At 43.5% G+C, this 51,096-nt stretch overlaps 2 protein-coding genes across 3 annotated transcripts in view; one reads left to right on the top strand and one right to left on the bottom strand.

Moving 5' to 3' along the window:
- mfsd8l2 (major facilitator superfamily domain containing 8-like 2) overlaps positions 1-2,142 on the top strand; it is a 6,858-nt gene extending 4,716 nt beyond the window's left edge. Inside the window, exons 9-11 of the mRNA XM_076098654.1 lie at positions 782-904; positions 1,084-1,214; positions 1,997-2,142. Of these exons, the coding sequence (XP_075954769.1) occupies positions 782-904; positions 1,084-1,214; positions 1,997-2,077 (335 nt within the window). The 3' untranslated portion in view covers positions 2,078-2,142. The remainder of the gene's footprint in view (positions 1-781; positions 905-1,083; positions 1,215-1,996) is intronic.
- A 20,026-nt stretch (positions 2,143-22,168) lies between these two features.
- Positions 22,169-49,969, bottom strand: ephb3a (eph receptor B3a). 2 transcript variants are annotated; one of them, XM_076098437.1, is made up of 15 exons: positions 49,510-49,969; positions 43,851-43,915; positions 41,009-41,681; positions 38,794-38,949; positions 36,585-36,920; positions 35,709-35,833; positions 34,909-35,065; positions 34,595-34,703; positions 34,264-34,316; positions 33,228-33,350; positions 32,282-32,529; positions 28,520-28,735; positions 28,080-28,229; positions 26,206-26,399; positions 22,169-23,911 (listed from the first exon to the last, which is right to left on the bottom strand). In XM_076098437.1, the coding sequence occupies exons 1-15, from the start codon at positions 49,571-49,573 to the stop codon at positions 23,800-23,802; spliced, it is 2,781 nt and encodes a 926-aa protein (XP_075954552.1). In that variant the 5' UTR covers positions 49,574-49,969; the 3' UTR covers positions 22,169-23,799. The 2 variants fall into 2 exon arrangements, with proteins under 2 accessions (XP_075954552.1, XP_075954553.1); XM_076098438.1 differs by lacking the exon at positions 22,169-23,911 and adding an exon at positions 24,323-24,332.
- Between the last annotated feature and the right edge of the window lie 1,127 nt (positions 49,970-51,096).

Below are 51,096 nucleotides of genomic sequence, written 5' to 3'. Positions count from 1 at the left end.
TGTCCTGTAAATGATATCATTCAGGAGATCATACAGGCAAGCTGGATCCTGTATGTTCATGTTGGCCCGCGTCTGTTGCAGTTCGTCACGTTTATCGCTCTGATTACAAGTGACAGGTGCTGGAGCTGGGGAGTGCCTGAGTACATATAAAAGGATTACAGTAATCTAATTAGACAAAAATGCTATTTGTTAGAGCATATCCTACTTTTGTTTGCTATTTGTTACAGTTACAGTTAAAACAACCAAACAAAGAAATTAAACCTTAAAGGCAGATACCGGATGAGAAATACGTTTTTCTTGGACCACGGAGAATACCTTTTGATTGGTGAAATTTCATTTAGATTATTTGATTACAGAAAGGAACATCCAACAGTGGAGTGGGCACATATTCACACAAACATGTGCATGTTGCAAAGCAGCAGAGAACAAATATCTAGCGGCTGCCAGCTTGGCAGTGGTTTAGCTTGCAGATAGAGCCATCTCTGGTGGTGCCAACCCATTTGTGGAAGGAACTTAAAAACCGAGGGAAGGGATGGATAACTAAAGTATGATCTGACGCAGGCATTGAATCCTTACCACCACGCGTCAGAAAGAAAATTAATAATAATAATTGAACAGCTAAGAGATCTACTAATATATATGTATTTAATGTACGTGAGAGGTGGAGTTAGATTACAGTCAGTAAATGTAATTGTTTCATGATATGTTCATATACTATGAGGGCAGACTACTATAATTCAATGGGCCTAATACCAGGGTATTATCTTTCCGATGCTGCCAGGTGGATATGGATGGGAGCTGTCGAGCTTCATCATCGGAGTGTTTCTGCAGCTGCTGGGGCTTCCCTTCGTGGCCGTGTCTCAGGTGTCTCTCTTCTCCAAAGTCACAGCAGAGAAAACACAAGGTTGGCTGGCTGTACGGCTGTTTGCTGTTTGCACGATTCAACATATTCAAACAGCAGATTGCTGCTCAGCATATGCGATGCAAAGGAACAGTAGTACATGCTTTTTTTTTTTAAACTTCCCATATTTCAATGTTTGAAATAAATAACTTTGTCGTTATTTTGTGACGCCTCACCAAAAGGATTCAGCCAAGGTGTCAGACGCTCAGTCGGGGGCTTGGCCACCATCTTGGGTCCTTTGTGGGCTGGAGGACTGACCAACAATTTGTACGTAATGCTGGGCATGATGCTAGCTCTTCTCATAATGATCACAGTAAGTACAGCACAGCTCATTAATAGCGTCAAACTGAGGATGAAACGATTCTCATGTTTGCAATAGTTGAAGCTGGTTAGCTTAGCTTAGCGTTAAGACTGATATTGGCAAGCTGTCTTGTGTTCTTTAAGAAATTCCTATACAACCACCTAAGCATCCTTAACCTTTGTTTAAAGCATCTGAAAAGATTTAAATCTTACAGCAACAGTGAAGAATATGCTTAATGGCTGTCTGGAAGAGAGTATTTGAGAAGATCAATAATGAACAAAATCCACCTAAAGCTCACTATTTGTTTCCTTTGTTTGAACCATACAACGGCTGAAGTATAAAAAAAAAATGGTGTGGTTACATCAACAATATATATTGTGTTAACAGAGCCGGGCTAAATGTCAGCTGCTATCTAAGCTGTAGCTTCTTATTTAAAATCCATCTACCAGCACCTCTAAAGCTCGAGGATTAACATGTTATATTTTGTTTAATCCATACAAATACCAACGTGTAAACAATAGTTTTGTTCCACAGGGAGGTATAGAGCTACTCTCAATGAGCTGGAATTGACATAATGCTTTTAACACAGTGCTTCTTCTTTCCTACCCCACTCGGTACATGATGTGTCTTCTCTATTAGAATCCATCCAACGCTTCTTTCACTTACCCAAACGGAAAAAAACCCAGTGGCTACTTGCCAGTAAAATCCTTATCTCAGCATGTCTTTGATAGCCTCTGCTTATTACTCGGTGCTCTCTATTCTCTAAAGCCATATCACGCTGTTCATTTTCTCAGGTTATGACAGCGCTGTCCTACGACCGCCTGACCGAGCCCAGGGCCGTGCAGAGCGCCCAGAGCTCTGACAGCGGAGGGTAGAGCTGCAGTCTGTGTGGAGAGCCCGGGAGGCTGAAGAGAGACAGAGGGAGTGCCCTTCACTTCTGAGGGAATCAATACAAGTTTACTGCAGAGGAAACTGTATGAGTGTGGAATAAAAATGTTCAAAACTCATACTGTACCTCAGAACCTGCCAGAGAGGTGATCACACAGGTACAAACACTTTGTACAACCTCTCAGCAATCAGATGTTATTAGAACCCATCTTCAATGAATATCAGACTATTCATTATCCTTTACACAAGGGGGCACCATTGCTCCCATATTGAATATTCAGAGGCGTAATTGAAGATGAAAGCCATTATTTTTAAACTGAACTATTTATATTCCCAGGTGTTGATGAAAAGATAAGAGAGCAGCTTTTTTTTCCCCTCCATGTGACCCACGCACCAAATTTTTCATTTCTTGTCCCGAGTCTTTCTTCCTCTAAAAAATAAATGAAACAATTGACACAATGGGTGCAGAAGTGGAGTTGTCAACATCCTAGCAGCTCCATGTCAGTGTAGCTGATAGAAGAAGAGGGTCAAATAAAGTGACGCTTTCGAGAATTCTTCGTATTTATTTGTAGTTGTGGAGTGAAGCAGCATTTCCAGTGTTCATACAGAGCCTTGGATGTGACTAAAGCGGATAGATATTATCTGAAAATATTCCTGTATATCTAATGTGCAAATGAGGAGCTCATGAATTAAAACCAAATGGGACAAATACTTGTTAATTAGCCAGCTCTATCGTTTCACTTTGGGGGGATTTAAAGTTTAATTGCCTGTATTCATAATTCAAAACATGACAAGGTGTGACTTGTGTATCGTCAGCTGTTCATGCCTATATTCTCCTCTAGGATGTGCTGTATGCTACACATGAGAGGAGAACGCTGTAAGCAACATCTTCCTTTGTACCAACGTATCTGTTTTTTGACCAATCTCTGTGTTTTTGCATAATTGCAGATAAGGCTCAGTAACCTTTTCCAGTTTTCTACACTCAGCATGTGATATTTGGCTTTCCAGAGGCTTTTTTCGCCTGAAATGGAAATTTTAATCTTTGGGACTCAAGGATATATAAGTACTTTCATGCTCTCATCAGCGCATTCAGGTACTTGACATTTTAAGGGAGATAACAGGGTGCAAAAAAAAAATCTGGTCAAGCCTGAATTTACTCTGTTTGAACAAGCTCGCTTTTTCAGCCTGATTATTTCTGTCTTGTGTTCTTCAAGAAACTCCTTTACAACAACCTAAATAGCCACAACCAGTTTAAAGCCCCTGAAAACGTACATTCAAATTGAAACTTTATGACTATTGCTAGTGTCACACTACATTTCAGCATGTAACTGATCCGTTTTTCAATAGTTTTATTACAAAAATAAAACAGGAAGTAAACACACGGCCCCTCTTTTTCATATTTTTAGATAGAATGCAGTAAAGAGCTGACAGAACATGACATTGCAATGGATGGTGTCTTAAAGCCCCTGAAAACTTGGCTTCAAATTTGAAGTTTTTCACTGTAAATAAGACTAAATGAGAAACCAATGTTACGTTATATTTCTGTTTTATTTATGCAGAGTTTAACAGTTAAAAGCTCAGTCAATCAGGTTTGTGTGGGTGTGGTTTGATCAGATTTGATTGACGGTGACCAATCTTTCAAATGTTGCAAAATTGTGATTGGTGTACAGAAGTAACATCACTTTTTTCTTACAAATATCTGCCTGCTTTTAACCAGCAAAAAGAGCTCAGAGGAAAATTGATTAGACATATCTTTGATGTGAAATACACAAAAGCATTAAACCTTTGGCAGAAAATGGTGCGTTTATGTAAGACCCCAATCGCTAATAGTAAAAAGCTAATAAATATGTTTTAGGGCTCTTAAAGAGATTGCATTAACACTTTGTTATATAATTCATAAAAAAGGTTTTTCTGCGTGGTATACCAGACAAACCACTTCTCCTCTACATCGTGACGATCCTGCTTTCATACACAAGATCTGTGCAGTCAACTATGCTTCGACTCAGCTTCTGTATCAGCCTATAGAGGCGGCACACAACCCCCCAAGGACATAAATAGAAGAGTCAGAGGGCCTTGGGCTTTTATGTTAAATATACCAAAGGTAGGCACAGAAGCACAAGTTATGCAATTTTAAAGATACACAGAACAACCATTTGATGCAGGAGCCAACTATTTTTTCTCTGAAGCATGGACGGAAGTTTGTCACTATGGAGATTAAGTTTTGTGAGGGGGGGGGGGGGGGGGGGGGGGGGGTAATTGGAGAGTGGAAACGCTAGTTACTGGTAGTGGTTGTAGTGTACCTGAATTTAAATGGCTCAGTCTGCCTTCTATACTAACTGTCTCCATGCCATGTCGAGGAAGAGCAACTCAGCTATGTGGAGTTATTTCAGCTACTCAGTAGAGTGTAAAATGCCTTTGTAGCTTTAACAGTTATTCAGTGTTGAGTGTTTTTTTTTTGTATGCTTGCTGCTGTACAATGAACTGAACTGTGAACACTGAACAACATTTTTGTCTGTTATATCCAAGTCTGCTCGTCGACCGCTGTGAGGTACAGAATACACCAAGCCAGTTTATCTCTCTGCATATTGTTGCCCCACAGCAACACAAAGTATTTTTGTCCCTCACACCCGCCCACTTGTACTTTGAATTTACACATGTGCGACATCTTTCTGATAAATCAAACAAGGAGCTGGGTTCTGGGTGAGAACAGCCTTTCAGGAAACAGAGCCAATGTGGCACAGTGCCACGAAAAGGAAACATAAATTTGACTATTTTTATGCCTTCAAATCGAGATAACTTGTTGGAAAAAAAGTGCAAGCGTGAGCATGAATCTCTCAAGCAGCATAGTTGATGCTGCTAGACCGCTTACTGGGACAGCACCATGCTTACAGAGTTACTTATTCCTCTAACCTAGAATGATCTATATTGGCCATTTACGATATAGCACAAACATCTTGTGAAGTGAACGAAAAGGAGAGAACATGTTACCATACAAATATACTATCTTTCTTATATTCCGAGGCAGCGTGCTGAAAATGTGATCTGTCTCATCACCGAAAGCAATGAGGACCGTTCATGCAATATTTGGCAAAAATGTATAAAAATGTACAACTGTTCGACAGAAATGAAAATGTTCTTGTTTTTATTGAACTGAAGGAGAAGCATATCTGTGATGGGGATGAGAATGATAGTTGACTGTTCACATGAAATAGGGATATTTTTTCTCCCCAAAAAAAACAATTTGTGCAGTAGATGTCTAGTAAAATGTATCCACTTTTCATCAAAGGGAACTTTACCCAGGCCTGATTTCGCTTTTTTGCATCGCTTGCAATGAAAGCAGATTGACGCTGTCGTCTAACAAAGATAACGGTAATTGGTCATAAAGAGGAGAACAGCATCTGACTGGAGCCAGTGTGTAACAATTATGTTAACGGCAGAGAGGGGCTCTTCTCTTCCTGATGGCATTACTGTAGCCGGACTGAGGACGGTTGTTAATGGGTCGTAGATGATAGATGAGTTATCATCTACGGAAGAATAGGAAGGGAGATGACATCAGGCCAGCAATATTCAGTCCATCATTCACTTTTTCTTCTTCTCCCTGCTGCCATCCAGTCTTTGTGCAGAAAGATTTATCCCTACAAATCATTAAGATATCTAATTTTACAGGAATATATTTATTCAGGATGTAATTTATATTCTGTGGTGGAGGATGCAATGAATGCAATTCATAAAAAATAAAAAAAAATCCTTTACATAGATGTCAGCGTGTTGGTCTCCTGCCAGCGGAGTTAAAGATACTGTTTCACCGCTTTTGTTGCTGACTTCAGAACCTGACTTCTGAACGTGGTTGACAAGGTGTGACTCAAGTCCAATACTGTGTGTGAGCAGACACACAAAGGGAGGGGAAATTTGCGACAATAATCTGACAATTTATTTTCATTCAATTCACAGTATTAAGCGTGTGAGCTGGCATAATGCTGTGAGTTTGAATGTACCCCTTATAGCGATATCGAGATGGGCGACTAATGAGCTGACAGGGGAGTGGGGGAAAGAGAAAGAGAGGGGACAGTGTGCGCGAGGCTCGGTATCGATGAATCACAATTCGTCCATGTCCCCTTCCTCATAAGCTGCTTAAGATTCAAAAAGCCGGCTGTCTGGCTGGAAGGCAAATGATTTGATTTATTACATGTGACGGCGGTGCTCGGGGGTTTGCACATGTATACAGTCACTCAGGTATAGCTCCCCTCTGCATTTCTTATAGCTCCCATCACTGTGTGTTTGTATTCCGCACGCCTGGCATCGCCTCAGATACATTGAATCAATTGCCTCCACCCACACCGACCATCCGCCCCCAGACTCATATGAGAGCCACGGTGAAATGAATGCCTTCGGGAGATACACGAGCGCTGTGTTTAAGGCAGCCTCGCTCATTGATTGCAGCCCTTTGTAATAGCAATGGAAATATATTCAGATAATTATCAGGCTCATTCAGGTATGTGGTTTGCTTGTGAACCTGGTGTTGCTTTGCGAAGGGAGAGAGTTTTTTTTTTTTTTTTTTTCCCTTCCTGCAGCAGCACCAAAGAGCCTCAGAGCAGACAGTAAATTTGCTCATCAACTGGTTTCGTTCCAGTGAGAGGTAAAATTATCCAATATTTCACGGTCTGGCCCTTTGAAGGTGGCGTTACTCAGTAAAGCTCAATGCGCAATGGAGCCAAAATGCAACAGTGATCAAACAGACGCCTCATTTTCACGGGTGGATTCAGGCCTGTCCAAACTGCTGCATGGAGAAATGATGAGAAATAAGAAACATCTTCTCATTCTCGATTGTTTACGATCGACTGCAGTAAACAAATCAAGTAAACAATCGACCCCCCACGTTTCAGTTCACCCTCCTTCATCCCCCCCGTGGCGGTGGAAAAAGCGCGGTCATGCTTGTTGTCTGACAGCAATACGGTCAAGGTTTATGTGCGTCTGGACATGTGGGAGCCCATTGATCCCATTAACAGCATGTGAGAAGAATATTATGAAATGATGAGAACTTCATAGGAGGTCATGTGAGGATCAATATTAAATCCTATCTCATTTATAATCCTGCTGAGCAGAGAGGCTCCGCGCGGCTTATAGCTGCTTAAAGAACAACGCATTCGACAATTTACTTTAATGCTTATATGAATAAATGTAATGACACACAAGTGCTTTGAGATGAAATGTTTTTTCTTGTCTGTTTGCAGGCACTTTAGTGCTGTTTTGTTGTCAACAAATGCACTATAAATACACTGATGGATGATGGAGAGGCTTGACCAACAAAGGCTCACACACATACACACAAACATGATCAGGGAAAGTATTGACATATACAATTAAAATCAATTCATCAAATGTTTGTTACATCTCAGTGCAGATTGATATTGTGTTCTCGGCTATTTTTAAGGAGATTTGGCTGCTCTTATCTGCAATCTCCACCCTCTTACACAGCGTCTTCAGATCAAGGATTACGTTTCTCATTATACATATCACTTAGAGGATTAACCCGTTCGCACACTCTCATCACCCCGAGTTATGAATCTGACCGCTGATGGATGTAAAATTCAATGAGGGGGTTTCATGAGATTGATTTTGAAACAAATTCCAGCTGCAAAAGGAGCTCAAAATCTTTTTCACCCACTCTCCCAAAATCTGGGAATGTAACCTCTGATTTCGTTCACTCTCGAGCCAATTAAGCTGTGAGATTTGTTTGAAGTCGCAGATTGAAAGGAGAGTTTGCCGGTTTCGGGCCCAAACAGTGAAGGGAGACCACAGGGGTCCAGGTTCCCAGAGCCTGCATGTGTAATCCAGTCTAACATGCATGCAAATCTCATCTGTGCCCACACACAATGGTCTGTCTGTGTGAAGGAGGGAGGCAGGGGAAGCACAGGGAGAGAGAGAGAGAGGGGAAAGGCTGTAAGTGTGTGTCCACTGTGCCAAAGCACATGCCATGATAGGTCTTAGGAGACAGAGCGCAGACACACTAATGTTCACAGACTAGTAAGAATATTTTATCAGGGTTGATATTTAAACATCCATAATTAATCCAATATCTGTGGAGCTCTCCAAGGAGAAAAAAGAAACCCACAGCATCGCCCATGGAGAAGAGAACATTGTAAATTCCTGGCACTGCACTGAGTTCTTCTTCTCTGCGGTGTAAAAACAAAAGTTGGCAACCAAGATCTCGGGGGAAATTAAAAAGCTTTGTCTTATCCAGCCAATTAAATGATATACACCTTTTCGTACATGGCTGGAGCTGGCCCCCGGAATCTATTTATGACAGTTTTGTGGTTACCACTTCTACTACTCACCGCAGAGAGCTTCACTTCACCCCGAAGGACGAGGCTGGAAATCAGAGGTATGGGGTGAGGGGGATTTTTTTTTTCTTCCCAGAGAGACACAGAGAACTTACTTTACCATCTGTCTCTATCATATAGATTTATAGGATTAAGCCAAATGCTGTTTTAGTCCTGAGCAGAGGCTCAACTCTTTCATGTGAAACATTGGATTAGATAGTCAGAGATCCTTTGTGTGTTGTCTCCAGTCTCCCAATGACTCTTTTCTCTGGCATCTTATTATTTAAAGAGAGGGTGCTTCTAAATGCACGCCGCGCCTTGAACTTTATTACATTTCGATAACTTTATACATGTGTGTGTGCGTCTCTATTCTCCCGAGCTCGCACCTCTGGTCCATTGGGACCCCACTGGGCAGACCATAGCTCAGTGGGGGGCCTTCACTCCAATTTGCCATCGTTTGTCACCATTTGTTCGTCGCGACAAACAAAATGTTGGCCCTCGGTCCCCTCCCGTTTGGCCACAGTCACAAATGGCGTCAGCTGCTCTCTTCTTCTCATGGCTCTATTTATCCCTTTCTTTATACTGAATAACTCAGCCCTGCCCGCTAGCCGGGGCGGACATTTGTTTAAAATAGTTCCCCCATCATTTCATCTGACATGAATATTGTAGCATGTTGCTGTTGCATTATTGATGCCGTGTTTGTCTTGGTGTATGATATGTTAATTAAAAGATAAACTGGGCCTTTGGCTGTATGACAGTTTGGTAATCCGGGAGTCAGCGAGCTTCTAGAGACTTCTTTTCTTTGACCCTGTCTTCTTGTCTGTTGTTGATTGATACAGTCAGATGTCTCTTCCAGCCTCCAGTTTCATTGTGTACTTAAATATCTCTATTACAGGCCCTTAGATTGCAAGCTAATTGCATAATGCACTTTTAACCCAGTTTATGATGAACTTTAGCTGCTGGACAGACTTCCATGAGGCCAGCTGGGTTGAGCGCTGACGAATGAGGTCGAGATCTTTCAGACAGATACAGCAGGCATGGCAACCTTCTCCGTGATCAGATAGTTGAAGCTGATTTCCTGCCTCATATCGCAATCTTGCATCTTTGTTGGTGTAGCAGAGAAACTAAAACATGTTAAATTGTTGCCCGGCTCCATGAAAACACAGGAAGGACAGGCAGTTAAAGAGCTTTCTGAGGCTTCCTGGGAGAGTAAAGCCTCTCTTTGGATTGCTTGCAAATGGACAGGCAATAAACTTTAGGTGACTTTACGGTGTTAACAGCGAGGAGTCAATCCAGTTGGGGATTTGGTTTCTTCTTTGTTCCTCCTCCACTCCGCTCTGATGTTCTGTTTTATAAGGTTGTTGCTGCAAGTTGAGAGATGAACCGACAGATGACCGTACCATTACGCTGAGTGGCTAGCTGTTTCTCTGGTCAATGAGGCCACGGTGACAAGTTGGCAAAGATTTAGACAAGAGGCTCCTTGGCACAGAGGCCCGGGCTGCTTCCTTTCAGCCCCAATGAGGGACTAAGAACAGATGTCTGGTTTGAAGCCACAGTTTTTCTTGAGCTGTAATTTTTGTCTTGTTTGAAGTGAGCCCCGAGGCATATCTCATTTTCAGCCCTTGTACCAAATCGTATGCATACCTTTATTCACATCTTGAAGACTCTCATTACGTGAAATGAAGAGTGTCAGATGTGAGGGAAGCTATTAAGGAAGAGCAGCGAGCCCAGTGGTCTCTCGTAATTGGAGACACTAGTGCTGAGATGAGCTTTATATTACCAACGGCAGAGTAAATACTGACCTTGCTGTTTTCACGTTCGTGGCCCTGAGGGCATTTTTAGTCTCCGGTTGTGATTCATATAAAGTAATGGTGAAACATAAATTCAGAAAACAAACATGTTGGCTTTTGCCCACAAATAACGAAAATATATGTTGAACATTAAAAGGATTTCAACAGAAAAAACGTAACGTGCTTAATAGAATAAGTCTGGTGATTTTCTATGTTTTTGTATTGTCAACAAATCCCACAAAAAACAACAGGGAATTCATCCTACTAACAAGTATTATGTGTGTAGCTAAAGCCTGATGTATCTTATTCCTCTGCGTCATAGATCTCCCTTGTTATTAAAAACTATTAAACTATTAAATGACGATGAACATGTTGTAGTTTATTTATATCTTGCAGCTGTAAATACTCTCTGCGGCACCAAATGTGTGTTAATCCACTGCTGAAGATAATCCTTAACTAATGCTCTATTTACTCCTGCTTAAGTAACATTTGCTAAAACATTACAGTATCGTGCTGTTTAAGGAACAAAACAGGGTCAGTATATTCCCTCAGAAACTGCTCGTCGGATGATATCTTCGGAAACCTCCCCCCCCCCCCCCCACACCTTTCTGACGACAGATTTGGGCGTGCTGTGTCTGATCATTACTGTATTTGTGTTGCACTGGTCTGTCCACTGAAAGGTGAGAAATAGTTGTGTCAGGAATAAAAAAAAAAAACAGATCTAGAGAGAAACCCTTGCTCCTTTCTCACCTCCACACAGCTGACCAAACACAGCGTGAATGTCGGATTATCAATTCTGACGGGGGGGGGGGGGGGCTCCAAACAAAGCTATTCAACAATCATACAATCATTAAAAGTCTACAGCCATGGTGGCGTCTCTGTGAGGCTGTACTTACGCACACTAGTACTTTGAGCTCAATGCTATCAGCATGCAAACACCACACAATGACAAAGATAGCATGCTGATGTTAAGAAGGTGTCATGTTTACCATCTTAGTTTAGCATGTTAGCGTGCTAGCATTTGTTAATTAGCTCTAAACGCAAAAGTAGAGCTGAAGCTGAGAGGAATGCCATTAGTTTCACAGGTGTAACCTCCCAGGGTAAGTACACCCATAAACACAACAAGTGAATTCAGTTAACTAGTTTGCCTTTCAATAGCAAAACAATCACAACATTTACATGGGTATGAAAAATATAAACTGGGCACTTTACATCAATCTGTTGGAGGCGGGACATTGTTGTTATTCCGCCTCGCCTTGTAAGTAATGAGTACAATTTTAAAAAGGATTCTAAAGGAAACTGGTAACCAGTTTGCCGGCATTGATTGGGTTAGTGGGAAAAATCAAAGCCGCCATAAAGGCGGCTCTTCTTCACAGCAGTTTGCAGAATCTCTGTGAAAGCTGGTATACCAGTCCAGGTGACTGCACAATCCTACCACAAAGTGAAGGAATCAGCAAAGTTATTCAAATTCATCCTTGGGGAACATAGATGTGTGAACAAAAATCCACAGAAATACAAAACAGTGGATCATTGAAGTCACGGACTAAAGCGTTGTTGTTTTCGGTCTTTTCATTGGATTTGTGTAAAATAACAAATATACATCACTACACTTCCTTTATCATATATTATGACATATTTGTCTTTTAATGTATTCTATAGTACAGGTATTTTGTTCAAAACCAGGATCCTAATATGATCATTTATCTCTCTTTGAGCGATCGTTTTTATTTAAGAGTCCTCCACTTTGATTACTGAATTATTGATTTAAAGGGCTGCAATACAGCCTCATCAGTGTATTCATTTTAGTTGACAGGAGCAAGCTGATAGTCACGTCACTCCTCAGTTGTTTCATTTACAAGGTTGATTTTATTGAAATGCTTGGGTCCTGTGGTTGAAGGTCTGTCTTTCTGCACCTCAATGCTGCCACAATGTCTGTATTATAAATCTGATGTAAGTCAATATAATATTACTTAACTCAAAGTACGTTTTTGTTGTTGGTGTCGGTATTAAAAGGTGATTTTAGGAGTGCAATCAGTGACTATCATATGAAAACACTTCTAAGTTGAATTAGCTGAGGTATTCTAGCCTTCATAACCATCCACCACTCTAATCAAATCGCTTTCATCAAGAGCTCATCTAGTTGTTGCAAACTATGTTAATGTGTTAAAATGAGCAGATGATCCACCAGTGTGGATGCAATCAGCACAGACTTTCATTACTGTATGTTAGAAAATAATAGGAAGGCACAGCAGAGGAAAAACAAGGCGATTATGAGTCAGCACCGGTGAAAAAAAATCTCCCTCCTAATTAAATCAAGTGTGCCCTTCACTTTGATAAACTTGCATATTTTGTTTTGATCGTGCGGCGGCTACTGGTAACGTTCATGGGATATGTTGTAAAAGTGAAGTGCAGACTTTAAGCTCCCTGAATGAGATTAAATTCAGGTCCTTAAATGAAAATCACTGGAGAAAAAGGTGCGTGTTTCATGTAGACAGGAGGTCGACCCATCTTAGTCCTTTAACTGGCAGCTGCAGCGTTAAGACAGAATTCAAATAGAAGCTTAACATATTTCAAAAAGGCTTGAAAACAAGTTCCTCAATCTTGTTTTTACGTTTTACGCTTCTAAGAAGGATGCATTAGATTGATACTGTTCAGGTATAATGCATCACATAAGGATTAAAGGATATTTGATACAAGTGTTGTTCTCCACTATGCTGCATGTCTGCCTGTGAAGAGTGTGAATAATGAAGCATACAAGTGAAAAGAGACAAAGGATGATTACTAATGCTTTATCGATCAGTTATAAGTTATTAGCCGTTAATAAGAACAAGTTGGGTTGCCAGGTTGTGAAAAATCCCTCTGGAAGGTGTTTAGCCTTTCTAACGCAGTTAGCCAATGTTAGATTTTTACTTCTGGCGATTGCATTCATGCTTCAAAAATCGTAGTAGTGGTGTTTGTCTGTGAGGTTTATCTTGCTGAACAAAACATGTAAGTATCAGAAACGTGTGTTTGTCGCAGAGCTTATTTTCTGCAATAATTTAAACTCCAATGGAACAAAAATACGTCATCCATGCAGCACTCTATTGGACTGTGGTACCCAAATGTTTAAGGGAGTCAGGTTGTTGGGCAGCTGTAGCTAAGTTGTTATGGTCGGTGCCCATTAACTCTAGGGTTGGTGAAGAAGTGTCCTTGAGCAAGACATTGAATCCTAGATTATTCCCAATGTATGTTTATGAGACAAATCTTCAATCATAAAATAAAAGATTCAAATGACACTGACTCTGCTTCCACCTTCCCTGGTCTGGGTCAAGCTCCCAAACCACTGGATCCTCCATTTTTTCCTAATGCAACACAATAGCACCTGTTGACCCTCCCTGTCTGGTAAACATGTGAGGTCTCTAATGTGGGAGAACCCCGGTGACTACCACGACATCAGCAGGGTTATTTTCTCAGACTTCACAAAGCTCCGTCAGAGCCACAGAAAGACATTGTGCTCTCCCCACGACTGCTAAATTAACTTTGTGATTTGAAAAATTGGATTCCCCCTTTAAGAGGATTTACAAGCATAAATATAACAGGTATAGAGGTCAAATGTTGATGATCTTTGTGATTATTTACTCAGCTTTAAAACAGCTTCACCTTGTATATTCTTTCTCGTTACCTTAACACACATCTGCACACACACGTATTGTCGCTCTTCTTTCAGTCGCTGATTCTCAGCATGATTGTTTACACCAGAAACAGCAGGACAGTCTTTTCTTCTTCAGTCCTCCTGAAATCAGATTACAGGGAGTCTGAATTCCTGCCAGCCCTTTGATGACCAGGACAAGATGAAGACATGAAAACTCACGAGAGAGCATGCAGTATCTTTTCTTGGAAGCTTACAGAAGAGGGTTTTTTTTAACTACACTGAGTCTAACTTCATATAGAAAAATGTCTGTGTTCCTGCCAAGAGAAGCTTGCAGGCTATCAACGATCAACACCAAGAGAACTGACCATCACTCATACATTTAGTACAGCAGAAAGGATGAACAACAAGCTCACTGAAGAGAAGCATCTGTCAGTGTAACATTAGCAACATACTGATTGTAAATAATTCATCTTAAACGGTTAAATTAGTTTGATTATATTCACCAAGGGATATTTAACAGGCTTTCTGGCATGTTGCTAATTTGAATTTCCTTTTGTAGCAGGAAAATAGATTATTAATGGTGAACATGTCATGCATTATCATTTTAAAAACATGAAGCGGTCTCAGGGAGCTGATTGGATTAGCCGTTTGACCTCACTAAAGATGTCAGCAGCTGTGTGACGGGTGTGTGCGCAAAATGAAGATGAAACCTAAAAGGCGAATTCTTTTACGCTTTTATAAATATACTTGAGGCAATGTTCTTAGTTATATTCTTGACCTACAGTGTATGCCGTGGTGAATTTATTGTTTGGTAACAAATGATGTTGATTTGGTCTAAAGTGACACATAACGCTACATACAACATGATCATGCCAGACAAGACGTCTGAAAAGTAATGAACTGTGACTCCAATGCAATGATTGTAATTATCGTGATCATTCTGTATGACATGTGAGAGCATCTGCGTGTGACAACAACATGAACACCGCGTACAACACAAGAAAAAAGCATGACGTGAAATTGAACAAGCTGCAGATGTAACAGCAGCAAACTGACTGATTCAAAACATGTCCACAGATTTGTGTTCTGTGTACAAACGCGCAGCCTCCCTGTGCACATAACAAGACACATTTGTCGTATTTAACAGTTTCTACTTTGCCCTCGGGCTGTATAGTTTATATTTTTGTGGAAATTTACATATTCATTAGCATAGGGAAAAGCCCATTTACACGTTTTAGTAATGGCAGCTTTCAAGTTTGTCGACTTCGTTCATTTGTCTGCAGCCGCTGAATCAGTCTGGCTGAGAGATCCTGAAATCATATTTTCTGCTCAACACTCAAAAACAAAACGCGCAAATGGCGCTGCAAAACAATCCGTGTGTATTATGAAAGGCACAGTGCAATGTCCAATCTTGAGTTCAACATTCACATTTGTAAATAATACATAACTGATCATGAACATTGGAGATTTCCCTTCGTGCTGCTACACATGCACAACATGTTGTAAAGCAAAGTCCTGAAGTCCCTCTTCTTCAAGCTGAATCTCCCATTTTCTCTCGACTTTTCATTATCCTTACAAATCTCCCAGTGTGCTAACAAGCCGCTACGCTCAGTGAGTGAACAGACGGAGCTCAGGGGGGGGGGGGGGGAGAAGAGGATCAGAGAGACTTGGAGCTCTTGGGTTGGTGTGTGCTTAGAGATTCACTTTTTTTCCCCCTCCACATACAGCTGGGGCTCAATTAGTGTCCATTTTTACTAATTAAGTACACTCTGCCTGAATCAGTGGTGCAAAAACTAACGTTGTTTTTGAAATCACATGCTGTATCCGGCGTGCTGCCCCTGAGGCAGGCTGGAGGCCCTTCTACTGTACATTGCTCACCCTCTTCCTCTTTTTCTCTCTCTTCATGTGCTCAGAGATGAAGAGAGGAAATGAAACACTCCCAGTGGTTTTCAGTAAGTCTTTTTCCGAGTCTTGTTTACACAAAATCGTACATGCAAGAAGGAGCATGTTTTTTTTAACAAATTAGGGAAGAGCCACAGTGTCGATGTTTAATTTGACACCTTATGCGATCCCGTCCTTCTTAAACTGGAGCCCTTGATGTTGAGCATCTATTTCTGGATGATATCCGTCACTGTAGCACCATGCTAATGCCCGGCTACAGGCATGGCAGTGGAGTTTTGTGCATATTTCCCTAACAAAGTGAAGCAGAGTAAGCTTGGCACAGCAGATAAATCCTAAAGGACTTGAAGAAGAGACCCAGTCACAGACATTTACAGTGTGAAACTACCCTCACTAGTGTCTGAAGTTAACACTTTGTAGTATGATATGTGTTAAATTGCTACCACAGAGAGAATTGGGTCCGAGACTATCAATCTCTACACACCATCTGCGTATGGTATTAATTTCCCAGACAAGACGACGGTCCTTCGGCAGAAGGGTCAGACTTCTCCAAAATGATCTGTCAACCCCTTCATCCCCTGTCGCACTCTTATCAATGCTGCACACTTCCCTCTCCACTGTTGCCATGGCTACGGTTTGGCAGGGATGAGCTGTATCAAAAGCGCTCTTGAGTTTCGCGAAGACTCCTCTCCACACTTACCTCTGTTATGTTGCTCTAATCCCTCCCTTTTCATCTTTTTTTTGACGGAGACATTAAACCTGGAGGAATTCAGGATGTACCTTACAAAACCTTATGCCACATGTTCGACTGGATGAAATGCTGATTCTCCGCGGACTGGTGCTCTGGTCCGGCTGGGCTGCTCTCATCCAGCTAACAGATACCACCTCATTATCTGCAGTCCACAGATAGCGAACCTTCGAGCAGCCGAGAGCACGGCTTTCTTCTCCTCCACTCTTTGAAGCTAAAGCAAAAACAATGAACTGCAATATTTCAGCTTGACGAACCCTTTAAAAAGCAACACCCTTTGTGCCGAATTAGGACTTTGAAATACTTTGTAAGCATTTGACATCTAGAGTCAAACGAGGCCATGAGTCTGAAGCCGTGCTAGCAGCTCCGTGATGCTGATAGACGACGATAATGGAAACATGCTAATGTTCAGCAGGCTCAGTGTGTCCAAAATCACTGCCTATGTAGCGCTCTACAGTGTGCAACGTGTGTCTGAGTGTGTAAATGTTTCCACTATAATGTGCCCAAAACATTCCACGGTGGAATGAAAAAGTAGTGTCCATGGCATGTACACTAACAAAGCCACAACGCAGAGCTCTGCAGTATACAGATACTACATCATCCCTCAGGTGACACTACGCAAAGTAGTAATGACATGAAGCTCTGTACAAAACTTTATGGCAATCCACCGAATAGTTGCTGATATTTTTTAGTTTGTAAAATATCTGATCACTTCTTTCACCCCCGACTAAAATTGATTGCAGTGCATCATTATAAAGCCTCTCCATGTGCCTCAGACTCTAAAGTAGTGATGAGAAGATGTGTATGACTACGTCCTGCAAATATTTCCTCACTCTCACTCCTTTCCTCCATCCTGAGCCCTGTGGCCCTCTGTGAGAAACATCAATATCACTGACAGATGGTTAAAACGCAGCGAGAGTGAGAAGAAAACAAAAAAAACAAACAGCTACATACATTCGGACTATCTGTGCTATGTGTGCATCCTCATCTAGTTTGATTTAAAGCCAAATCATTTCCATTTCTGCACGTGTCAATGCTAAATGAAGCTTTGATTCCTGAATGTTCATCCGCCGCACACTCGACTGGCTGATACAAAATATAGCAACACATTAGAGTCAGTGCCATCTTAACAAATTCACTTTCACCTGTCGTATTAACTCTAACGACTGACAATGAATGCATGGGGAGTGCATGATGCAACGCAACACGTGCACAAACTAACACACACCCACACATACACACACATATACACACACACACACACACACACACATTGCAGACACGCAGCTAAACCTTAATTAGGGGATTGGATTTTGAACGTATCATCATGCACAGACATGTTTTGTGTGCAGCGGGTATGAAAAGTTGACGGTGTGACGTGTTGTTGTGTAGTATGCTGGAGTTTATATGGGCTGCATGATGAATAGCTGGTGTCAGATGTTACCATGGGGATGATTACTTGAAAGCAGCCACGGCACTATAAGCATTTGGGATTTCTAGCCAACCCATCAAATGCTTGGCAGGCCATTTATTTCTAATATACAGGTAGTTTCGGGCGATAACAATCTGTGTGTGTTTGTGTGTGTGTCTCATGTCTCTGTGATATAGGCAAAAAAGAGATCACGCTGCATCTCAGTCAAACACTCTCCTCCCATTTAATTACAAACCTGCGGTGACACACATCACTGTCGACATCAGCGGCGTTGACCCTGTTAACAGGACGAGGCTGGCTCGCCGCTGCTCTCAGCTCGGACGGGGAGGAAGTGCTTTTGTTCCTTGTCTCTCCTCATCTTTCCAGTGAACTGTAAAGCCGTCCACATGTAGAGGAGAGTCCTTGAAGCCAGCCAGCCAGCCTTCTCACTCGCAGCCTTGTTGCTAACACGCTCCACAGGCCACAACAAAGGGAGCTCTGAAAACAACCTCTCAAAACATTGACTGGTAGCCCGGCGGTGCGATCCGCCCCGATGCTCCACACAGATACTTTGCAGATTTAGAAAGATAGGAATCCACCGATCCCTTTGGTCTTCTTTTCTTTTCTTTGCCCAATTTGGGACATCTGCTCTGAGACCACGGCATCACCCTCCCCCCCCCCCCCCCCCCCCCACACACTTTGTTTACTCAAAAGCCTAAAGTCTGTCTTCTCTAGATCTTCTCTATCCGAGGCCCTTCCCCTCCCCTGGTGGGGATTTGTCATTCAAACTGGGTTGAGGGGTTCCAAACCCCTCTATCTCATCAGCAAACATCCAAATGCATAATCTGTTCATTCTTTCGAACCCATTCACATGCATGCTAATGATCTCTGTGTGGCCCCTCTTTTCACCAAGAGCTCGCTGCTTTGGTGCTTTGAAACACACCCTGGCACTCAGATGTGGTCCTTCAGATGCTGCGTCAGGCTCTATTTTGTTATATCTTTTACAGTGTACAATGGAGAACGTCACAGTGTTTCTTTTTCACCTCATGGCAACATGACAGTGACGTCATGGCCTTTGAGCAGAGCACACACAAAACTCAGCTATGTGATGTCACCTCTTCACTCTGTCAGAGTCACGGTGAAGAGCAGTTTGAGATTTTATGACATAAGCTTATTCATTTTCTTGGAGAGTGTGATGTGGAAAAGAATGATACCACATGTCAGGTATAGGGTGAATATGTAGCCAGAGCCTAAGTACAGTTTTGAGGTATTTGTACTTTATTTAAGTAATTCTATTTCATTTGACTTTCTGTTTCAGAGGGAAATACTGTCCTTCAAACCCAACAGGGTACTGACACCCGTTAATCATTGTCCGGGGCTTCAGAGGCCATTTATTGGATCACACACTGCAAGAGAGCCACACACACGAGTAGGGAAGCCTCTCTGAGCACAAAGTGCACTGTCATGCTAATCATCAGTCCCTGCAACACTGAGGGCTTTCATGAGGAAAGTGCTGGGAGGTAAAGGCGAGGCATTATGTACCACCGCAGACCTGTGTTTGTATGTGTGTGTGTGTGTGTGTGTGTGTAAGGGTGTTCCTGTGTTGTAGCTTTCTTAATTAAATGTGAACAAATCATTTGAGGATAAAATTGAGTATCTCTGTAATGAGATGTTTTGCAGCTCCCCATTTATACTTTCCATTAGACACGATGCTGCTCTAAAGATTACAGATGCATTTAGTGTCAGCTGCGTTGCTGAAATGCTCAGATATAATACTTGAAGACCAGGGTTAGGGAGTAACGGATTATCTTTAACAAGATTACAATAATCTGGTTAAAAGGAATGGTAAATGTAATCCGTTAATTTGGATTAAAACAGAAGAATAACTCATAACTTGTGGCTTTTTTTCTGAATTATAGATTTACTGAAAAATCATGGGAAAACTGGGAAATTCTACACCGTTTTCCAAACGGTAAATAAGTGTCTGTGAATAAAAAAAAAATGAATCAGCGTCTTCAGTGGGTTTAAGTGAGCAAAAATATATCATGCATGAGCACAGTTTTTAGTTGTCAGGGTGAAGCTCAACTGCAACAGTAAAGGTTTTATGCCATGAAGAGAGCTGAAAGTGAGAGCAGAGGCTGAGTTTCATGGAGATTCTAGGTCTCTGATTCTGCTACATGTTATCAATGATATCAACATCGATCAATAACATCTGCCTCTTTGGGATTTATGCACACAAATCTTTAGAGACGTTACAGTTAACCTTAAATATGGATGAACTCAAAAACACTTCACCGTCAATGTCAAATCAAAGCTGATTTGAGTAAAAATAGATCATAAAAAGTTTTTCCCTTCACTGTCATATGATGCACCATATCACTTGTTATGTTGCAGCATCACTGCTATGTTGTCTGTGTTTCCTTCATTCCATTTCAACCATCACTTTCTGCTGTGCAGTATCTTATAAAAATGATTGCTGAAAAGACTTTGATTTCCATTTGTGCTTGCAGTGCAGAGATGCAGAAATTCCTCCACAGTGAGCGCGGAGAAGAGCCGGTCCCGAGTCGTTAAAAAGACAGATTTTTTTTGTGTTTCTCCCCACAGTTACGGCTTACTGCTGCATGCGCTTCGCCACAAAGAGGGTAGTTTTCCATTGATGAGCCGGCACAGGCAGCGTCGGCACCAGCAGCAGCAAATCACTACTCTGTTAAAAGGCCCTGATGCGTAGCAAACTCTCATGCCAAGCCTCCTCGCTCCAAATCTGCCTGCTTGCAGACCCCCCGTAATTGGAGGCATTAAACTTGCTTTGGACAGGATGGCAAATGAGTGCTTTGAGCTTGGAAGAGAACTGACTGGTGCATTCAGAAGGCAAGTAGATGCAGCTAAATCTGACAAATCACTGCCAATCCAGCGGATCTGTGTGTGAGAGTGGTGTGTGTGTGCAAGTGTGTAGTTATGCATTTGGTGCCTATGTGTGTGTTGTGCATGTGTCTTGTCTTGGCTGGTATTCGTGCGTGATTATGTACATCCAGTGTAACAGCCGAGCCGCTGTTAATCTCTCAGTAATCGTGGGGATCACTTTGGGGGTGTAGGGATTTGACGTTGAACCGCAGATTGCCTGGTCACTGACGAGCAACCAGCAGCCATGAAATAAAAAGCGCCTGTCATTCTGCCATCACTTCCTCAGTTTTTTTCCCCTCCACCAAGCACACTCATTAAAACCTCTTTGAAGGACTGTCGCAGCTGATTTACCATCACTTAATGGCCTGTAATACAATAATGAGACATTTTCCTCTAGGTTTGCTGCCATTTTGCATCATTTTGAAGATGCAGCAGTGAAAAACATTACATCCAGCTCGGCTGAGACGGAGGGCTGCGAGTGTTTTCTCTAGTGAGAAGCGAGCCACTGTCGCCTGCGAAGCTGGAGACGCTTCAAATGTTTGATGGTAAACAGGATGCAAAATCTCACTTTTGACATTGTGTCAGATCTCAGATGCAATGGGAAATAACAAGCAACGCCCTTTACAGGCTCCTCTTGTGTTTTAGAGCTTCTTAAAAGCTGGGCCCACCACTAAACAGACTAATGGTCAAGAATTTCTACACGTCTTTTGATTTGCATCAACGGAAAGACCTGCATTTATCTGCTATCTACCTTCAAAGCTTTGACACAAATGATAAAAAGCGTTGTGAGTCGCCCAGTGAAATAACACTCAGCGTCTGCATACGGTATACTGCACATTTTCGATCTGTGTGCCTCACGAGACCTTTGTGTTGACCGTGTGTGTGCACATCTTGTGAGAGCAGCAGAGATGATTAGAGAACATGGAGAAAACACAACATCACCAGTCCTCCCTTTGCAGCTGCTGTCTGAGCAGCGAGTCACAAATGGGTAAGTGTGAACTGCCGGAGCCCCCCCGACAGAAGAGCCTCTTTTTCAGTCAATAAAAACAGAAGGTGACAGCTTCTCTCATCTGCACTGGGATGGAAAGAGACCCGGTTTGTGTCCTGGCTGAGGGATTAAAGCCAAACAACACTGACATTTGGTGTGAAGCCAGATTAACTTTGCCTCCTTGAAGCCTCTCCAGCAGCAACAGAGACTGAAATCCCCAGAATAGTCCTGTGGTCTCGCTAATTGGCGAGCTGCGTGGACCAGCCTTTGATTAATCTTAAATCTTAATGAGTCCATCCAAAGCTGCTGTGATATTCCGACTGAGGAGGTAAAACACACTTGCTATTCCGTCTTTTCATCCCTCGGTCGGATAACACAAGACCCGGAACTTAACCCGGTGAACCGGCCAAGAAATCAAAGAGAATACCAGAGATCCGTTTAATAATTTATTTGCATATGATTATCGTAAAAATACTGAAAGAGAAATGCTTATTTTTGTTCTAGTTTTCTTGAGTTTTTTTTCTTTTTCTTTTTACAATCTAATACACCTTTAATTGCACAGGAAAAAGTCTGCCCTAACAGACACACATTTTCTTCTTTCTTTGTGACATATAGTTTCAGATATGTAATGACCATTTAAACTGCACTTTCTCCAACTGTTTGCTCCTTCACAATAAACAAACAAGCATATAAACGAGGGTCATAGAGAGGCCAGAGTCAGGTCAGATGGTTGTAAATACTGAGCTGACTGGTCTAATAGAAATATAGTATTATATACAGGCAGTTGTTTTAGATAGGAACTGCGCTGACAGCTGGCGTGCTGAAGAAAACACATGTCAGAAGAAATAAACCAATGAGTGATCTGTTCTACATTAGTGTTTGTAGGTCAGGTCAATATTAAGGTCACGAAGTTATCATCTGGATAATGACCTTTTTAATTCCCACTGATCCGCAACACATTCGCCAAAGTAAAATATACAACACAGCACTACCACAGGCGCTTTTCATATATAATTATTCTGATCTGAGCAGAACATTTCACTTCTTAATTTCACTCATTCATGTCTGTCTGGTTTGTTAATGTGTGTGAAAAAACAAGCATTGTAATAAAAAAGTTAAGCCCCGGTGCTTCTAAAAAAAAAAACACCTCTTTGCAATTATACATAATAACTTAGCATTCAGAACAATGCGTATATGAATCAAATAAGATTAGGAAAACATGGACGTTAAAGTCCACACAGCAAAATGCCACCAAAGCAACAGTTAATGTGGAACTTATTTGTACTTTTCTCATGAAGAAGTTTCCACTTTGGCATGCACATGACGTGTCCCGCACAGTGTCAGTGACGCCTCTCCTCGGAGAAGAGAGACGGTGTGAAGACTCGGATGCTTTGTACAGATTTGTAACACGTATATCTCCCAGTACATGTGGAAGACAGTATTTAAGAGGAAGCAGGTGAAAAGTGGGTTTTTCCCCCCAATAAAAACAAAGCTAAATTAAAGAACAGGTTGGGTTCAAAAAAAAAAAAAAAAAGGTTGATTTTATTGAAGGTCTAAAGATGTCGAGCTGACTTAAGAGTTCGATTTAAGCAAATGTTTGCTTTATCTTGGCACTGTTGTATCATCTAGACACTGAATCCTACCCTCTGTGTGAGCTCTCCGGTCCTCAGGCTGAGGGGGAAGAGAAGAAAAGACTGATTCCCAACCAGCAGAAAACACATGCAGACATGCAAACACAACCTGAGAGGGGGCAATAGGAAGTTTGGCTTTATGTCAATCGTCACAAATCCACAAGTGTCAAGTAATGAACACACACACACACACTGCAATGGACAGTTCTCTTTAAACGGACATTAAATCTCCAGTTGGAAAGAAAATCTCCAAAACGGTCCTCTTTCTCTCTCGGTAGCCGGAGCGTTCTTCTTTTCTTTTCTTCTTTTTTATTTTACATCACGCTCTTCATTGTCAGAGTTTCTAGGTAGTTTTTTTTACTCGTTTTGTATCCTCCAGTTTGCAGCAGCTCACACTCTGATGGGGAGAGTTTGGCTCATCTGTTGCCGAACGATTTCCTGACTGCTTTCCGGACTCTTCCTGTTGTGTCCCGGCAGCGTCCCTCCGAGCCGCAGCAGGTCCCTGCCAACACAAAGCCGCACAGGTCAGCAGCAGGTTCACAGCCTTTAAACAAAAGATATATACGGCCCATTATTACTCAGATAAGTGCAATCATTGAAGGTGGATAAAGGTATAAACTATCTTAGTGTCGGCTAAATTCTCCATCGTATATATATATATATACACACACAGTCTATATACACCTCATGGTTATAAACAATAAAAATACAGCATCATGAGGATACGCTCAAATCTGCTGATCGAGAGCTTCATCTGCCATAAACAAAGTCCAGCTCAAATGCCCTGCCAAATCTACTCATCAGTTTTAATAAAAAATGCAACATATTTCTTAGCTATCTTGAAAAAAGTGCAGCAGTCTCCGTGCGTCCTTTGCTGCTCGGCCAGTGTCCTTGTTTTTGAGGCCCTCGACGCTCACGATACTCTACAGATAGCGCTGCATCTCATATCCTCTCTCTCCCTCCGCTATCTGCCCCGACATCATTGCGCAGCCAATGGCAGGTGAGCAGGAGCGTGCGCTGAGACGCACACTCAAACACGGGAAACGCTCTCTAAATCATGCTCTGACAACATGATCCTTTCTCTCTCTCTCCTCCTCTTCCTCCCGCTCCTCCGTCTATCTCTCTTGCTGTTGCATACAGATGAGGCCATAAATTAATCATTGGCATGTCATCTGCACACAGCGACACGGAGCATAACATGCACACACACACAAACACACACACACACAAACATACACACACATATCGCCCTCCCCTGATGCATTAAAAAGCTCATTAGCAACCTAATTAAACACATTCCTCTCTTTTAGCTTCTCCTCAATCTCCCTTATTACTCACACTTCATCACCTCCTGCTTTTCCACATCAGCAGCTCTGGCTGTTGTCTGTCCTATCACCTACATTCCAGCATCCAGCCAAGTATAGGGGGAATTAAACCGAGGTCAGCCATTACATTTCCACACACAATTAGCTTCACTGAGCCCAAATCCTGGCGTAGGAATCGCCCTTGGGGCTTTGTGTTGGAGTGAAACTGTGAGCCAAGGAGCTGGCACAAAACCTGGATACTGTACGTATGAATTCTGCCTTTTGTGGCTGTCGGAAAAAGGAAACTATAGTATAGTCAGAGCCACAGAGTTGAGGATGTGCGCTTGATTCATTATACATCACTCCAGAGCTGAGGATCCAGCATCTAAACCAGCACTAATCATATAATCGACTGGATGCCAGGCTAACAAAATTCAGAACAAACGCGTCAGTAAAAATGTCTGGAACTTTTGAAGCCACTGCGGTGAAAAACAAAGTTGAAAAACAACTCGTCACCGCGAGGATGGCTACCTATGAATAAGTCAACATCTACACTTCCAAGGGAGTCGTCAGAGAAAAAGAGGCAGACGTCTGTCTGACAGTGAAAGCCTTCAGCTCAAAGAAATATCCTCCCAAATCAACCGAAAGCATAAAACAAAGCAAACCCAACAAGCATGCACCATGGTGTGCCTCTCTTTAGGCCAGCCATATATTTCTTTTTTTTTTACTGTGACATCTTATTCCAACAGCCCAGAGGCACAGCACCGCTCGCCTCTGCACCAGGAGAAGCCTTCATCCTGCACTTCACAGCCGTCATATACAATACAGGTTACAGGGGACAATTTCACACAAGGTGAAAGAGAGAGAGAGTTGCATCGCCCCGTTTTGTGTTTGCACTATTCAGCTGTTATTGTGGGAAAAACTTCAAAAGCACAAAGTGCCTATATGGAAAACCTAGCAGAATACTGCATACGCTTTCAACAAAGGTCCGCTACAGTAGCTCCCAAGTCAGCCAGCAGCACAACGAACAACATTACAGACTTTATGATGAAAGTTCCTGGAAATATATTAGCAAATATTTCTACTATGAGTGTCTGCATTTACTGTAAACTCTGTTTGCTGTTATGAACTGAGATTCTCTAGACTGGTCAGAAGTTGCGAGTTCATTCTGCAGATGAGTATCCGTGTGGTACAACCCCCTACACATAAACCCAGCAAGACTTTGTTCTGCAGCTATTTAGAAAGTAAATTCAGCAGGTTCATCTGAAAGGTCGCTAAATCTCACAGCAAACTTGCCAATGTTGCAACAGTGAAGTGCTTTGCTCTTCCTAAACAGAGCGAGGGAGAGATATAACAGGGTTTGAAAAACACTTTCCATCCGTCTTGAAACTTTGAAGACAATGCTAAGTGATAAACTATGATGTGAATCTTTCTTTACTGAAGAAGAAGGGTGTAAGCTACGATAGTCTTCTTCTGCATGTGGTGGACTCACCCTGAGTAGGTGCTGGTCACCACCTTGAGGCTGGCGGCGTTGCGGAGCAGCTTGTCCAGGGTGCTGACGATGCGGGAGAACTTGGGCCTCAGGTTTCTCTCCTTCATCCAGCACTCGAGCATCAGCTGGTGCAGCACCATGGGACAGTCCATGGGGGGGGGCAGCCGGTAGTCTTGCTCCACTGCCGTCATCACCTGAGGGACAGCAAGTAGTTAAGTCTCCTGGAAGCTGTACTTAGGCACAGCAGTGCTTTGAGCTAAATGCTAACATTAACATGCCAACAAGCTCTCAGTAACAACGTTAACACACTGATGCGTTCATCATCTTCATTTATCCTGTTAGCATGCTAACATTTACAGCTGAGGTTGCAGGGAATGTCGTAGGTTTTGCAGGTGTGTGGTGATTAAACACGGTATTGGACAAATTGTATTGTTGACCTTATGATGGCGCGAGAGTAAAGTTAAGGAATCATCAGAGTTAGGACCATGAATATCTGTAGCTAATCTCACGGCAATCCATCCAACAGTTGTCAAGATATATTTCACTCCAAACCAGAAAGTTCAACCACATTATGGCGCTAAAGGAAAAGTCAGGGGATCACCAAAGTTATTACAATTCATCCATTGGGGACCTTGAACATCAGTATAACATTTTACCACAAGATTTCACGATCTATCCAATAATTTGAAAGACTCACAATGCTGTAAAGTGCAAAATATCGACCCAGAATATAGTAAATTTCATGTGATGCTTTTACAACAAAGTGGTAACATTTGGCTCTGACTCATTTATTGTATGCTCACTCTGTTCGGCCCTTGTGTGGTGGAAGAATAAACTCCCAGTTACTGTATTATGTCCTACATGAGACAGCTTCTCGGCTCATGCTGTCACACATTCCAATCTTCGTTTCAGCATCTTCATACAACTCTAAAAACAACTATTCTCAAAGTTGTCACTTCAAAAGTGGCATGATTGATAGGAGGGACAATAAGTGGAGGATAAAAACGTTCACTCATTGATTTCATTTCGCCTAGCAACCACAGTTTCCTCCATAAGCCCAGTATGGGTTTCAACCCCCCACAACAATAAAAAAAATGCCATTTGGGAACAATAAAACATTTCTGCTGCACCCCTCTTCTCCTGCTGCTTGTCCTTTGATTTTTATGTCGTGCTTCTAGCTGGCGAGTCCTTCTGTTTATATCTCGCATTTGTTGACTCTGTTGCTTATTGAGCGATGACTGTGGCACAAAGGCTATTGGGAACAATAGAGAGCCGCCGCTTTGATGCTTTTATTACTGCATGTGGGTTTTGTTATGAAAGTTATACATACATTACTGGCATTTTTCATTCCACCTCTCTTTCTTTTTTTGTTGCTTTATTGCTATCAGCATTACAACTGTCTTTTTGAAGCACAATACAGAGCAGACATTCCCCAGAGAATAAAGTGGAGGTGTATACATGCTTCAGTACTTTGCTCAGGGAGGAGAAAGCAAGAGATTTCTCTTGCTTTCCTGAGAGCTCACTGCTGTAGTTATGATGTCTGTGCAGTGTAGATAGCCTACAGGTAACAACGCCCGTTCTCCTTTGTGTATGTGAGGGAGGCTTTGCAGTATGGATTTGTAGAGGGTGGGCAGGCTAGGGCTGTAAATATGGTGGTAACAAAACTAGAACACAGACACACACGGCAGCACCAGCAACTGCAACGAGGAGATAAAGGCTGCAGAACAGGCCCAGGTCCAAAATGTCACGCTGGAAATCATAGCTGCAACAGCTCAGAGAAACTCTCAGCCGGCCCTGAACGTAAACATAAAACTCCCCGAATGTGCATTTGGTCTATAGGTATATGTTTGTAACATGAGACTGAGCGGACTCACATCCTGGTTGCTCATGTCCCAGTATGGCCTCTCTCCGTAGGACACCACCTCCCACATGACGATGCCGTAACTCCACACATCACTGGCAGAGGTGAACTTCCTGAAGGCGATGGCCTCTGGTGCCGTCCACCGGATGGGAATCTTCCCTCCCTGCTCACACACACACACACACACACAGACACACACACAAGGGGGTATCAACACCTCGAGAGACACTGCAGTCTTAAAACAACACACACACACACACACACACACACACATACAGAAGCTAATGCATATTTCACAGACGTTCTCGCACGCTCACACAAATATTGGCACACATGAACAGTCACACATGCGTCCATATGCATATGTGAAACAAGTGAAGTGGATCAAATTAACATGCTCAATTAAACATGCAGCGAGTGTACAAACACAGGGTTAGCAAACATAATACTGACCAGGGAGCTCGTGTAAGTGGGGTCAGCGGAAGTGTCGTCCAGAAAGCGCGACAGGCCAAAGTCGGAGACCTTGCAGACCAAGTTGCTGTTGACCAGGATATTCCGGGCGGCGAGGTCTCGGTGAACATAGTTCATGTCTGACAGGTACTTCATCCCCGCGGCGATGCCACGCAGCATCCCAACCAGCTGTGTCATCGTGAATCGCCCGTCGTTCAGCTGCAGAAACACAGCCGGAGACGGATCGAGGGGACGGGGAGGGGGTGAGAGCAGGAGAGGCGGTTAATGAACAAGCCGGAAAGCGAAGGAATGAAAAATGAGAACGAGAAACAAGGATGTGTGGAAATGTGGAGAAACAGACGTTAGGGAAGAGCACGGGAGATAAGGAGGAGGAGAAAGCACCAGAGAGAGCCAATCAGTCACTGAGGCCACATAAACATGACATCTGTCATAATGCTTCACGGCTGCTCCTGACAGTCAGTGACGGCTGACCTTTTCACGCATGCTGTCCAATTAGCTGATTAACTAGACTCTTTACTGTCGTACTAAACACATTAAGGCTCTATATTGACTCCACACAGAAACAGAAAGGGAGCTGCAACGCTGAAATCAAAAACAGACAGACAACTGCAGGTATTTTGTTCAATTCTGCAAACTGACTGACAAACTAGTTACAGGTACAGGCAGTTCACGGGTGTTAACACAAAAGCTTTGTTTGCATTTTTCTCGCTTTGCGAACATTAAAGCGGCATCGTCTCGTCGCTTGAATTAGAATGGCGTGTTGCTCAAAGCTTATTTTCCACATTTGAAAGTCCCTGATTTGCAGAATTCTGCCCTTTAATGTTAAAATTAAAGAAGCATGAAACAAATCTGAGATTAGGGCTTTCAGGGTTTAATTTTCAATTCTCCACGCGCGTGAGGCGTGACACAGTGGGATCAACTCCGGATCGTAATACATCAGCCGACCTCCAACCTGTGACGGCTCACTAAACCTGAAGTGTGTGAATTGAAACTAATCATTTCAATGTCAATACACAATTATCTGATATAAAAAAAAAAAATGGATGGATGAAGCTGAAACTACGCTGTGAGGTTTTTCCCTTTCATGACCTGAATATGCAATGTAAGAAGAAAAAGAAAAACAATTTTCCGACATAATCAATCCCTCCTTTGACTCCACAATGAGAAAGCACAGAACACAAGACATGACATGAGAAAACGATAAACATTCTGCTTTGTAGTCGGCACACTCCGATGAAGTCTGACAGCAAAACAAGCCAGAATGGATGGATGTGTAAACAGCCATGATTCATACCAGGCCCTTCAAAGCCATGGTGGTGTGTACATATGTCTGTCTGTCTGTGTGTGGGTGTTATTGCTTTATATCCGTAATGTCTCCACATGTGCATATGTCGTGCATGTGTGTGTGTGTGTGTGTGTGTAAGTGTGTCCATGTCTCCGGGGAGCAGCAGAACGGAGCCTCATGTGCGTCACACACATGGACAGTTTTGTGCATGTGTGAGTTAACTCTATAGTCTGCATGTCTGAGGCAGAACTCAGAGTTCCAGGCAGCGTGAAAGTGGCGGGAGCGGGGGTGAGGACAGCACAGGCCGCCGAGTTTATTGTGTTATCTGTAGGACAGCTGACTGAGAGGAGTGGGTGTGAAGGAGGGAAGAGGCTCAGGCTGGACTCTCAGATGTGAGGCTGCCTCTAATGATTGTTTTCATTACCGATAAATCAGCTTCAAATAATAGATTCATTGTCCGGTCTATCAAATGTCACAAAATAGAGTGGTGTCCATGGCAATGTCCAAGAGCCCCAGGGGATGTTTCCAACTAAAAATAATTGCCAGTTATCCGATAATTGATTCATCCCTTAAGTCACTTTTCAAGAAGGAAAGAGAAACATTTGCTTCAGTGAGGATTTACTGTTGGAGTAAACAAGCCAGTTTTAAATGCCACTTTGGGCTCTTGGAACTTGTGATTCACTTTTTTGACATTTCATAAACACAATAATTGATAACTGATTATCTAAGAAAAATAGTTGCAGCTTTTTCAAATAGCTTGCTGTGTCTGAGCAACATCACAAAACAGCAAATCTACATATTGGAAGTTGGTAGCTTGATGCATTACTTAAAAAATGTATTGATTACAAACATTGTTGTCAATTACTTTTATTTCAATTGACTAAATGTTTGGGCTCGGTACCCATTCTCAATACAAATTGTGTCTGTAGCTCTGAGTACTAAACAGCAGAAACTATCGACATTCAGCATTTAAGTCTCATTTATTTATTCTCTAATCATATATCAACTAATTTAACTAATTTTGCCAATTTTACACTGCATTTTCTTCAGGCAAAGTTATTGTAATGTGTTAAATCACATTATATTATAACAATTGAGAAGTTATAAATATTAATTCTAAGTTATATATTTAAGGATTTTACTGAAAAACATATTTATATTCCATCAATAAAGCACCCAAGATATATATTAAGAAAAGGCTGAAACTAACAATTATTTTCATTATTTAATAATAGTAACGATCATTTTCCCAGTTAATCAATCAATTGATAATTGACCTAAAAAATGTGAACAAATAGTCAAGTTTTTCCAAAGCCCAAGAAATCATCTTTTATTTCAAACTTGTTTTGGACAAAACAGTTTTATTCACAGTGATATAAAACTAGCTGAGGGGTTTTATTTGTGGGCAATTAATCGATGACTCCTCGGCCTATTGAATGACAGAGAGTGGTGAATATTACAATTTTAAAATGGCTGTCGATGTTCTGCTAGCCCGAGGCCTAGATGATAGAAGTGGGTATTTTATTATTAGCTGAAATGTGTCTGTAGTATTAAGTATCAACAACTGTGAAGAATCAATTCATACACTTCTCTGCTTATACTTAAATCATACATTCACAGATTTAAATCATTATTATTTTTTCCAGGTTTGCCTTTTTGTGTCCATAAAGACAGGAAATAAGTATACAAGGTCTTCAGCCTGCATTGAACCGCAGATGAGTGGTTATATGGCATTAAGCCCACTAACGTTTATAATGAAATATCAAACAAGCTGGTCAATGTCAAGGCTCATCTTTATCACTGATTCATCATCTATGCAAACAAGCAGCTGTACATCAATTAAAGATAAACTGCTTTTAAGACCAGCAGTGTGGCATCGATCGAGCAGAAGCATTAAGTAGCCTCCTCCAGCCGAACAGTTACAGGAAGTAGACTTCTTCACAGCCCAGCCATGCAGGATAACACGTTTTATACAATGCAAATGACATGTAATTGCCCCCACGCAGCTGCAAATGTACTGTGTGACACCTCATTTCTTATCCTGCCTTTGTTCAGCGCTTTGTGTAGGTGGCGGTAGGTCTGAACGGAAAACTCTGATCAGTAATGCATTCTGTAGTCGTACAAGGGCTCTCTAATACGCTGAAGCAACCCGATCCAAAGGTCTGCTTTGCGACAGTTTTCCACCAGGAGTTTGTGCGTCGGAAAGCCTGTCAGCATCAGTCAGTCACGTCAAGCTGAGACACTATGCCTGTCTCCAGGCGTTATATTGCACATTTAATCTCTATCACTCAGCAAGTGAGTGCCTCGGGGCGTTTCACAGACAGTAAAACATCCCGATAACCCAGAGGTGTCGTGAACGACTGTCTGTGTGTGTGTGTTCCTCTCAGCTTTGATACAAACAGAAAGTAATCCTCTCTGTCAGAGGCGTTGCGGCGTGCCGCACCTCCCGCCAAACTTACCCTGAGGAAGGAATCGAGGGCTCCGTTCTCCATGAATTCCGTGATGATGAGGACGGGGCAGCTCCGCGTCAGGACGCCCTCCAGCCGGATCACGTTAGGGTGGTCAAACTGACCCATGATCGAGGCCTCGGCGAGGAAGTCCCGCCTCTGGCGCTCGGTGTAGCCGGCTTTCAGCGTCTTGATCGCCACAACCATCTCCCTGCGACCGGACTGCTTGAGACGGCCACGGCAAACCTCGCCGAACTCCCCTTGATTGAGAGAACAAGGTGGGGAGGAAGGGGGTGAGGGTGATGGGGGAGAGGGGTTGAGTGAGCAGAGGAAAGAAGAGGAGGTGTGGAAGGAAAGGGGAAGTTGGGGAAAATGCAGGGAGAAGGAACGTTACTGGTCGGATTCGGGAGTGAAGGAGCTGATTTTGAAAGAGTTGAGGGTCGGCTTCAACTGTGGGAGAGGGTTAGAAAAGAGAAGAAGAAAGGACGGGAGGTGAAGGGTCAAAGATGTTGGGGAGAGAGGGAGTGACCCGTATCGATCGAGTGTGGAACCTGGGAGCGGTGAAGGGAGACAGAGGACGGGCGAGGAACTTGCATTTGGTGCCTTTGAGCGAGTGTTTACAAGGGGGAGAGAGAAAGAGACGGAGAGAAGGGAGGAAGGTTGAACGAGCAGGAGCAGACTGTCATTTGAGGTGAAGTTAGGACACAACATGCCGCTGAAGAGAGCAAAAAAAAACAACAGACTGGAGGGGAAAGAGCTTCAGAGAAGATTTTTTACTTCAATCCTTCCCACCAGCAGCTCTCATGCACACTCGGTGAAATCTAACACATTTCTCCCAAAGAGGACTCTCTTACAGAACAGACCTCGCGGCTTGATGGCCACACTCCTGCTCAAATGAAAGATTAATAAACCGGAATCCTTCTCCGTCCTCTCGTACCAAAAGAACAGCGTTGTTTACCTGCACCGATGACTTCTTCTATTTTCACGCAGGATATGTCGATCTCTTTGGCAAACTCGTGGACGGCGTCGTTGGGGTCCTCGTAGGTGAAAGGGTCGATGTACACTTTGACCCCTGGAGAAACTGGAAGGAAGAAGTCACAGAGAAGTCAGACTCTAGTCATACCTGCCTTGGTGATATAACTGTTGAACATCAAATTGATGTTCAATTTGAATAGTTTCATTTAACGAATGGGACATTTGGGGAAATTTGACATAGTGGCCAAAGGTGGAATCAAAATGTCCGGGTTCGTCAAGTGATGCCATTCGGCCCAAAAATACCTTTCCCCATAGACTCACATTGGGAAAGACTGTAAATCAGTGGATAATTATTATTTATTCATTTGTTTTAAAGAAAATCAACTTCCCAGGAGGAACACATGAAATCACACTTGAATCCATTTCTCAAATCATTAACTCCTAAACGTTGTAAAATGCAATAATAGCTGAATCCAGAGGTATTCTCCAGCGTGCATGGGTCATTTTATACTCGGAAGACGAACATATTTTTGCTTCAAGCGCAACTGATTAACTTTCATAAGAATTAATGAGGTGCCGCCTCCAATGATGTACCCACTTCACTTTATACATCCATGGTCATTATGCTAAGCTAAGCTAACCGTCGCATCGCTTTGGCATGATATTTAATCGACAGACACAAGAGTGGTTTTTATTTTCTCATGGCATGAAAGCAGTTCAGCGTATTTCACAAAAATGCTGTATTATTATTACAAATAGCCTCGTTTTCATCTCTTATTCTGGGCCAAATGATAAAAATGCAATAAAACCACATATCTTGTAAAGTTCACATCTAAGAACGAGTATCGTGACAAACATCAGACAGACAACATGGTCAAGACTTCCTCTGAGTAAATAGGGAAATGGTTCCCTGACTCAATCAGGTGATTGGATAACTGATTGAATCAGCTGGTTAACTGTACCAGCATGACCAAAAGACCACAGACGAGATACTTCTCAAGCTGAACACATAAACTCACTGTATTGCTGCAATTTCTCAGTGTACTCCAGCTCTGAGCCGCTGCGCTGCTTCCTGCAAACAAGCAGCACATAAACAAGGTCACATTCACGTAATCAGTCTTCACCCTGTCCACGTACAGGGAATGAAACTAACATCTAACTCAACTATCAGATTTAAAACCACAGACTGCTTCAGCTTGTTGTTGTTTTTCTAGAGCTCCCTTTTTGAAGCTAAAGGATTACAAACCCTTTGAAAGCATGTTAAAATCTAATGAGTCGCTTTGTTCACAGTCTAACTAACAAAATGAAACATGTAGTTCAGGCTGTAAGTAATACAAATCAAACACTTACTTGAGGCAGACAACAGCGATAACCACCAAGGCAACAATGACCACCAGACCTGCCGAGGCCGAGCCGATGATGAGAGGCAGCTGGTCCTGCACCGACTTTTGAGGGTTACCTGGAGCAAATACCGCACACAGATACAAATAAGTAATTAACAGCAGGAACACTATTCGAGAGATTAAAGGCTGGCCTGTACTGAAAGCATAATGGCTACCAATTAAGGCAGCCATAAAACTACTAAGCTTGAACCCTTATTAAGAAACCTGTAGCAGCAGATCATCAAGAACGGACTGGAAAAGGAGGAGGGAGGTTGTCCTTACTGTGGAGGCTGGTGCTGAAGTCCATGGGGTTGCTGTAGCGTCCGTATCCGGCAACAGTGCGAGCTCTGACCTGCACCACGTAGGGCGTGGCGGCCCTCAGCCCCTCCACCTTGGCTGAGCTGAGCTGGGATGTTACAGTGTGGGACATCGCCTGGCCCTGAAGTAAAACAAAGGGCCGTTAAAGCAGCAGAGTCAAGTGTCTCCTGATGCTTTTCAGATCGTAACTGGTTCTCAGTTAGCATTATGAAGCAGTAACCTTTGAAAGAAGGACACAATGATCATCTTACAAATTAAAAGTTGAATTCATGAGATATAAAATGCACCGTTACTCATTTCAAGAGGTTTTGCTTACATCTGGTATGACCTATAGCTTCTGGTAACTAGAAGCACCGTTTTTTATATGGACATATAGGATATAGGTTTTACTACAGTTTATCATAATCTGGTATATGACCTGTAGTTTATGGACTAACGCAGACCCTTGCATTCTTTTAAAACAGTGCTGTTTTCAGTGTTAACACCCTGTAATGGTCATACATCTACACGGCTTTACTAGGGAATTTAATCCAACCAATGTTGCAGCATTTACATCACCAGTTTCCTAGTCTGACCAGCACAATCTCCAACAATAGACATTTTTTAACTCCCCCCCCCAACCAATCCCCCTGCACACAATTCAATATTCCATTTTTCAGCATCCATAAAAATGCTTCTCTCTGCACAGGGCTGGAAAAGCAGATTTTCAGAGTCAATAAGGAGAGCATTGTGACCTACATGGCGGCTAAAAAGTCAGAGCTTACCCTCTCATAGTATTTAATCTCGTAGTCGAGGATGACCCCGTTGGGTTTCTCAGGGGGCAGCCATGACAGGCTGAGAGTGTCAGAGGTGGAGCGCATCAGATGGACGGTGGGCACTGCTGAAGGTGCTGCGGTTTGACATCAGAGAGGAGACAGTTTACATTAATAGACTTCACTTTTTTTGGAGGGGGGGGGATTGTCATTTTAAGTTGCCATGATTTTCTCTTTCGAAGTCACAAACCATCACAGTAAGATAATTATTATTCGAAATACTTCAACCTTAACGGTTTCAGAAAAACGGTACACGTGTCACCTTCACTGGTGGGCAGTTTATTGATTTGTGAGGCCTGAAAGTGACTCAATTGATAGTCATTGTCCCGGGTCCATAAACCGCAGTAAGGTGGATTAAGTGCAGGTTAACTGGAAGAGTAATTACAGTCTCTGAAAAGGTGCTGAGCAGTTTGGTTGATGATGACGCTGCAAATATCAAGTAGAGATGTTGAAAGGTGACATTGTCAGTGATGTAGCATTAGACGCCTGGTTGACAGAGTGCTGAAAGCTGACAGTGGAGATGTAAAGTACAGCCCACTTAACATTTTACCCGCCTTTTCTGTAACTCCCTCAGCAAAGCAGAGCTCCACCTGAGAGTTGTTCCATCTGTCGCTCTCACTGAGCATGTTCAACAATGTTTATTTGTGGTGTTACTACTGCTCTGGATGCTAAAAGCTCATTAGACACTCATTGACATTGACTGAACTTAGGATCCACTCACAGGCCTGTTTCCTCGTGATGTTAAGTGGTATTGAGCGGAGGGGGCTCTATGAATTAACTGGGTTTGTGAACACATCCGATGTCATTGACGGATCTTCTTCTACTAACCGGCTTGGTTGGTGGTGATGTTGACGGTGGAGTAGCTGGGTGAGGCGGGGTTTTTCCCAGAGACCCCGTTGACAGCCTGCACCTCGAAGCTGTAGCGGGTGTGAGCCTGCAGATTCCTCACCACCACCTTCTTCTGCCTCAGCCCCAGCCTGCGGGGAGCGATGTCCACGTTGTCGTCGCAGCGCGTGCAGGGGCTCCGGTCCCGCAGGCATTTCTTACACACCACGTTATAGACGAGGTCGCTCCTCCCGCCTGTGTCCTCGGGTTCCTCCCACTCCAAGGACAGCGAGGTCTCGTTCACGCTGGATATAACGTTGCGAGGCGCCGAGGGGATTGCTGCAGAAACACACGCACACACACACACACACACACACACACACACGTAGATGTTTAAGAAGGTGGGCAGGCAGAATGGGAAAAAACACACAGCTGAGGCTTTAGTCATGTTCCCTATGCAGTGCTTACATTATACTCCCTCAATGGTGAGAGAAATGTTTTAATATCTCTGTAAGAGAGTAATCCTATTCCTTTTCATTAAAATCCTTTTGCACACATAAATGTGTTGCTTTACATGCCCCCCAAACAAATCTGAAGCAAAGGGCATGGGAACATGTAAAAACAACTGGGCAACGTCCTGGTGCAAATGAATAAATCAACATATTCACAGACAGGAGGATAAATACAACTTGCCATGCACAAGCAGAACAGCACAGTTCATCACTAAGTAATGTTGCTTTATGAAAAGCACGATCCTACACAGCTCTACACTGTAACTCACCTTCCATGCATAACCCCTCTCTGTGCGTGTGGAACTTGGCTAATCCACTCTTGATAGAAATTCATGTCTTTGTATCAGTACAACCCAAGGCCACCACGGTTCAATAAGAAGTGCTGCATCTTGAGCGAAGAGTGTTTAAAACCTGGATAAAGTATGATAACCGCAGTGGGAGGCAACAAAGATTGGTTCATGCTTTTCATCCTTTTGCAGTGAAAGAGGAGCAGGGCTCTGCCTCTAAGCTTCCAGCAGCAGAAAGTCTAACCTGTCTCAAAGCAGAGAGAGAGAGAGAGGGGGGGGGAGAGATGGGGAGGCTCTCGGGCCATCGGCTCTCGTCGGCCAAGACTGCCTGTCGTCCGAGTTCAGCTCCTCGGCCGGCTTGCCCTGAGCAGCGTTTCCCTCGCCCTGTCCTTTCTAATTAGGCACACACAGTTCAGAGTGGAGGCTTTTCTAATTGGACACCCGTCAAAAGCACACGCTGAGTCCAAGCTGCCGGCCATTGACTGGCTGAGCCTCTCTTGTGCAATACACCGCTTCCCAACACAAAGCACAGGCTGCCTGGCACAAGCCCTGACAGCCCGCAGGGACAGAACTGTCAGGACTGCGTGTTTGTGTGTGTTTGCGTGTTTAGTCCGAGGTGGTGCTTGAGTGCCTGCCCGCCTGTCTGTGCGCGCTGGTCAATGTCAGAGTCCACAGTGTTCCTGTGACGAGAATCTGGGGAAGACAGTTGCGGGGCCCTGTGTGTCATTTAACGCGGCGAAAGGCCCCTGGGGGGTGATTTTACGCAGTCAAGGCAGCACGCGTCGCTCTCCATCAGTACCACTGCTGGGACTGATCTCAGAGGCCTGTCCATGCAGAACAAGCATGGACGCCGCGGTCAGCACCGGACCGGACTAGTTGCCACCAAACGGACAATTTCGGTTTGAAACTTGTAACGACTCCTGAGGGAAATGTCTCTTTAGCTACTAAACACTCCACTATGTGCACCCGTTAGTCGCTCATTTTGTGTTGTCTTGTCTGGTGCTGAGCAGGCGGTGTAAAGTTTTTAGAGCTTTGTTTTACTGAAAACAAAGAGATTCATCACTCCAAGCAATCCCTCTTACAATGTCACATTGTTTTCACATTGTCATTTGATGTTGTTATTATAAAGACATCAATTATAGTCGCTTTAAAATGATTATTTTTAAGAAGTACACTATAGTATTCTATTGTATATTTTTTTCTATTTGGTAGTTGCTTTCTGGAGCTTGGCACAAATAATTTCACTAGTCGGAGTGTTTATGAGTGCGTATGTGACAAATAAATGGATTTTTAAACACAATGATAGATGCATCCTGGCACTGATAATTCAGCGAACGTTATTCCTACACTCCTGACTTTTCTCAGCATGAGAACAGTTGAGGATCTTTGCCTGTGCATCGGAGGATGACTTACTGGTGCAGCCAGAGTCGGGAGGGTCGCTGTCAGCGCGGTAGAAACCACTCTGGCAGGGACAAATACTGGCTCCTCGTGCACTGGTGCGACTGTTGGACGGGCAGGGAGAACAGGATCCCTCCCCAAATTTGGATTTGAAGGTCCCAGAGATGCAAGCTGGATGGGCGGAAGAGAAAACAAAAAGCACAATAAGAACAAAACAAAACAAAAGCATTCTGTGCTTGTCACTTATCTAAAAGAAAAGCGGCTGTCACATCTGTCACAGAACAAACACTGTTCCTGTGAAGTACCTGCAAAGCGCAATATTTATGCAGGAAATGCTGACAGGTACGTGAGAGATGGTGAACACTTAAGCATGAGGTCTTATCTGTTTATTTGCACGTGCTCTTTTTATTTTCACTCTCTCTACCAGGTGAAATTAATCTCCCCAAAAAGAGAGTCGGGATGACAGCCAAGTTTCATGTTGAAGAGGAGGAAGAGGACGATGGAGATGAAGATAGACTGCTGACAGGAGATTGCTGTTGTCAGACAAACAGGGATGGAGAATGCTTCTGAGAAAAGGGATACACCCGAAACCCATCAATCAGTGTCTGTTGTGTCTTCAGCCCTCCAAAACACACGGATGAATACAAACAAGGCCTCCACATGTATGCAGAAGAGCTCCGTAATAATCCGGTAACTCAATTCAAATGAAGGGACCAGAATCCGACCTGACGTAAATTAGCTGAGAGGAGAGTTATCAGAAAAATATACAAAATGCGGTAATCTTCGACGATGTGTCCAAGCGATTAATTTGAATTCCAAAGTGTCACGCTGAAGGTTTGGCTGATATCGAGTCTTAAGGATAAACCAGCATAAGCCCACACTAAAGAAGGACTCAGATAAAGGGGATTAGCAGCAAAAGGTCTGGATATATCAGCCCCCAGAGCCCCACACTTTACTGTTTGCCACATTCCTAACTGGTGGAGTAAAAGTGGGGTCTCTGGCAAACATCTGTCCTGTCAGCGTGAGGGCTCATAAAACTCAGCCAGTGAGAAAGAGTGTGATTAACCAGTTAGCCTAAGTGGTCTTTCAGTTTGAACTGGAGTTCCACCCTAATTCCCAACAATGGCACTTTTAGGAAAATCAGCGCAGCTAATGGCCCCGCATTGTAGCTCTAAAACCGTGCAGTAAAAAGCCCAAAAAGATAAGATGAAAATGTACTCTTTTTTTTCTTCTTCTCATAATTCACAGAGACCTTTAGGCTCTACACTCTCTGATCTGATTTATTTTTGCTACATTACACAGTGCATCATCATTTTCTTTTATTTGTTTGTTTTCCTCGCCTCTTTTCGAGAGGGTGCTGAATCACCCCGCTGTCTTGCTTCAATCCATTAACCTCTTTGGAGGGCACGATGATTCTCCTGTTTTCGATACACTAATGTTTTCCTCTCCCTCTCTATTGTCTCTCCTCTCCTTTCCTCCTCGTCTTCGCCTTTCCCTCCATCTCGTGCGGTGTTAGGCGGCGAGTGCGCGGCCAGGCCGAGGTAAGAAATGAAATGTCTGAGTGATTAATGTTAGCGTGGCAGTGTTGGCTCACGTTGGTCTGAATGGTGTTAATGAGTGTGGCCGCCTGTAGATTAACTAACGGGGGGGGGCTGTGGAGGAAATTACACTTCCTCATCGCAACCGCTGGCTGAAGCTCTGGAGAGCTTTTCATCAGGCATTGAAGGCAAGCTTTTAACCTTGAGCCGCCAAATGGCAACGAATGAGCTCTCGGCGCATGTTAGACATGTTATTCCTCACACCCAGGTGTGAGGAGGCTTCGCTTGTCTGTCTTTGACTTCCTGCAGCCTCCCTCCCTTTTCATTCTTCTCCTTTTGGCTGCTGTTACTATCCCATCTTTGGCAATTCACACCTTTTAACTCATGCTGTCTCCCTTTCTCTCTAAATATCTCTTTTTCTCCGGACTTCGGACGCCTTTCCCTTCTATTATCTGCTTTTTCCTTGGCTCTCTGCTATCTTTCTTTCCCTCCCGTCCTGCTCTTGCAATATTTGTATGCTGCTCCTCTCTGCAACACCTCATTAATTCATACTCTCCTCCACCCTCCTTCACCCCCTTTCAGGAGCCGCACAATAAATGCAGAGAAGAGGGCACAGACTGAGGTGACTTGCTCTGAGCATAGAAAGGAGGTTTGGTTAAATAAAAGTCCAAATGCCTGTTAAGCACACATACCCTGGCACTGAGTGCTGTCTGCAGAAGGTTCAAAGCCAGCGACGCAGGTGCACGAGCCCACGGGAACCATCCACTCGCCGTCCCCGTTGCAGTACAGCTTCAGAGGGACGGACACCTCCATGGCGTTCGTCACACAGGCCCCGGGAGCGATCACTAAAGAGGTGGCTTCTGCCCCTGTGGCAGTCTCAGGGAAGACAGCAAAATTGGCAATAGTTGTGGAGCACTTCTTAAAGAAAACCCTGACTGAGATGAGCGACATGCAGGCGCCCAAGTCCTGGAACGCCAGGTAGAAGCCAGCCTTGGAGAGGGGGCCAAAGCTGCGCACCTTGGTGTTGATCCTGCCCGCCTCCAGCAGAGAGAAACTCTCATCTGGGGCAATAGTATCCACCTTCACATAGGGGCTCTCCCTCCACAGAGGGTTGGTTTCTGTAGCGGTGTCCCCCTCTGACTCATAGTAAAACAGATTAAAGGTCTCTTTGCAGGAGCCGGGGATGTTGGGGATGCTGGCACAGTCACGGACAGAGAACTTGAGCTCCACGTAGACGCGCAGCACGCCCTTGCGGGGGATGAAGTCCGTCCTGAGCCAGTTGTTCTGGTTAGGCTGTCGGACATTACACACCTGGTAGGTTCTGATTGGGCTCATGGAGTCGTCGTAGCCGCTAACCTCCTCCCACTGTGGAAACAACAGAGACACATTGTGACGGAGGAAGCGATGACAGCAGGGACTCGGGAAAAACGTAATACTGTAAGCAATGTGGACAACTGATAGAGACAAAGCAGAGGAGAGAAGGTTTAAGAAGAAGATGAGACTAAATTGTATTGATTATCCAATGCTTTGTATTAATGCAGCGGCAGTATACGAGCAGAAACTCGGTTATCCAATATGTTGTTAATTAAAATTGAGTAATGTTAAACGCGGTGCATCCTAATGCAAACCATTGGAGCGTAGAGGGCATCCAAAACAGCAAAGTGACGTCTGCTATCAACAGAATGTAAAAATGCAACACGTGCACACCAACACACACATTCCCAGTGTGGCTGTGTTCATGTGGCCTGTGAGGAATAATTTGCAGCTAAAAGGCATCTAATTACATGAATCATTCAGAAAATTCCAATCATTATGGACTATTAATAGAGACTTTTTTCCCATTAAAACGCATTTCATGCATTATGCCCGTTTGACTAACAGTCATGATGCTGATCACGTGCCGGAGGTTTGTTAAAATAGGGATGTTTTGCAGCTAAGATCGTCACAGATGTGTTGGTTAGACCTTTATCAAAGTCTATACACACACACACACACACACACACACACACACACCTATATAATAGCAAGCAGCGCTCGTAGCTATTACTGCTGCAGTGCAATCGAAACAGTCTCAAGAGGAGATTTGGTTTCTATATCATATAAATGTATTATCTGTGCTGCGAGAGATGAGAACATAAAACTGTGCACTTTAAATGGAAACTTTCCCCACACATCTATAATGCAAACAGTGAGTTATTTATTAAAATGGTCATCTAAATGCAATGCTGTCAGTGTGATTGCACTCCTGAGCACTTAAGATTACGCAGAATATATATATATATACATATATTTACGCATAACACCTGAGAGCAGTTATTTGCTTCTGTTGTGGTTAGACTGATGTCTTTTTACATCATGTAGCCTCAAAAATAATCACTTGAAGACTAATATGTCAGTATAAAAAATATTTAAATCCTATCAATGTATAGCTTTACATGTTGTTAGAACTGGTCTTTGTATAAGGTAACTAACATCACAGGCCATAGGCCATAGGCCATGATAAATGGCGTCATTGGTCAATTGATCAATTTAGTCTATTAGGAAATAACCTGGTGAGAAGTCAATCTTTTTAGATTTTTTTTCCTAATTTCCTCCTGGACATAATGCTTCGTTTCTATAACAAATGAGCTTCCCAGAAATTGATTATTTCAACTGGAAGAAAATAATGCATAACTCATCTCACGTCTCTGAGCTGCCGTGCAATTTATTCCCAAACGATGAGCCCAAGAGTCAGCATTAGGCGTCGTCAATCACCGGCAACACGTTGATGCACTACCTGACAAATATGATAATTGCCGGCCCCGAACGTATGGGCTTGTCAGGCGGGAGGAGAGGGGCTGCCTCGCCAGTCGTGACATATGACTTCATGGACGCTGGGACATTCAGAGCCGGCCCTCGTAGGGGAGAGGAAGGAGCAGGGCTGCCCAAGATCGTTTCCATGGAAACCCACCATTTCCATTGACTGACTTTGCGCTCACGTAGCGAAGACAAATTACACTGGCTGGGAGTGGGGGAGGTCTGTCAGGCTGTTAGCCCTGGGGTCAAATTCATGTTGTTTTATTTTCTCACCATTCCTACAGGGGGTATCAGCTGAAAACTTTAATTCCTGCCTGTAATGCGCTCTTGGGTCCGTATTATAGAAGACATAGACACATGCTTTCAATTATCAAGCTCTCTATATCCTGGGGAGACGTTCAAGGTAGAGCCTACCTAATAGCACTTTCACACTGTGGGGATTTGCTCTGTGTATCTGCGTGTCCGTCTTTTTGTTGTTGTTGTCGAGTACAGTATTCCTTAATCGAGCTTTTTACATTTTCTAAATACAGAAAATCTTTTATTTCTTCTACTCAATGTGTTTCTCATTTGCGTTTTAGCATCCGGGAAAGCAAACACACACTGCAAAAACAAAGATATAAAACAGTAGGAGGTGTGCCGTTCAAGGCAGACTGGGCTCTATTAACAACCAAATGGAACAAATGTTGTTAAATGAAGGGAGGAAAAAAAAACACACACACACAAAACAAACACACTCACCCCGCTCTCTGGGAACGTGGTCCATGCCAGCTCTGTGGTTGCCCACCGACTGTCCATAAGGGTTTCTGCAAATAAAGAGTAGGAGGAAGGTTGACAAAACCTGAATTATATGGTGTGAGGACGGGGGGGGACAAAATTGTTGCACAGCATTAAGGAGCACACACACACACACACACACACACACTCACACACACTCTGCTTGACAAAGGATTCAGGTAAAACTTCCTCTCCCCCTCTTTCCTGACTTCCACCCACTTGCACTCAGTTTTTGAAAGCACTGTGACAATCAAGGCATATCTGTGATGACGCCTAATTAAGGCTTTCTCTCTGTGTGTGTTTGGCAAATGTACTCCTTTCAATATTCATTTGTGGAATCAAGAACAAAGCCTCCTCCAAGATGCCTTGGGATGGGAAATATTCCATTAAACTAGCACTGGCTCAGAGAGGTCACGAGCATAGGGGAAATTAATAGATCCCATTTGGGGGGTGGGGGGGTTCACTTCACCCCCCCCCCCCAAAAAACACCTGACGGTGCTGTGTCATGACACCTCTGAACTGAGACTGAGTTATCAAGTGATGTGGGCAGCTGTTTTTCGAGCTCTTTACGACTTTGCGAGGAGGTGAGAGCTGGGCAGACAGTCGGAGGCAGAGAATAAACAGCGGGATCAATGAGCATTGTAGTCGGGCTTTCAATCAGTCGTCACCTGATTGGTGCTCCGGCGAGTTCATTACACCTCAGAAGCGACGCGGCCCCCCTTCTCTAGGCTCTCAACATACAGCTCCACTCCCATTGTTCTGTTGCTGTTAGCACATAATTACCGAAACAATTATGCTTTCTTCACGGAGACTCAATGACACGACGCCTGCTGTGCACCATTTGCTCACAAGTCGTTGATAGCGGTTGCTGAAGGAGGGTGCGAGAGGGCAAACAAATAGCATGACCGGTGTAGAACAACGGCTTTGTTCTGGCACCGCGACGTCGGTAGATGTTTTGCTTTAAAAGGCAGTTACAGTACGGTGTTGTCCTTGTCTTTGTGTGTCAATAACAGAAGTGTGATTGAGTGGATGGATCACTGGTCCATCTGTAGCAGCTATAGAGATATGCGCAGTGTTTACAGTCTGCGCTGCGTGTTCATTAGAGAGACCACAATGGCTTTTCTTCTTCTTAAGAGGACGAGAGATAACGAATAGTGATCGGTGCACCGAACAGGATAGATTACATCTGTGTTCAACTAGTGCATCAGGTGGTCACATTCACACTGCAGTAGCAGACAAGAGCAACAGCCAGTAGTAGGACTTCTTAGTTCTTACTTTCTATGCAAATGACCTTCGCTCTGTGTGTAAACGGCGACTAAATCTGACCAATGGATTTTGATGTGCAGTAATAAACTACATTATGCAATGTTCTGGTTTTGTTCCCCTTTAAAGTAGTGTTAAGTTTGACAGATTACAGTCCTGCTAGGCTACTGAAAAAATAATCAGTAATACTATATAATAAGGGCACATGCTTTAAAGAATAGTTTAACATTTTGGGTAATTGCTTTCTTGCACAGTCTGCTAAATATGAAGGAGCTGGTAGCTTATAGGAGGATAACAACTGGAAATGGGGAAACAGCTGTCTGCCGAACAGCACCTCTAAAGCTAACTGAGGAACCGAATATTTAGTTTGTATAATCTGTAAAAGAAATTTAAAAATAATTGTAAACACAACAAATTCCATTTATTTGCGGTTTATGTCAGACTACAGGCCGATTTAGTTACATTTGGATGGAGCTAGGCTAACGTTTCCCCCTGCTTCCATTCTTTGTGCTCAGCTCAGTTAGCCAGCTGCTGGCTCTATAGCTTCTTATTTAGCAGACAGACATAAGAGTTGGATCAATCTTCTCACGTAACGCTCAACATGAAAGCAAATAAGCATTTTCCCTAAAATGTTGAAGTTGTCCTTTAAGTAATAGATGATTCATGATGACTTAAAGCATGAATTAATGCAGGTTGTATCACGAATTCCTGTTTATCAAGTCTATGAGTCTATGTAATTGGTTAATTATTAATGCATTGGTCTATTACCATCGTGCAGCAACATGTTAATGTTTGCAAACCATCAGCAGTTTTGATTTAAACATCTTCATAGTTCTATGAGAACAGGTTCAGTTCTGTTCTCACGCTGATCAAGTGTGAGGCTCTGAGAACTGCTTCTTCTGTGTAACTGGGTTCCAGCTAATTTGGTGGCATATAAATTTAGAGAATGAAGAACATTTGAATTAACGACCATTAAGTGATGATACATTAAGAATTAGCTAATCACAGTCACTTGATGATTTCTTAATGGTGGTTAAGCATGCTTGTGATTTAAAGCCAGAACACTTTTGTGTGCAGAAAGCAGTGTTTGAGGGTTAGGGAAACGTTTGAATAAACATTTAAGTAGTGCTTCAATGTGAAAAGAATTACACTCAAAGGGTAATAAGTGGCTGCCTTCGTCTTTGTTGAAAATGGAGATCACGTTTACCCCTGCATGAAATTTAATAAGTAACATTTATGCACAAAGAAAATGTACATTTACTGACATAACTTTACATACAAAAGAAAGCCCTGTTACTCATTCATAAAAGCCTTCTCTGTCTTCTGTACTCGTGTGCGTGAGGACATGAGCGAAAGTAAAAAAGATTAGTTGTGAAGCCCGAATATACGGTAGCGAACAAGGTTGTTTTGCTGATTAGCAAGACTTGAGCCAGAGAGGAGGAACTAATCAGTGAAGTCAGCGGCTGTTATCTTGTGCTCGGCTACGCTCGGCACACAGCTGACTGAACGCTCTCTGACTACATGCTGCTGATCCAGTCCGTCTCTTGGGTGTCTGATCCGCTGCGTCGCCCCTTCCCTCTTCTCTCCCGGTTGCCCAGAGGCAACAGAGGCAGAATCACTCAGCCCGATCCGACCACAGGCCTTTAAACAGGCTTCACCTCACACACAATGCACTTGAAGGGGCAGCAAGTTGACCATCCATACAACTGTAAACAACTGTTCAAGCCCCTGCGAAAAGCCGGATTTTCCTACGAGGAAGCATTCTTGAGCACGATGCTGAATCCCTGGCAGCTTGAGAGATCATCTTCTATCCGAACATGACCTTTGACCTCCCAGGGGAGCAAGAGACGGCCGAAGTTCTCTCCTTAGATTTTAAAGAATCATTGCACTAACATCTGAGTCCGGGCCCATGTGTTGCTCACTATGAATCAGGCTTCCGTTCGTCCAACTACTCTATTCACCAAAGTGTGTTATCGTCAACTCACTAAATCCTGGAAACCGGTTAGATTGAAAAAGATCCCATTTGTTCCACAGTTCTCCTCCTCCCTGTTAAATTTACAATGCCTTTGAGATCGCCTCGCTGCCATAACTCAAATCTAGAAATCTCCCCCATCTCCCGTAAAACTACAGCAGCGGTGGAGTCATTCTGCCCCCGGGGTAAGAAAACAATGCTGCAGTGGGAACTTTAGAGCATCACCACCCGTGGCATTTACCCGTTTTTTTTTCTTCTTCCTTTTCTTTTCGTTTTTTTTTTGATTGCCTGCCGGAGCCAAAAACGCCACACAACTGCATTCCCAGGGCGCTTTGGGAGCTCACACATGCTAATGTTTTATTCACTTTGTGAGAGCGGGCGCATCATGAAAGGGAGGCCTCGCCTTGTACTACACTGACACTCACTGCCAGCAAGCAAACATATGAAATATTAACATCGTCATCAGTGATCGGAGGACGATCAAATGCACGGCTATCAATAGGTGTCGAGAAATCGTGAGTTTAAGCTCTTGATAGTTTGACTTCTGGGCTCGTTCTAAGCAAAGGTTAATTTGAGTGCATGTTTCTCTCCGTAGAATCACAATGATAACAGTTGAGTGCGTTGCTCAGTGTGACGCTTGATGAGCACTTTCTGAGCAAGTCAAGCCGACCTAATTCAATCTCTCCTCGGGGCTGCTTGCACCTGCTTTTACAGGTCAACAAATAATTGTCCCCTGTTGATATTCTGATGTATGGAAAGCAGGAGAATGTGAATGAAGCTCTCTATCCATGTGAAAATGCTTAGTGCTTTTCCTACAATCACACACACATACTGTGGATTAGGCCCACTTCATGAAATGCTTTCCGATTGGTCATCTATCTAGTTTATGAGCTCTAAAAGAAGAGTACAGTAAACGCTGACTGTAAATGAGGACGATACAACATAAAAGTGTCACAGTTGCCGAGGCTTTTACTGCAGTCTGTTGGTGTGAATTGGAGATAAGTCATCGCTGTAGCTTTTGTACATAAGCACGCACTTCAAGTTGCAGTCCAGCTTGCATTATCCATGCGCAAACACTTGCCAATGGGAGAAAAAAACAACCAAATTCCAGATTCAATCCATGTGTAGAAATCCACCGAGTAAGCAGCTAAATAAACGACATGCAACTCACTGAAAAAACATCCTCCCGCCCCCCCATCATTTAAACCCATTCGGTGATCTGCCCTTCATGTTTATCCTCAGAGGACAAGTATTAGTTAAAACCCCTGAGCTTTGAGTAACAGTTAGTGGTCCGGTTTGGGGAAACGGGGGCTGATCATCACGCCGTGAGAGCCCACTGGGCCTTGGAAGGCTGCCGCCGCTGCATTGATTTACTTGCTGACACCAGAATTGATGAGGGATCGGGCTTGGCCGTGGTCCAGGAGAGGCAGATTGGACAGGGAGGGGGAAAGAGGGAGGCCAGGCAGAGAAATGTAGCTACAGCTCAGAGAGGAGTCGCTGGGTGGGTGGGTGGGTTGGTGGGTTGGGTAGCAGCAGCGGTGGCGAGGGGGTGGGCTTCTCCCTGGAGCAGCACTCCCTCAGTGATGGAGAGAGCTTCAGGGGCTGCAGCATACTTGTTAAGCCATTGACCTTTAATTCACACTTGTCATCTAATGTGTTTCACATGTGTGTCCCTGAGGTGCTTCCGGGACCGGGATTGATCCGCTCTGGTCTGCGTGTTTAAGCGTCCGCAGCACTGATTGGTGGGTGAACCCCAGCAGCAGGTTTAGAACCTTTAACATGCATCATATGAGGAGTGTGTTTCTATGTTACAGTGACAGCAAAGAGGGACGCCCCTCTGCACTGTCTGTGCCTCTCTGGTGCCGTGTAGGACAGGTGGGCATCCTCACTCAGCTTGTGGGTGTGACAACAACAGGGACAATAGCAACAGGGCAGCTCTTCAGCCGCAATGGGAACACTGGGATGTCGGCACACACACACACACTGAGGGAACGGGACGTGCTGATACATGTGTAGATTGGATTACAATCACAGAGCAAATTGATACTCAGCGGAATTGCCCATTTAACAGAGCGGGTAGGCATTATATTAACAGCTTTAATTATCCAAAACATGAACGGAGTCTTGCTTACAGATCTAATTTCACCTCCCCTGTATACAGAAACAGCAGGAATGACTGCTCTAGTGTTTCAACTGGACATTAATCAAATGATCAGATAAAATACACACTGTGGATTATTGCTCCTCTGAGGCTACATCTTTTGTGTTAATGCTCGTATTTTTTCAATGACAATGAGGTGTTTTGTTGCCAAATTCGAATATGCATTTAAAACAGTCCACTGTTCATTCACGAGACTAAACTAGTCATAAAAATATCAAACCACATACCTTCTACGGCCAGCACCACTGGCACAATGAGGCTGCACAGCCACAGCAAGTAATCCATTGTCATAAAACAGGCTTTTGCAACATGAATAGGTGTGTAGACTGGACCCTTCGGATGGATGGAGACTCACAGCTCTGCAGCCGAGCTTTTTGTTCCTCTCCCAATTCTCATGTCTTCACTTGCGATGAGGGCTCGCACCGCCCCATTCTACCCCCCCCAAAAAAAAATGAATAAACGAAAAAAAAAAACAGGCGCTTCTTTATTTTGCATGCAATCGGGTCTCGGTATTCCGCGATGCTGCGGGGAGCGCTACACTGCGCCCTTTCCCTGTCTCTTTCTCTTCATCGGACTTTACTGACACCGAACCTCTGCACCGGGGCGCATCTCTCTGCTGCAGCCCGGCCGAGCGGAGGGTGAGGACCCGCGTACGAAGTCGTCTTTCTCCGAGGGAGGAATCTGTACAGTCCACTTTGGCCAACTCCGTGTAGCTGTTGCTCCTCCGTGAGGGATGTGCGTCGGAATGGCAACACTGGGACAGAGACACAGAGGGCTGGGGGGCTGGGGGGGCTCGGGCTTCCGTCAAAGCACACACGATGAATGTCAAGCTTCCGGTCAAGGTTTTCCAAAATAATAGCACCCGACGTGCTACGTTTATTCATTCAAGACACAACATGCTTCTCTTTGCAACGATGTGATGTTAAATGTGTCAAAACAGCCGCAGATATGTCATTTAATTTGTTTCGGTTGTTGTTGTTGTTCATCTTCTTCATACAATTTGCATATTAATGTTGTTTTTTCTGTTCATTTATATATCTGTGTCATTATTAATTCAGGACATGCAATGGGGACATTTGTTATTCCTTATCATTTCGTATTTACTATGTTTGGTGTGAAGGCTACTTCATATTTATTCATGATACATTAGTATTCTCTGCACTCTCTATCTGTCTAACCTTAGTGGTGGATATTCCAGTTTTTCTAATTCGTTATAGGCTACCATGCATCTGTTCTTGTACAGCTGCTGCTGCTGTGACATTCACACATTCATTTTCCTGCATTAGAGGCGTAACTATTTGAAAGGCTGTAGGCTAAAGCCTATTCGACCATCCATAGAGCGCCTCCTCACAATTAAATTACGCAGTCTGTGGTCACAATGTTTCTTCTTACATCTCAAATCAATATTAGTTGAAGTGTAATTCGAAGGTGAGTCACGCAGGTTCCCTGCAGATCATTGTGTCACTGGACACAATGATCTCATCCTAACCAGTGATGTCATAGCGGCTGTTTTAAATCACCTGCCACTGCTCTGACGTCACTGAGTGAGGTGATGTGCTCCTTTGCTGATTGATTCTTTTCAATGATTTGCACCGAAAACCACCTTTTTTACGCTTTTATTGTGAAGTCAAAGAAGCTACACTTCCGGGTTTCTTCTTGAATATGTCTGTGCTGCTTGACGGTGCTGGCGGGGGGCGCGGAGGATGAGGAGGTGGAGGCTGGTTGGTTGGCCGACTGAAGCGGCCACCAGCCCGCAGTGTTTGTCCGTCCTGGCCTGGAGGCTCTGCTCACCACCGCTAAATAGTGTTCAATTG

This window comes from Anarhichas minor, unplaced genomic scaffold, assembly GCF_050575085.1.
Source record: "Anarhichas minor isolate MPS153535 unplaced genomic scaffold, ASM5057508v1 ptg000024l, whole genome shotgun sequence".
NCBI lineage: Eukaryota > Metazoa > Chordata > Actinopteri > Perciformes > Anarhichadidae > Anarhichas > Anarhichas minor.
The sequence above is the reverse complement of the archived record's forward strand: the minus strand, read 5'-3'. Positions and strand labels throughout refer to the sequence as shown.

What these genes read in the sequence shown, in the direction of transcription:
- ephb3a (XM_076098437.1), bottom strand. Translation starts at nt 49,573, where the DNA reads ATGACAATGGATTACTTGCTGTGGCTGTGCAGCCTCATTGTGCCAGTG. An exon ending in AGATTAAATACTATGAGAGG is followed by an intron (nt 35,066 to 35,708) that starts GTAAGCTCTGAC and finishes GTTTTACTTCAG; the next exon opens with GGCCAGGCGATGTCCCACAC. An exon ending in GGGACATGAGCAACCAGGAT is followed by an intron (nt 26,400 to 28,079) that starts GTGAGTCCGCTC and finishes GCTGTCCCTCAG; the next exon opens with GTGATGACGGCAGTGGAGCA.